We start from the raw sequence: 70,946 nt of genomic DNA on the forward strand, positions 1-70,946 counted from the left end.
AGTACATTGATTACAGAATCTTTTGGTACCAAGCAGACAACAGCGTACAAACTTTTTCATTTGCTATACATAAATTAAGGATGCGTCGCTTAAGGTCAGCGGCATAAATATATTGATTTCTAATATTTTAAGACGAGCCAAAAATTCATCGATTATACATTTTAATAGTACATTGATTACAGAATGTTTTGGTACCAAACAGACTCCAGCGTACAAATTTTTTAACTTGATATACATAAAATAAAGTTGCGTCGCATAGGGTCAGCGGTAAAAAAGTATCGATTTCTAATATTTTAAGACGAGCCAAAAATTCATCGATTATACATTTTAATAATACATTGATTACAGAATCATTTGGTACCAAACAGACACCAGCGTACAAATTTTTTAACTTGATATACATAAAATAAAGTTGCTTCGGATAGGGTCAGCGGTAAAAAGTATCGATTTCTAATATTTTAAGACGAGCCAAAAATTCATCGATTATACATTTTAATAGCACATTGATTACAGAATCTTTTGGTACCAAGCAGACAACAGCGTACAAACTTTTTCATTTGCTATACATAAATTAAGGATGCGTCGCTTAAGGTCAGCGGCATAAATATATTAATTTCTAATATTTTAAGACGAGCCAAAAATTCATCGATTATACATTTTAATAGTACATTGATTACAGAATGTTTTGGTACCAAACAGACTCCAGCGTACAAATTTTTTAACTTGATATACATAAAATAAATTTGCGTCGCATAGGGTCAGCGGTAAAAAAGTATTGATTTCTAATATTTTAAGACGAGCCAAAAATTCATCGATTATACATTTTAATGGTACATTGATTACAGAATCTTTTGGTACCAAGCAGACAACAGCGTACAAACTTTTTCATTTGTTATACATAAATTAAGGATGCGTCGCACAGGGTCCGCGTCAAAAAAGTATCGATTTCTAATATTTTAAGACGAGCCAAAAATTCATCGATTATACATTTTAATAGTACATTGATTACAGAATCTTCTGGTACCAAGCAGACAACAGCGTACAAACTTTTTCATTTGCTATACATAAAATAAGGATGCGTCGCACAGGGTCCGCGTCAAAAAAGTATCAATTTCTAATATTTTAAGAGGAGCCAAAAATTCATCGATTATACATTTTAATAGTACATTGATTACAGAATCTTTTCGTACCATGCAGACACCAGCGTACAAATTTTTTAATACGATAAACATAACATAAGGATGCGTCGCACAGGGTCCGCGTCAAAAAAGTATGAATTTCTAATATTTTAAGACGAGCCAAAAATTCATCGATTATACATTTTAATAGCACATTGATTACAAAATCTTTTGGTACCATGCAGACACCAGCGTACAAATTTTTTAATACGATAAACATAAAATAAGGATGCGTCGCACAGGGTCCGCGTCAAAAAAGTATCAATTTCTAATATTTTAAGACGAGCCAAAAATTCATCGATTATACATTTTAATAGCACATTGATTACAGAATCTTTTGGTACCATGCAGACACCAGCGTACAAATTTTTTAATACGATAAACATAAAATAAGGATGCGTCGCACAGGGTCCGCGTCAAAAAAGTATCAATTTCTAATATTTTAAGACGAGCCAAAAATTCATCGATTATACATTTTAATAGCACATTGATTACAGAATCTTTTGGTACCATGCAGACACCAGCGTACAAATTTTTTAATACGATAACATAAAATAAGGATGCGTCGCACAGGGTTCGCGTCAAAAAAGTATCAATTTCTAATATTTTAAGACGAGCCAAAAATTCATCGATTATACATTTTAATAGTACATTGATTACAGAATCTTTTGGTACCAAGCAGACAACAGCGTACAAACTTTTTCATTTGCTATACATAAATTAAGGATGCGTCGCACAGGGTCCGCGTCAAAAAAGTATCGATTTCTAATATTTTAAGACGAGCCAAAAATTCATCGATTATACATTTTAATAGTACATTGATTACAGAATCTTTTGGTACCAAGCAGACAACAGCGTACAAACTTTTTCATTTGCTATACATAAATTAAGGATGCGTCGCACAGGGTCCGCGTCAAAAAAGTATCGATTTCTAATATTTTAAGACTAGCCAAAAATTCATCGATTATACATTTTAATAGTACATTGATTACAGAATCATTTGGTACCAAACAGACACCAGCGTACAAATTTTTTAACTTGATATACATAAAATAAGGTTGCGTCGCATAGGGTCAGCGGTAAAAAGTATCGATTTCTAATATTTTAAGACGAGCCAAAAATTCATCGATTATACACTTTAATAGTACATTGATTACAGAATCTTTTGGTACCTAGTAGACAACAGCGTACAAACTTTTTCATTTGCTATACATAAAATAAGGATGCGTCGCACAGGGTCCGCGTCAAAAAAGTATCAATTTCTAATATTTTAAGACGAGCCAAAAATTCATCGATTATACATTTTAATAGCACATTGATTACAAAATCTTTTGGTACCATGCAGACACCAGCGTACAAATTTTTTAATACGATAAACATAAAATAAGGATGCGTCGCACAGGGTCCGCGTCAAAAAAGTATCAATTTCTAATATTTTAAGACGAGCCAAAAATTCATCGATTATACATTTTAATAGTACATTGATTACAGAATCTTTTGGTACCAAGCAGACAACAGCGTACAAACTTTTTCATTTGCTATACATAAAATAAGGATGCGTCGCACAGGGTCCGCGTCAAAAAAGTATCAATTTCTAATATTTTAAGACGAGCCAAAAATTCATCGATTATACATTTTAATAGTACATTGATTACAGAATCTTTTGGTACCAAGCAGACAACAGCGTACAAACTTTTTCATTTGCTATACATAAATTAAGGATGCGTCGCTTAAGGTCAGCGGCATAAATATATTGATTTCTAATATTTTAAGACGAGCCAAAAATTCATCGATTATACATTTTAATAGTACATTGATTACAGAATGTTTTGGTACCAAACAGACTCCAGCGTACAAATTTTTTAACTTGATATACATAAAATAAAGTTGCGTCGCATAGGGTCAGCGGTAAAAAAGTATCGATTTCTAATATTTTAAGACGAGCCAAAAATTCATCGATTATACATTTTAATAATACATTGATTACAGAATCATTTGGTACCAAACAGACACCAGCGTACAAATTTTTTAACTTGATATACATAAAATAAAGTTGCTTCGGATAGGGTCAGCGGTAAAAAGTATCGATTTCTAATATTTTAAGACGAGCCAAAAATTCATCGATTATACATTTTAATAGCACATTGATTACAGAATCTTTTGGTACCAAGCAGACAACAGCGTACAAACTTTTTCATTTGCTATACATAAATTAAGGATGCGTCGCTTAAGGTCAGCGGCATAAATATATTAATTTCTAATATTTTAAGACGAGCCAAAAATTCATCGATTATACATTTTAATAGTACATTGATTACAGAATGTTTTGGTACCAAACAGACTCCAGCGTACAAATTTTTTAACTTGATATACATAAAATAAATTTGCGTCGCATAGGGTCAGCGGTAAAAAAGTATTGATTTCTAATATTTTAAGACGAGCCAAAAATTCATCGATTATACATTTTAATGGTACATTGATTACAGAATCTTTTGGTACCAAGCAGACAACAGCGTACAAACTTTTTCATTTGTTATACATAAATTAAGGATGCGTCGCACAGGGTCCGCGTCAAAAAAGTATCGATTTCTAATATTTTAAGACGAGCCAAAAATTCATCGATTATACATTTTAATAGCACATTGATTACAGAATCTTTTGGTACCATGCAGACACCAGCGTACAAATTTTTTAATACGATAAACATAAAATAAGGATGCGTCGCACAGGGTCCGCGTCAAAAAAGTATGAATTTCTAATATTCTAAGACGAGCCAAAAATTCATCGATTATACATTTTAATAGCACATTGATTACAAAATCTTTTGGTACCATGCAGACACCAGCGTACAAATTTTTTAATACGATAAACATAAAATAAGGATGCGTCGCACAGGGTCCGCGTCAAAAATGTATGAATTTCTAATATTTTTAGACGAGCCAAAAATTCATAGATTGTACATTTTAATAGTACATTGATTACAGAATCTTTTGGTACCAAGCAGACAACAGCGTACAAACTTTTTCATTTGCTATACATAAATTAAGGATGCGTCGCACAGGGTCCGCGTCAAAAAAGTATCGATTTCTAATATTTTAAGACGAGCCAAAAATTCATCGATTATACATTTTAATAGCACATTGATTACAGAATCTTTTGGTACCATGCAGACACCAGCGTACAAATTTTTTAATATGATATACATAAAATAGGGATGCGTCGCATAGGGTCAGCTGCAAAAATGTATCAATTTCTAATATTTTAAGACGAGCCAAAATTTCATCGATTATACATTTTAATAGTACATTGATTACAGAATCATTTGGTACCAAACAGACACCAGCGTACAAATGTTTTAACTTTATATACATAGAATAAGATTGCGTCGCATAGGGTCAACTGTAAAAAAGTATCGTATTCTAATATTTTAAGGCGAGCCAAAAATTCATCGTATATATATTTCAATAGTGTATTGTTTGCAGATTATCTTTGTACCATAAGTATACCAGCGTACTACCTTTTTGGTCTAATATACGTTATATAAATCTGCGCCGTATGGGATTTGCGGCTTAAAAATTTTAATTTTCGATATTTCAAAACGTGCAAAATATTAATCTTATATACATTTTAACAGTACATTGTCTGCACATTATTACGAATTATGCGTGACTGCATGCATATATTGCGGTAATATATGTCGAAACTCATTTCTACTGCGCATTCGGAATTCGAATTATATCAAGATTATCGAAAAGTGTCGGACGAAATATATTTATGACTCTAATTTAGGAAATATTTGTCCTTAAAAATTGCTACGGAACCTTAATTGTTAATTTGGATTTATGTCTCACTTCTATTTTTAACTTAATAAATATATTACTTTATAATTAAATGAATAAATTAAAAAATATTAATATAGCGAGCTAATTAAATTTTAAAATAATAATATGTTATAATAATTAAAATATATAGCAATATGTTGTGAATAATATGTTGTAATATTTTATCCTCGATTAATATTTTTGTTACAGAAATCAGCTGATTAAAACGTAAAATTGCTAATTAATTCTTAAAATAAGAATATGTTATAACATTTAAAATAATAATATGTTTTAAATAATGTATTATAATTCCTTAAATTCGATTAATATTTATAACAGCTATCAGTTGATTTCTGTCAAAAAATATTAATCGCACAGATAAGGCATTATAACATATTATTTATAACATTATTATATTAAATTTTATAACATATTTTTATGTTAAAATTTAATTAGCAATGTAATGCTTTAATCATCTGATTTCTATCAAAAAATATTAACCAAGTTTAAACAAACTTTATATAAAAATATTAATTTTTTATTTAAAATCGAGGAATGGCGTAACGCGCGCTTTTGTTATTCTAATCTTTTTCTAAAAAAGACATTAAGTCGATTCTCGCAAGTATTTTTGCCTTTTTTCCGCCAAAATATTAATCAAGTTTAAAGTATAATAACATATTATTTGAAACATTATTTTATTTTACTTTTTGGACTAACTGTCAAACTGCTAATTGCTAACCCTCGCGATGACAGCCTTTCGATGCTACGAATATAACACACAACGCGAATGTCAAAAATATTAATTAAGCTTAAAGTATTATCACATATTATTTAAAACATATTATTATTTTATTTAATTTTATTTTAGACTAACTGTCAAACTGCTAACTGCTAACCCTCGCGATGACAGCCTTTCGATGCTACGAATATAACACACAACGCGAATGTCAAAAATATTAATTAAGCTTAAAGTATTATCACATATTATTTAAAACATATTATTATTTTATTTAATTTTATTTTAGACTAACTGTCAAACTGCTAACTGCTAACCCTCGCGATGACAGCCTTTCGATGCTACGAATATAACACACAACGCGAATCGACAGAGAACCAATCAGCATTGCGGAAAAGAGGCAACAATACTTCGAGACTTTCGAGAATCGACTTAACATGCACTTTTTAGAAATGGATACATTATTAAAATAATTATTCTATTTTATCTTTCATTTTTTTACTATTTATTATGTGTGTGTATTTCAAATGTCGATGTTATCATTTTCAGAAATCAATTCTTTCAGTTCATTTTAATTTTTGAAAAACTAGGTCACTGAAAATCAGATTTAACTGATTGTGAACCTACTTTAAATACATTCTTTCTTTCTTTGAATTTTTGAAATAAAATAAATCTTACAAAGAATCTTAATAAAAATATATATTTACTTAGCGTGCAACGCTGATGGCGCGACGCTTGATAAGAAGCATCGAAATTTCATAATTTAAATTTTAACATTTTTGAATGAAGAGATAAAGATTTTTAAAAAATGAAAGTTTCATTAAGCCATTAATGGATATTAAAAAGACATTATAAGGACATTAGAAGGAACGGAATGTTAAAATCATACAGTCATAAAAGCAAACAAACGAATCTAAGGGGAGGGATTATTTTGTAAAACTATTGTATGAGGATTATACCGTTATCATACTGTTCTAACCGGTTTATTTACTTAAGAATTTTGGACATTTAGAAGCGGCGAAGTTAAGCGCAGAACCGGAATCTACATCTTGATATCCGACTGATGAATCATGCCAAATGTATTGTGATCGTGACTTCCTTAAATTTGACCAAAAACACGATAGAAAACGTCGAAATTCAGCTGACAAATTAAATTATAAAGACAAAAAATATTTTATTCCATTAATTTCATATGGATTTTGAGAAAAATTTAATTTGAAATTTTTCTCAAAATATTTAACATTGAAAAATAAAGAAGTACGTAAAAGCTGAATATATATGTGTATGTATTGTGTGTGTATGTGTAGATAGTATCCTTTTATTTAAAAAAATCATATATACACACTTATTATTTATATAGAAACTTTTATCAACAATTAACTGATGAGAAAAATAATTTATTACAAAAAGTACTATTAAAAGTGAAAGTTAATTAATGCTTTTATTGCGACCGTTTAGAGATGTTTTATTTCTTCCTTCTAGCGAACGGAAACTAATTAAAAATGAGAATCACAAAATAACATTATAATGCAAGACATAAATATACCCTAAACTATCGATTTTATAATTTTCTTCAAGACATAATTATAACGTTTTTCTTACAAAGTTTTCTTCTGCAAAAACATGTGTATCACACATGTATGATGTGTGCATCGCACATGCACACATAACAAGCTGTTTACGTAGAATCACTTTTACTCACGCATGGAAACGAATATATAAACAAGAAAATTTCGTGCAATATGGACGAGAAGAAAATGCACTTTATATTTTTAATAATAGACATATATATAGCTTTTAATTCTATTTTACATATTGTAAATCCAGATCCTGAACATTATAGGATTCGATAAATGAGATTAAAAGCTTTAAATCTAAATGCAGCTCAAGTTTCCTATCAATGTCGCATATCTTTTGAATTTAGAGTTTTGTTGAACTTTTAATTTAATCTTCCATTTTTAATATGATTTGTTTGTCAACGTAATCAATTTTTAGTCCGATTCAAATAAAAATCCGAATATATTATCTCTTATTTATTGTACTTATTACATGTAAGTCTTCTAATTTTTTTCATGCACACCTTTCACGTAACTTAGACATTCGCATTAAACAGCCTACAGAAGTATTCAGCTCGTTAATTAATTACGTGAGTGCAACGCGCCATCATTAATTACTGCACCTCCGACTGTTTTCCATCGCCATGACAGAGACATAAAGTTTCGGAAAGATACGAGCGTAACGAAGTAATACCACTGCGCGGTGGCTGCAGAAGCACGTTATGCTTCGACACGCACCACTGGCCGTGCATTCTTTTTCTCGGACGAGTATAATGGAAAAAGGAGATCGTACAAAGTCGTGACATCGTTCTCCGCGGTTCGTCGATGAAACATATTAAAATTTTGAAGGAACGCTATACATACCATCATATACGCACGCATACATGCACATTCGATAATTCGGAATGAATAAAAATTGTTTGGAAAAATATTAGTCCGAAATTTTTCAATATTTTATTAGACATATCCGATGAAATAAGTATCTTAGATAGCAAGCGCACATCAAATGACGTGCATTTGCTACATGGAATATCATAATAACTATCACAATAGCAAAGCTTATCTTGCAACGCACAAAATCTGCTATATACGAGGGCAACATTAAAAGTTTCGGGAATCAGGTATTCTAAACGCGCTAACAACTAACTTTATACATATTCATAAAATATAACATTTTCCAAACATAATTACACAACTAAAAAAAAAGTTATTTAGCTTCGTTTTGACAGCTTTATTAAAGGCAGCTTATTATAAGGTTTTGTGAAAAAATGAAAATTTTGCGTGAGCATTTTTGATCTATAATTTTTTATGATTTTAAAGCTGTCTCTAACTGTTCAAGAATGTACTGATCGGCTGCCTTCAGGGCTTTTGTGGTCGTATTAATTTTGTCGAATTCCGCGATGATCGTTCATCCACCGCTGTCACTTTGACGTCGTATGACAGATGATTGAGTTGGATAGGCATGCGACTTAAAGATGAATCATAAAATTCGGTCATTCTTTGGCATTGATATGAATCAAATACAAATAATATTAGTTGACCGTTTGAATAAAGCTGTCAATACCAGCATGACAATGCCAGCTATCACACAACAAAGCAAACGATTATTTGCAACAAAACTAATGAAACATTTGTCAAACAGTTCCCATTTAGCAGCTTGTAATTCATTTTTATCCCCAAAAATAAAAAAAAAATGTATAGTTATCGATTTCCTTCACCTGAAGAGGCAGTCAAAGCATATAAAAATAAAGTTTCTGAATTTAATTCTTCTGACTAACAAAAATGCTTTAAAGATTGATTCAAACATATAAAAACCCGTATTAAGGCTAAGAAAAAATATTTTGAAAAACAATAAAAGTCGATTTTTCCCATTAAATAAATTATTTTCCTACTTTTTTCTGAAATTTTTAATGTTGTCTTCGTATAAGTTTATACCTACAATGTAAATCTCTTTAACCTAAAATAATAATATATAATAACAATTTACAAGTGTTTTTTCACAAGAAATACTTTCTCGATAGATAACATTACATTTATACATTTATCTTTCGTCGTTTTTAGTTTAATTCATTTCTCTTTAATTTTACTTGTTTTTTAAGGGAAGAGGGAAAAGGAAATTTTATGTGTCTTATCTCTTTTATTCTAGATTTTTATTCTGGAAATTTAACTAACAGTTCATCAAAGGCATTTGAAACATAAGAGCGAGATTGTTTTTAATATATAAAGAAATATATAAACTATTGGCAACATACAAATAAGTTGACTATTGTTGAGTTAAGTTTCGTTCAACAGTTTATTCGTTCTAGAAATTACAAGAATATCTCATAATCTTCTTAAGTTGACGCTAGATGAAATCAATAAATTAAACAGTATATGTTAGTATAAAGGACGTTAGGAGAGCGACAATATGAAAAATGCTACAAAAAAATTTTCTATAAAACCATTGACCAAAAAAAAATATTTGAAAACATAAAAGAGAACCGATTAGATAACAATCGATAGCTGTCAAAACCTTGAAAAGATATTTATTTTAAAGAATTAGGAAGCCTTTACAATAAGCCGACAAAGATTTAAGTTAATGTAATGATTAATGGCTCTTTAAAAACTCACATTTTTAGCACATGTATAAATCATACATAATTGTTTTTAAGAATTTTTTATTTATCTTTTTCTGGAGGGGAAAAGCTTTCTTAAAGAGTTAAAAATTAATATTAATAAAAATTATCTAAATTGTATTGCCTTATTTCTTATTTTATGACAAATAATTCGATGATTAATGTTTAATCCATATTTAATGTCCTTTAATTACTTAACGTATATATATTATCTATTATTAAAATACTATATAATTTCTATTGTAGTATATAAATCGTACTATATATTCACATTGACACAAAACATAAATCTTCACATTACACCTGCAATCGTCTATATCAAACCTCAGGTGGTCAAGTCTAAGCGGTAGATAAAAACTAGTGAAAAAAGAACCGTAAAAGCACGGGATTCTTTGTTTACGAAAAATAGCGGATTGTTATATAAATGAAAGATGCACAGCAGTCTATTAGTCTTGTCATTTCGGTTGTAGACATCTGGACATTATTTGGTCAGAGAATCCTATTTTTTCACAGGTGACACAAAACAAAAATAGCAGGTAGATATATAGATGTAGGTAAATGGGAAAAATAAAATTTCTTATACACGTACAGAGCGTATCTAATCACACAATAGAATTGAATTCTACAGGTTGTTCTTCGATTTGAAATATCGTCTTTGAAAAAGACAATGCACCTTTTTTTGCCAATATAATATTTTGGTAAAACATCAAAGAATCGCAACGTCTTTGATAACACAAAAATCGGCCGAAAATAATAGAATTTGGCATACAATTTTCCTTCCTCTTTTTCTCCAATATTCTCTACGCCAGCTTAACCAGCTTAACTGGACGATTCCGCTAGGGAAGTTGAGGGAATTCTTTTCACTTTTACCGCAAAGCGGATAGAAAAGTATGGACTATGCGTGCACCGTTTCTACTACTTCTATATAACCGGAGCTGTGCAAGAACTCGAGTCCGCTAATCTACGTACACGCTCTATATGAGATGCTTGGCTTATTTCATCGTTTGTTTTGAAAAAGAGAGAGAAGACGTAATTGTTAATTCCGTGACTTGGTTTTAAAAACAGCAAACATATTAAGCTAACTTTTTTATATCATAATTTTATAAAATAGAATTCTTTTTGTAGAAAGAATATATCTCATATATTTTAAAAATATATCTATTTTAAAAAAATATGAATAATTGAATAATATATATATTTTAAAAATATATCTTATATATTTGACATATAATTTCTAAATAGACATAATCTTCTTAAAAAAAAAAAATTATATTTTACACAATATACAAAAGCCCAGTATGTTGCAAATATTGATGTAATATCAATTGCAAATGTAGACTCTTGTATTGTAACATATTTCTTTTGGTAACGTTAAAAATAAATATTCAGCATAAAATGTAAGCATAAATCTCAAGTGTATTATTAATACTTAATCGATAGGAACATTCGATATAAATTTAAATTTGGCTTCACATAAAGACTTGTGTTATGACATATTTTATATTATATACATTTATTAAAAATTTCTCTAAAACTTACATTAAATAATATCGTGATACAAAAATACAGTATGTGGTTATATGAGTTTACATTTTGTGCCCATCGAGAAGCGTAGTTGCGGATCTTAATAACGATACAACGCTGCGTAATTCCCTATAGCTTCTTTAGTTGTTTTGCTTTCTCTTTCGGAACCGGCATGCTCTAATTCGTTTGAAGCCGTCCATCCATCTATAGATAGTTCTTGCCATTGATTTGAGACTCTTTGACGCTTTTCTGAATCTTGACTTTTTCCATTTTTCGAATTAAAATTGCTCAGAATAGCAAAGGTAATTTACAAAATCAGAAGAAAAGGATATGATAAAGCTTGCTTTATATTCTACAACAGATTTTATATCTTTGCAAATAATTTATAATATATTATATATTATATGAATCAATGAAAAATATATTTAACATTTTAATAATTTGATATAATTTGACATGACTTATAAAATCATCTAAATTGTTCGTTTTGATGGCTACGAGAATTTTATTTATTACACAATTAGTACAATTCTTCAAGATAAATATAAACAATATCTGCAAATTTGATATATAAAAATATAAATTACTTTTTTTGTAATTCAAAATTTGTACGTTTTTGGAAGTATATAATATTAGCGATATTGTCAGTATTATAATCGCACAAGAATCTCTCTCTGCAAAAATGTCTATGAATAATATTTTTTAATTTCTTTAAGCAACAACGGCTCCGTTATTTCATTTATCTCCACAAATCTCTTATTGGCTCGGCTAAAATAATAAATATCCCCGGTATAAATATCAAACCATAGCGCGTGAATATGCAAATCGTGTCTCTCTAAACGTTTCTTCAAAAACCCGTACGATGCTATATTTTGAAGTTGTTGCAACGTATTGATCTGCAACAAAATAAATTCAGCATAACAAAGTTATAATATAAATTATATTTTTTTCTGCAAATACTTTTTCGCGACCACTAACTTGCGACAACTTGTCTTCGATAGCGAACTTATCTTCCGGATCGATATAAGCAACGAATTTTCGCAGTGGCGTCTCAGCCTGAAAAATGATCGGCTCGTGGAAACCGGTGACTTCGAGATGCTGAAATTTGGCCAAACTGCTACTAGCATGAGCGCACAACCACGCTCTTAACGGAGATATTCTTCTATTCATCTAAAAGTTTTGGATTACGATTTTACGTACATACAAAAACTAAACGCGAAAAGTATTTCGCGTTTTATTATCGTAATTATATCTATATATATATATATTATATGTATAGGATCGCGAAAGAACGCACTTGTGAAGCAAATTCCTCGTCCCGCAAAGCGTAGAGCAGATTCATCGCTTTACAATCACTATGACCGCAAACGATAACATGCCTTATATTATTTACCACGCAACCAAGCTCTAATGCCGCCGATTCGCACATAGTGAATTCGTCCACAAAATGTTGCGAGTGTGGAACAACATTACCGGGATTTCGGACTGAAAAGGAAAATTCTATTAGAAGCCGTCTGACTTTGCTTTCGGCTCTCCATGTTGCTTCCATAGATGAATCGAAAAAAATCAGAAAAAAATTATACGTATAAAATATTCAATGAATCAAAAATATTTCAGAAAATACAAAAATCTTTACAGATATATGTATTAAAAGAACAGCATTTTTACGACTTCTTGTTTAGTTTATACAGGATGTTAAAAAAAAGGGTTACATATTTTGAGAGCAGGTAGTATTAATAAAAAAAAAAAAGTATAATAAACATAGGTCCTACAATTAATATTTTCGAAGATATACAGGCTATCTTTAAATTTAAACTTATTGTCTTTTCTTATCGATTGTATCACTTTTACATTGCAATAAACAAAAAAGTACTTACTAGTTTTGCTATGGTAACATTGTATATAATAACATTAGATTTGTAAATATCAGTATCAGTATAAGAAATGAACAATAAGTTTAAGTAAAAAAATGTCTGTATCTTCAAAGATATTGATTGGATATTCATTAGACTTTTTTTTTATTTTGATTAATACTCTACCTGCTCTCAAAATATGTAACCCTTTTTTTAACACCCTGTATGTCTAGAGTAGCAAAGAATAATTATCTATTCTTTGTTAACATAAATAAAAAATATAAAACTTAATAAATAATGAAAATTAATTTATATATAATATTTAATTTATATTTAAAAAAATATATATATGTAATACATAAAATATTAATTCAAATATAGGATTGTCATGATTCTTTCTCTTAAAATAAAATATTAGGAGGGATAAAAATACATTGTATATATAATCGAAATTATATTAAGAACTGATCGAAGTAAAAGGCTATGAAATTGTGTGTGGAATATTCACAAGCAAAGGAGGAACGGAATAATTAATTCCGAAATTGGGACCGAAATAAATAATATTTAACAAGAAAGAATAATTTGCGCGTTCACTGCGCTTGGCTCTTAATTAGCCCGCTCCTCTTTTACGCTTGCGAAATTATATTGTATCGAATATCGTATACATCTCGTTAGAGAAATCTTGTCTTAAGAAGCATCGCATTTTGGAAGAAAAAAAATACACTGCGCTCTAATCGAAAAAAATAAAGAATGAAACAATAGCGATAATTCTAAAAATGTGCGCGCACGTATGAACGATCGCGATAATGCTATAATAGATTGTCGTACCGACAAACATGTCCCCAACGTTTGTTTCCGTAAATCTAGTTGGGATCATCCGGGAGTCCATGCAGGTAAAGAACACTGCTTTCGGCTAGAGATAAGAGCAATAATATACATCAGATTACGACTTTGCTGATGTTACAACTATAACTGTAGCTTGGAATTAGAATGAAAGATGTTTCGATTAAATCTTCCATCATTTCAATGCTTTTTCGTCAGCTTTTACCGCTAACTGAGAGAATTTTCTCTTAGAATTTACCCTGAAAATCATTGTAATCGTGGGACAATATGGTATGGAAAGAATTTTATGAGAATTTCTCTGATTAATATTTATCACATAAAAAATAATAATATCTATTACAATAAAATATAAAACATGTTTGATTAATTTTACTAAATTGCATAGTAAAATTAATCAAACATGTTTTATATTTTATTGTAATAGATATTATTATTTTTATAGTGATAATAAATATATTAATTAGAGAAATTGTCATAAAATTCTTTCCATACCATATTGTCCCACGATTACAATGATTTTCAGGGTAAATTCTAAGAGGGAAAATTCTCTCTGTGTAGATGTTTTAAAATGTTCGAAATTTTTACAATGATGATATAATATTTCTTTTTATAATTTTTATTTAGATTATTTTTTCTGGAATAATTTTTTTTTATATTCTCAAAGGCATAATAGGGTCATGCAATAAATTGGACATTATATATTCTAGAGTAGCAATATATTTACACTAAAGAACTTTCAAGTAAAAATCTGAACATTATATTCGATTTAAATTATTATTGATTAGCTTTGGCCAAAAATAGTGGAATCAATCAAAAAATATTAAAAATTTCAACGATTAAAAATTTTATCAAAAATAATAAAAATTTTATAAATAATTTATAAATGCTACTCTATATTAAGAATACACTTTTAACTATATATGATCACCATTTTTTGTCAAAATTATCAATAATATTCAAACTTTTACTTGTTATTCTGTTTATCCTTTTACTGTAATATCATTGATGAATAAGATAGGTTCCGCTCTATAAATATTTTAATTGAAAATAGAATCGACAGAGTAAAAGTTTTACAAACAATTTTAGCAAGAAAATAATTAAAGAATTAGATGCTTTTTTGTCTGATTGTGCATTTAATAAAGAGAAGGAAAGGTCGCCTTACACATTCACTCTTCTATTTTTTTTACATCACTTCTTCTCAGAATACTTTATGTGACGGAGAGACATCTAAGCTCATATCTTTGTCCTTCAATTTTATCATTACAGTTTTACAGTCTATTTATATAATTCTATATGTACGAGAAATATGACATTCATGACATTATAATATCATACCATTAGATATATATGATTAAGTCTAATCGGTTATTGGCCAATCGGGTTCAAGGTCATAATTTAGGTCACTCTGCATTCAAAACAAAATTATTTGATATTGTATTCAATTAATAAAATTTATGGTATTGTGTTAAGTAAATTGATTTGCAGTTTTATTTTAGGTGAATGCCCCTCGATTACTTGCGCGTAAAAATTATATCAACAAGTAGCACGTGGATTGCTAGTGATATTACACCGCGAGTACGTATATATGCACCGAAAAATCATGCGAGATTTTTTCCTCAATATCATACGAGTATACCTCAGGATGATCTCGGACTTGTTGAAATTGTTTCACCATTCCTTCCCGGTGACACTTTCTGTACTTCATGATTCCTTTGAGTATTCTGTCCATCGTAGCATTCGAGCACTATGAAATAAACTGTTAAAGATTTATTTTCCCGAATGTAGAGCAATGATAGTCACAATTCCGCCATTTTTCGATTCAATGGCGGGAAATTTAATTTCTCTTTACACAAAATATTTTTTTTCCAAAATGAGCAATCCTTAGTTTTGAATATTTTGAATACATATTAAATCTATTTCTAATTATAAATTGAAATATTAATATATTAATAAAAAAAGCAAGAGCTAGATAGTTTCTTTATATTAAATGTTATTTCTAATTCATATTGAGAATATTTATATAGACTCTATTTATCAAAAGGCAAAATATATTTTTGACGTTTAAAAAAAATGTTAGGTTTTTTTATTTTACATTTAAAAAATACACTTTAATCTGCCAAATCTCGTACACAAATCTTTTACTTATTGTTAGTATGATGTAAATGCACCATAGACACCTATCCTATGCGATTAACATCTATCATTGATCTATTTTACATATGACACTTTAATGCAACAAGCTATACATTAGTTTTAAAGTTCATATTTAAAAGAAGAGAATTCTCAACAGTAAAATTAATCAATGAGTATACAATTAAGAACAATCAAATTTTTATGAAAAACTTTTATCAGTATGAGTCAGTTTTGAGATTTAAAGTCTCACACTCAGTCTTATATTGTTATATTGTGAAATGCATATTACATAATGATATATGCAGATACACAAAAGAAAGACATATGATTGTAATGATTTATTTATTACTAATATTCATTGAATGTTATTGCAAGTCGAATTATCGTCAATTCTTAAGTCAAAAATAAAAAAATGATTTAAAATGGGACAAAAGGGAATTGCTCATACAAACACTTACATATACAAGTTCTACATTGATAAATTACAGACGTATTTATATCATACTCATATATATAATATAAATGATAAATTTGTTTTATATATATATATATATATTACGATCTGAAATACCGATAACTCCTGAAATACCAATCAGCCCTTGCGTCAGCCTCTTTCAGACATGTCAATTACTTATATACTTACTTTGTCATAGACGCTCATGTTCGAAAATTATATATTATAAAGTATATTTCGTCATCCAACTTTCTTGACAAGTGCATTCTCTCAATCACATGCTTCATCATCTTAACGGCACAATGCAAAACTCTGATTTTAGTAAATTCAACAGTTATTAACAGATTGGACCCGGGTGACGAGGCGCCTGGGTCGCGCCGACTTCTATCTGCTTAACGCCGAGCTCTGACTAGCGCGTTCCAATTTTTCAAAGTGTTTTCGCGCGTTGCGTATGTTGATTAATGTCGCCGCGGATGCTAAAAGAGTATGCTTGTTTTAACAACACAATTTTTAAAAATACAGCGAGTAAATTTCGGATACTTACGTATAGTTGGATCGGACATGATGACCATTACATATGTATTCGAGGTAAATATATCAATAAAAGCCGCAAAATTGGTATTTCTAACTTCCATGCTTTGAAACTGTGCCGCTAATTTACTGAAAAATTAATATCTTGAATATTGCGTTTTTTGCTCTTTATTAATAAAATATCTTCTCCTTGTATGCTATACTATACTTACCTACAACTCAATTTAAATTGTTTTATTATATTGGAAACTTTTTCAAAGCGATGAACATCCCTATGGAATTGTCGCTGACAATGGCTTATTACCAAAAAGGTCGCTCTTTCAAATAAAAGAACTTCATCTGCGTCAATAATATTGGCAAACTGATTTAAGCTTTGCTCGAGTTCTTTTACATTGGGTATCAACATGTATACAATGGACGACCAAGCTCTAAAATAATAATTTATTATTATTATTGGTTTGTAATCAGAATATTTGGAATATTGCAGCTTATAAAACTTTATTTATTATAATACGTACCTGTATAATGTTTCATCCCATATGCTAGTTCTGAAGCAAGTGCATTCCAAAGGCAAACTCAGTCTTTTTAGATCTTCCTCTCTCTCCCTAAATATATAATCACGTTGGTCCTCTTGCACAAGATCCATTTTGTGAACAAGACAAAATATCTTTGCCTCCGGACTATTCTGTAGTATCGCTTCTAGGCAACTTTGGTAATAGTGCATATCTTTGTCCAATTCTCTTGATTCCACGTCAAAAACATAAATTAATACCTCCACGTTTCTGAATATATTATCACGCTGCGATGCAAAATAATTTTCCATAAATGCCTCTTGGCCACCGCAATCCCATAGATTCAGCACCAAATTACCAAGGAAACGAACATGAGAATGTTCCACATCAACTGTAATCAATTATTTTATTTAAGTAAATCTTATAAGAATTGTAATTATATTCAGCATTATATATTTAAAATGATATAGTTAACTGACTTGTTGCTCCTAGACGATGAGTATCTCGTGCAATATAATTAGCAAAAATAATGCTACGCATACTCGTCTTCCCAGAACCACTTTTGCCCATTAGCAATACCTGAATAGAACATTATACAGAATATTATATTCGTATAGATTTTTACTCGGATGGAGGCACATATTAGTACATTAACATCTTGATTATCATGCAGAAATTTAGTATTTCAGGCCACACATTACTTGGAAATGTATTCAGTTTATGTAAAAAGCTAAATGTATAACATTGCAGCGCGATTTCCTGATGAATCACAGTTTCAGAAACTTCAATATTCGTGGCTCACGAGGTGTCAATGTGTTAATAAAAAAAATACGCTGTATTTATACAATATTCATATCTCTACCTTCTTCTTCATTTTGGATGAATAACGTGCGCTTCAGTATAATTTTTGCTAGAAAAATTACAGATTTTACGAGAAAAATATCTCGGCACTGGCTAACTTCGCAGTAACTGGCTGCTTATCAGCTGTTCCACCTTGGAAAAGCAAGAATCACATAAACGCGTAGCAGTCGAATTACACTCGTCAACTATCGCATCAAGAACACAATGCAGTCATGATGAGCCTGGATATGTGAGATGTGACCGCAAATGTTGACAGGTATGATTCCAAGGACGAAAGGGGAACCATTTGTCACCATCTTGGATAGGACCTTCTTCTTCTTCTTATAATTTAATGGCAACAGAACAGGATGACAAAAATGATTCATCCATCAAGCCAAAAACTGGTAAAAGGATAGGACCTTCACTGATTGATTATTACCTGGGAAAGTAATTAAAAAAAATTATTAAATATTTATAATGCAGTCATTCTTTTTCATTTCTTCGAATTTCGTACAAATATCAGCTGTTTAATGTCAAATTATGGATATATATTTTTTAATAATTTTCTTATGTTTGAAATGTTATAGAAATGGGCCTTGAAAAATCGATTCCTTCGCGCTAGACGTATCTATGTATACTGAGTAGTCACAGGTTGGGAGGGATCGTGGTATTTAATTTGAGGTAATAAACAACTGTTGTCCGAGTAAAAATGAAAAGTTAGCGATTTTGTTGAAACCACGTAAATAACTTGTGTAATTTTTACCGATACTTGGCGATCAGCCGAGAGCATGAATGATCCTGATTCGGATTAAATCATCGCCTGGCATAACTTTTTCACAAGACGATTAGCCATTATTGTACATACATTGTACGTCGGCGATGTTGCACGTACGCTCGTGTTTCGCGATTTCCAACCATCGTCCGGGATATCGGTTTTTGTGAGATTATTTATTGGAAATGTGACATCAATCTTCGTGCGAGAGATGCATTTAATATCGAACGTGCTTTAAATGCTTCACGAAATCGAATTGAAACGACGATTTTGCACTCGTCCTCAGCGTAGTCTGTCATTAATATTTAAATCTCCGTTTTCTCAGAATGGTTCTGAGTCGTAACGATAAGAGAAAGAGAAAAGAGGGAGATCTGGTGGATCTTATGGAACCACTTTCAGAATCTCCCAAGAGGTAATATTTCCATATAATTCCATTCCTAATCCAGCTGTCACATTATATTGTCATAATATTATCCAGTTAATTATTAAAAATTAAATACATTTAAAAAATATATATTTGTAATGACACTTATGTTGCATATTTAAGTAGTAACGTGTAAGAAATTTGTCGTAATGTTAAACCTGTAATTTTTTACTCCAGGACCAAAGTTCACGCACAAAGGAAGTTTGCACAAGGTGCAAATACAGTGTTCAATACATCACCTACACCTGTCAAGGACAAAGAGAAAACTAAACCTGCCATGATTACAGAATTAATAACTCATAAACGTCCAAATACGGAGGACTTTCTAACATTTTTATGCTTCAGAGGTTATTATTATATTTAAAAATAATATCAAATCTTCTTCTATATTAGATGTATTATTCTAACTATCCTATCTTCTAAAGAATGATGTATTGTACTATACTTTAAAGAATGGATATAGAAAAGTTTTTGTGTCTCCATATAATTTTTATATCAATTATTGATGAGATATAAACTAAAACATTTTCCAAAAGTATACAATATATATTTTGAAATCTAATCTATCAATTGTTAAAGAAATTTAATTAATGTAGTAAATTATAATATATTTCTTGCTTAGTTACACTTATTCTAATCTTCTAATTAGAATCAAAATATGTTTTTAAATAATAATTTTTTTTTTTAATCTAGGAACATCCACTTTGCCACCCAATTTAAATTTCTTCAACGTGAGTACCAAAAAAGAGAAACAAAAACATAAATCAGCTCGTGCTTCTACAGATAAAATATCATCCTGTACTAATACTTCTACGGAGGTTCAGAAGCAAGACACATGTCAGAAGAATGTAACAAAAGTAAAGTCTGTTGTACCAGATAAAAAGAAAGTGCCTAGTACGATACACAAAAGCATTACCAAGCTTAAAACAGCAACGTCTACGGTTCAAGCGCTTAAAAAGAAATATCAAGAACAACGTCTTGCTAAACAAAGGATCAAGAATAAATTCAAAGCCACATGCGTTATGAGAACGCGATCATGTACGGAGAGATCTATGTTGAAGACTGGTACTCAATTGGCGCCGAGAAAGTTCTTACCTAGAATAGAGACGAAGAGACATGGCTTGAGAAGTGGTGTACTGTCAGATAAAAGCAATAAATCTTTATCAAAGACGAAAATCGTGTCGTCCAAACCAAAGAAGAAAGTTAATCTGAAACCGAAAAATAATGATACGTCATACACAGATGTGTCATCCGAAGAAGAGAAAGATGATGAAAAGGACGATGAAGAAGAAGAATTACCTGTGGAAAAGTCGACATCGCAGATAAAACGTAACATACAAAGAGGTATTCAGAAAAAGATTTGTACCAGAAGCAAATCGGAGATGAGAAGAGTTACGAGATCTCACAGTGGTATAATCCCTTCGCAAAATCCCTCCAGAAGACCTACCAGGAAAACTAAGGAAGCAGCTGCTGTTTATATGGAAATTCTTGGTAGAAAACTAGTGAGCCCGGATCTAGAGAATGAAGATAATCTTTCGGTCGAGAGTTTTCCTGAACTGCCAAATGCTCGTAGAATAGCGCAAACGGAGAATGAGCTTAAAGCCAAAGTAAAACAGACTAGTATGAAAACTATTAATAATAAAACTAAGGATTCTAAGGTCAATTCCTTCAACAGTAACGGTAATAAGCGATTGGATAAGAGTAAAAACAACAAACTAATTCTAAAAAGCAAACGTCTGATGAGAGTGCAGAGATATTGCGAGGAAGATAGCGACGAGGAATCTGAAACCTCAATAGAAACGAACAATACGAGACCCATTACTAGACAGAGTCTTGTTGGGAAAACTAGTGACAAACCAGTCGGTAGGAGTCTCAGATCGTCCTCCAAAAATACAACTGTACAAGCAGAAGTAACACAAAGCAACACAAATAACAAACCGAAGATTCCAGTTCAAAGTATGAAATCTGCTAGGGATAAATTTGTGATGAAACGTAAACGTGAGCAAAATCTGTCTAAAACACCATCGTCAGATAAGATTAGTGGATCGAAGCAGAAGAGTTTCAAAAGTGATCAAAACAAAAACGTGGAATCCGAAGAGGAAACATTGGGAATGCTGCTTAATAAAATGAAAAAGAAGAAAGAAAATGATGGAGAAGAAGAAGAACGGATCTCCGATAGCGTTAATAATGCGAAAAATAGCGAGACAATTTCCAACGATGCGCAAAAGACGCCAACGAAACCGGATCTGCCAAAAGTATCGGACGACGAGGAATCGTTTCGCGGATTTACCAAGAAGGCGATATCAAAAGGTTTGAATTCCTGTCACGCTAATGTTAATTTACTAGAATCAGAATCCAACGACAAACTGAATTTACACAAAACGTTAGACGCACCGAATCAAACGGCGAATCAGAGCACAGCTTCGCAAGAAAATAATCAAGAAAAGACTTTATTGGTCAAAGTTGCTTCCCCAGTCGCAAATATATTAAAGGACGAATGCAGTACATCTGTGCAGGATCAAAAATCAATATTGGATCTGTCCATCAAAACACAAGACTCCTTATTACCGTCGATCGAACAGGTACAGAATAAAAAGTGTAATCACGAGAATGAGGTTTCTCCTAATCTTATAGATATGCCGTTGTCGACTCTACACACGAGAAAAGAACGGGTGAACATGTCGACCGAGCAGATAGAGAAGTGGCTGAACGAAAGCTCGCTCGCCAAAGAAGAGAGCAAGCTGGAGATGGAGAATGTTTCCACCTTCAGATACGAACCTACGGGGAAGTTGAAGACGGACGTCTCGCATCTGTCTATCCCGACGAAGATCCAGCATCTAGTACGTCCCGTCAATGTAACACTTTCGAAATTAGGGGACAAAATCGGTTTGAAGAACCGTACTGCGATACAGACCAGAAACGTAATAGCAGTAACATCCAATGCGCATAACGTCGAAGCGAAATCGCAGAATATTGTCAATAAAAATAAATCTAATACCGAGGAACTTTTAAGAAATGTTAAAAATAAATGCGAAAAGGCAAATAAGGAAACTGTTGAAGATACCAGCGATACTGTGTCGAAGTCGGATCAAAACTCTACAGACGGTTCTATAGAGAAGAAATCACCGACGGAAAAGAAAATATTTCAACCGCGAAAATCCTTTATACCCAAAGTTAGACAACGTAAACTGGTTATTCCGAATGCGAATGCATTTTCACCGGAAAACGAGAGCAGCGTTTACGCGTTCGAAAGCGACACCGAGGTTCCCATCAGCACACCTTTCAGGAGGAAGATTAAGGATACCGCGAGCTCGACAGCCACGGAGACCAAAGTACTTGCTGAAACTGATAAATCGAATGCTAAATCAATTAAGAATAATTCCAGAACATCGACGGACGACAAGAAGAAACTGTCGAATAACACGAAGAAAGAACAGGAGACACAGGGCCCGATAAGTACAACGAATACGACGCTGAATAAATTTGAACTGCCCAAGAATTTCGCAAGCTTAACCAACGTCCAAGTGTTACCGCTCGATAAGATCAAGACGAGTTGGAGCAACGTAAATTGCAGCGCTTCTATAGCGGTTCAGGTGAATCTTGATGAAACTACTCAGGAGCAAGAGAATACAGACACGAGTCAGCAGAAGAGTACCGAGATATCTACTCAAACCGAAACGAGTAACGAGAACGACGACGACAACGACGGACAGCTATTTTACATTCCGTTGCAAGCTGTTACGAGGAGCGGCCCGAATTTGGTACAGGGGCAACAGCTGATACAAGGTGTGGCAGTCAAACTCGGCACGGAAGGACCGACCGGTCCTAATCAAAGAGTACTCCTTCGGGCTAAATTGGTCACTAAGCCACCCTTATCTGTAGCGCGTTGTCCACCGATAGGAACGGTACAACCGACAACGCGTACTCCACCTAATCCCACGGCGATCACAGTGGAACAACAGGTTCCGTCGACCTCGACGACTACAACTGTTTCGACTGGGGTGGCAAGTATGCCGACCTCACCAGCGAAGAATGATACCTCGGTACCAAACTTGAGTCGTCAAAATGTCAGTACGAGCGCGAACAACAATTTGGAGAAACTCGCGAAGTCTCCAAAGTTATCCAGGGAAAGAAAAACTTCTATCGATTCGACAAAGAGTGGCAAAAGGTATATTTAATATTCTATTTTTAAAACATAAAAATCTGGTTATATATTACATATAATATACATATATGTATATATATATATATATTATTTTATGAAATTCTCAACTTTGCTAATATAATAAACATTTTCTAGGACTCAAATGAAATGCAAACAAAAAGGATCTGAACTGTATTCTTCAAGTAATAACACAACGTTTCCAAGTGCGAAGAGCATAAATAATGAGGCTCGCGTAGTCGAGGCACCCACGTTTCATCCAACGGATAAAGATTTCCAGGATCCTCTGGAGTACATAGACAAAATAAGACCGGTTGCCGAGAGGTTTGGAATATGTAGAGTTGTGCCTCCGCCAAATTTTAAAGTAAATATTATATAAAAATAATATCCTCTTAATTATTAGAATATAATATATATTAACTATATATTAACTAATATATATTTACTAAATATATATAATAAGTACTACGATTGTATTAAACTTTAAATTTAATCTTTTAGCCAGAATGCAAGGTATCTGATGACATGAGATTCACGGCTTATAATCAATATGTACATCGCATGCTTCATAGATGGGGTCCTAATGTGAAAGAAATGATGGCTATTAAGAAATATTTAGCCACTCAAAGTATTACTCTGACTCAACCACCATGGGTAAAGTCATTTTATTTTCTAATATTGTGTATAATTTAAGAAGATTTAAAGTTCAATTGTTAATATATTAATTAATTCTTTTAGATTGGTGGAATGGAAGTTGATTTGCCTCACTTGTACCAAACAGTTCAAAATTTAGGTGGATTGAAAGAAGTTATTGAAAAGAAAAAGTGGCAAAAGGTAGCAGATGGTATGAAGATACCTAAATCTGCACAAGATCGCGTTACCAAATTAGATGATATTTATTGCAAATATTTATTGCCATATGATACTTTATCCCCGGGTATGCATATTACACATATTATAAATAATTAATTTTAAATATGATAGTTTTTATATTACATAAATTATTATAAATTATTATTATATACTTGTTTTCACAGAGGAACGCGGGAAATTATTTGACGAGGTTGAAGCTGAATGGAAGAGAAAAGAAAAAAAAACTTTGCAAAGGCAGGAAGCGTCATCCAATGATAATGATGAGGAAGACGAAGATGATAGTTCTGATGAAATTGAGGAATGTATTGTAAAAGTAAGAAACTTTAATTATTATTAAAATTTTCGCAAAACAAATGTTAAATAATTTTCTTGATCTGGAAATACTTTTTAATCTTTAATTTGAAATAAGTCTGAAATTTATGTAAATCCTAAAATTAATTCCTTCATTAAATTTTTACTATTTCACCAAAAATTAACATATATGCATTTATTTTTTTATATTTGTAAATATATTTTTAATATATTTTTTGTATTGGCAATATAATTGTTATATATAATTAATAATAAAATTAATATAATTATATTAATATAATTATTTAATAATTAGAAAATATTATTGATACATTACTAGTGTTAAGGCCAATGTCCACGATGCTAGAACTCGGTCCAAATTCTCGGACCGAGAAGTTTGTAGCCAATAAAATTGCCGCTTTTCCGTAAAAGCTGCAAATTAATTGGCTACAAACTTTTCGGTCCGAGAATTTGGACCGAGTTCTAGCATCGTGGACATTGGCCTTTATATACGATAATTAAATTGATATATATTAATTACATTATATATGTTAATAAAGGGAAGAAACATGCCGTTGAACGCTTTTTACCGAATCGCCCGTAATACCCAACGTATGTGGTTCGGCGAGAATCAACGAGGAAACGAAGCCGAAGGCGCATCAGCCGACGATGTGGAGAATGCGTTTTGGAAACACGTTGCCGAAAGGAAACGTCACGTCTGCGTACACGCGGCGAGCATCGACTCGAGCGGTCGTGGATTTGGCTTTTCCGTTGCCAAAAATAGTCCGTTCGCTAGACACGCCTGGAATCTCAAAGTACTCACTAACAATGCCGGATCAGTATTGAGAGCCTTGGGCCCGTTAATGGGTACGCAATTTATGAATACACCTTATAATATTTTCATACAAGCCGTGTAACTCTCGCTTACTTTTAGGTGTGACTGTGCCAACGTTGCACGTGGGTATGTTGTTTAGCGCTTGTTGCTGGTATCGCGATCCACATGGTCTGCCATGGATAGAGTATCTGCATACGGGTGCTAAGAAAATTTGGTACGGGATACCTGACGAGCATAACAACAATTTCCGACAGGCGCTCTCGAAGATGGTACCACGATATTGTAAGAATAAGACTATATGGTTACCTTCTGACACTGCCATGGTCCCGCCGGAGTTGTTGGTCAACAACGGTGTACCGTTATGTCGCACCGTGCAAGAACCGGGACAGTTTATCGTTGTATTTCCAAAAGCGTTCACGTCGAGCATATGCACCGGTTACGTGGTATCCGAAAGCGTATATTTCGCGCAACCATCCTGGTTGGAAACAGCCGAACAAGTATTCAAAGTACGTGTACCGAGCTGTTTCTCTGAAATTTGTAATGATTTGATCTAGTTATTTATATTGAAACACGATATGTGCTTTCAGGATATACAAGACAGTTGTGAACCCTCTATCTTTTCATTCGAGAGGCTATTATTTAATATCATTAATGATACCAGATCTCATATAGATATATTAAAACAGGTAAAATTGAAAATTTACACTATTACAAGATTATAATTTAAAAAAAAATTAAATCGAATTATTATATATTAGTATATATTTCTGAGTATTTAATACTATTATATATCCCATTAGATATTGCCGAGTGTGATCAAGATCCGCGAGAAGGAGTTAGATCATCGTAAACAACTGGAAAACGTGGGTCTTAACAATAGAGAAAGATTGCCTCTTCCAGACAGTGGAAAAGGAAAGAAAGGGAAAAGAGTGAAAGAGGATGACGGCGATTTCGAATGTGAGACATGTAGAGCCAATTTGTTTGCCTCATTGGTAAACAATTCGCAAGATGATAGTGTCTACTGTTTGCCGCATGCATTGCAATTAATCAATCATAAAAAGCAGATTCTGAAACATTGTACTCTAATGTATACCTATGACGAAGTAAGTATAACATCTTATTGTATTTAATTAATTAATATATTCTTTAATTGTGTGCGAAAACTGTAAAATATCAAAAAAATAATGTTATTTTAATCTTTGTTCACCAGGATGAATTAGATGGATTGATTCACAAACTGGAATACAGGATCGAAGCCAAATCTAAAAAACCTAATCAAATAAAACAAAATAAGTAAAAAAGATATGTTATTTGTTATTTAATTTATAAAAGATGAAAGTTGACTATTATTTATTAATCGGCAATAGTTATTGGAACTAGAAAACGTGATCGCATTCTTTCGCTTATTATAATGAATGATTTCATATAATCGATAGAAAATTATATTCATATGATGAATGTATAATATATAGTAGGATAAATGATTTTTTAAATATAAAAATAAGTGAAGTTTTCTATTAGATTATGTGAATTTGAGATTCAACATTCTTTAAACAGCAAAAATAAACGAACAGTTACATTATTGTGATGTATCTTTGTAGTACAATTTTTGCAGTTTATTTTTAAAAAATATCCATACCGACTATAATTATTAAATATTAGAGCAAATTTCCAAAGAGGCGAAAAATCATATATCCATAGTTTTAAAAATTTATCATAATGTGATCTTGTCTACTTGTCTTGACTATTGATTGACTATTTGTCCTGACTTACAATTAGATTAGATTATTAGAATACTAATAATTGCTTGTGAGAGTAACAAATATAATTTTGTAATTATATATTATTATTTATTAAGGAGTCATATATATGCGTTTAATAAGATTTTGACAATAGAAAAATAAGGATATTCCAAAATATAATAAATTATTTATTAATATATCTGTGTCTGTGCGATTTGAGAAAATTATTAATATAAATATAATATAATATATTGACACAGGAAATATATATCTGCTATGTATTTTATTTTATATACATATAGTTCTTATAGAACCTGCTTAAAATTTGACGAGTTGTTAAAAGTTATATAATCCTTAGAGAAAGCGAAACAGGAGAGAGTATCATTATGTAAAGTATAATTTGTATTTTGTAGATGTTTATTATTACATATTTAATATTTCTCTTTCTCTGTAATATGCAGATTGAGAGAATAAATTTGCAAGATATAATATTCATATTGTTGTGTGTGCCCATGTCGAATATAGCTTTTTAAGGGATTTGTCTTCTCAAAGAATTAAAATCCACGCACAGATGAGAAGTTTACGCTTCTTTACAAAATATATTTCAATAGATATAATATAGATCATCTTGGTTATTCACGTATGAATTTTTATATACGTGCACGATTACAGATTGAATTTTGAAAAACTACAGACTGATCTTATCGCTGTCGATTTATATATTCGATTTTAGAAAATAAATGCAGTAACTCTGATAGATATCAAATGCTCTAGTTCTTGTTTTATATATATTAACTCGTCACTTCTCGATAATCATCTTCCGAACAGTTGATCAGTTTTCTAAAAACTTGATAGAGTTGCTTTTTAGTTTATCACAACTTATTTTGACAATTACTAATAATTTAGAATGCTTAATATTATTATGGAATTAGGACGTAATGTAAAATATTTATTAAGCTCTAATCAAGTTAGAAAACCCATCCTCGAAGATATGAAAATTACATAACTTTATTAAATTTTTTGGTACAGTAGATACATTATTGTTAACATAATGAATATAGTACATGTAATCTATTATCAGTTTATCGTATTTTATATAAATATAAATAGAATATTATATATATATATATATAATCTTTTTAAAATAAATTATATATATTTAAATTTTATATTAATGTAGATGTCAATTAGTATGTGTCATTCAAATTTATTGTGCGTTTATCATTAAAAAATTATTATATACACAAATTGAGTTATCATTGTCTTATTCGGGAAATATATCCTAAGAGTAGACAACTAGAGTGACATAATTTAAAAGAATTTATATTTATATCGCATATAGTTCGCATGCAAAGCTCTGGTTTATAATATTTAAAATAATAATAGCAATAACAATGTTAATAATAATCTTCTTCACACAGATAGTGGCATTTCTATATCCATATTGATATACGACAAGGTTCCATTTCATATACTTTCTATGTTTGTACTTTGCACTTCTATAATATTTATGTATATCAGACTTATATGTATAACAATAATACACTGAAATTTATCGGAATACTTTTACATGACATTTTATATTACACATATATAATATATTAAGTCTTTTATGCTTTGAATATCCCAAAACACAAATATCTAAAAGAATCTTAAAGAACGTCTCAAAGACGTCCTTTAGAAAACTTACAATGCACTTTGTTTCTGGTTATATCAAATTTTACGCCATTTATAAGGCATAAAGTTGTGTGTAAAATTTATAATGTTAGCACTTTATTATTGGCTGAAAAATGTACACTGCGAAAATATAAAATACTGTAAGTCATAGACATCGTTTTAGAATGCTTCCCTTGATAAAATAATTCCATGGATCATAACTAAATATTCATCATGTATCACTGTTCCCTGCGTTGCAAAATATCTGACAGTATTTGGCTCGAGTTATCACCCTCCCTCAAATTACCATCTTCATCCGAACTAAAATCGGCATTAAGAAGATTCATTAGAGACGTTGATTTTTCTGTCAATAATGGTATATTAGAATCAGTTCCCTCTTCATGTTTAGCACTGTTGCTAGTCACTTTTGATTGTAATTCCAAATTATCAATCACTTTCTTCCTATTGACTAACACCTTCTGGACAACATGGAGCATTATACCTCCAAGGCACATTAACAATCCTATAAAGTTAAGGCCAGTCATTTGATCACCTTTCAATGCAAAGGCCAGCGCTAATGTACATATTTCCTGTAAAGAACCAGAGAAGAATTGAGAAGAGGTAGAAATTGAAAAATTGATTAAATGGAATTTATATATATAACATTTTGACGCATTTTTTGTATGTATATAATGTCTAATATTATATTTATATATTCAAAATATGTTTGTTTATGAATTATGATCTTTTCATAATTTATTAAAATTGTTACAGTGTTTCACTGAGAAGAAAACACGAGATATGTCATGCAATATGAGAAAAAGTAAATCAAATTAATAAATGTTACCATTTACCTTAAATACTCCCGAGATCGACAATGTCAGACTAGAAGTGTAAGTAACAACTAAAAATTCCATCACTTCCATACTAAATGCTAAAATGGCACCTGCTATTACAGCACTTGCAGTTAATAAAATACTACCGACATCACTCCAATCGGTAACTCTAACACCAGTGTATATTCTACTTCCTAAAATTTAATTTAATGTTTTCAATATCGTAAATAATAAAACATGCAACGTACTATAATTAAATCATGAAGAGTCTAAAAAGAATTTTTTATTGCACTTATATAAAAAAGAGAGATGTCTAACTAATTATAAAATTTTAACAAATAAAATCATCAAAAGATTTTAATGAACAATAATTGGGTTTTATTGATATTAAAATTGTGTTAAGGATAAATAATATCTGGAACGTTTTTGCATTCACTTCTTCAGCCAAAACGTATAACATTCTCTCTTAATACAACATGGTAAGATAAAATAATACTTATGAGAGACCAATATGTATAAATGAAAAACTGATCTGTCGCAATTCTACCAAAGGTCATATATTTTTCTATTTTCTCTTTATCCATGTCATTCATTCTCAAAAAATTATACTGATCAATAGGTGATCAAATTTAAAATCAATCATGTATGTAAAATGTGAATTACCTTCAAACCACACAGTTACAGATACTGCAGGTAATAGCATCCAAGGTTGCATATAATACATCATGTCTATCGGATCGTGGAGACCGAGTTTGGATCTTTGCATAATGAGTTGTGTCATGGTCCATCGAATACCACTTGCAAACGATGCTAAGAGACACAATATAAATCCAAGAACACCAAATTGGGTAGATTTATAAGTGAACATTGCTAATCCTCCTGCTATCATCACCACTATTCCTACTAGAGACCATGACTGCAATAAACGAAAATTATTATTTGCCTGTTAGAAGGAAATATATGCGAACTCTGATAAATAATTATATAATAAAAAATAATTAAAATTGTATAATTAAAAATTTCTAATTAAAAATCAAACCTTTTTCTCTAGTTTAAAAAGAAGAGAAAATCCAAGAATAAATATAATGGTGGTTGATTTAGTCATGGTGACCCTAGGAAAGAATTCAACTGTATAATAATAATGAATGCCTTATGTTTTATATATATAATTGTCGTTATAATATTATTTATACCTACAAAGATATTGAAATCAATGAAAGTGCCCAGTTGGATAAACCAATATCGACACCACTTGCCATGCCAGGTACCATTATCGAATAAATTATATTTTGCCATGGTAGATTTAACCGTCTGCCAGTGCAACATCTTCTGATGCAGCGTATTAATGCGGACAGTAGGAACTTTATAATCAAATGGCAAACTACTACTCCAAGTGGAAAATTAAATCCCTAAAAATATTATAACAATTATTAATAAATATTTTTTTTTAATATGTAGAGAGAGAGAGTTTGTTTCTAAAACAAAGTTTTTTTATGATAATTAAATAATATAAAATTATATATAACTAAATAATAATAGATAAAAGCAAGTTATTAATTCATTGTACATGCAATTACTCACATATGTATTATAAAGCCATGGATTATAAAATGTAAGGCTTATTGATAAAATAAAGTAAGCGAAGATCAATAAAAACACTTGGTATGCTTTCCTCCAAAATGTGGGTTCTGGCTTTATTACATTTTGGAAATCTGGAACATTTTGTGGATAGTACTCTGATGTATCCACATCATCTCTAGCAATTTGATATTTTATGTGCGAGCGTGTCATATTCTCTAAATTAAAAAATTCTGAAAAAAATTTAGGAATATATATGATTAACAATATATTAATTTTAAAGAGAGAGAAAGAGAGAGAGAGAGAGAGAGAGAGAGAGAGAGAGCCGGAAGAGCAAGGAAAAATAACTTGTTTTATTCTACATATTGTGAAGAACAGAAAAATCTCAAAAATTATTATCTCTATAGTTTTCAGTCATGCTTTCTGAAACTTATCATGCTTTATGTAAAATGCATATAAAATAATTTGTAACAGCTACAAATATGTTACATATATATTTTTCTATTATTGTGTTAAATTACTGTTATAATATCGTAATAAAAAATAATCTTTGCAAAAGAAACTACAATGAAAAAATATATCATAATCTCAAGGTATATAATTTTCAAAATAATAGCTTTTACTGTCTTCAAAAGAAACATTCATTTTCCTTGTGTAATTTAATTGAATTTTTATTTATTATTTTTTATAATTTAAATTGACTTTACAAAATGAAGCACATAGTTATTTCTGCGCAATACGAGATAAAAAATGACAAAAAAAACGTAATGAATAAATCGTAAAAATTATATATTCATGAAAAAACATACCGTTTTGTGGAGCCTTATGCATAAAGATATCACTAGTAAATCATATTGCAGGAATTGATACGTATATAAATGGTATTAAAAAAATGAGGAGAGCGTCCATACGTCACTCACAATACCATAGTTTTCCTGAAAATAAAAATTGAGAAATTAAGATTACAGTGGAGAAAGATTATTATAATCGCGGCGATAAAGAGGAAATATTATCAGAAATTTTTAATCGCTCACCTTGACTTTAGAGTGACACACACAAACATAACCTGAAAGCCAAAGCTGTCACCTGTTACCTGTCACCGCGACTCGCGACCACGATATTGAAAAGAATTTTCGATCTTATCAGGAGCTTCTGTCGCGGACGCGTCTACGAGGATGGTTCGCTTATCAGGTTGGCAGCGACAAAGCAAGCATGCTTGTGTTTTTTCCTTTTCTCTCCGATCACCTGTCACCTATGCGCGACTCACACGCGCTACTAATAAAACGCGTAATTACTATATCGGAGTATCAAAAAAGAAGAAATTACCGCGCTAGCAAAATTGATATCGCCTCTATTAGATCATCGAACTCTAAAAATAATCGAAATAATTATAAATAGACGAAATATTTTTCTTTTTCGACGAATTAAAATATTTGATGTCAGATTTTTTATTTAAAAAATCGGAGGCGCAAATTATTAGTTCGCTAATTGAAACTTTGTGCGAAATTAACACAATATTATATACACATTCGAAGAAAATAATAAACCACACGAATTCTCGCAAAAACGCGTGCTGCTAACAATAAAGTACTTATTATTATGCTGAATATTCAGGAAATTTGCGGTCGCTCGAAAACGGATACAATAATTAGCCTTGTAATTATCATTTCAACGATAAGACACTGTGCGATTTGCAGTTTTGAGCGGTGATAGAAAAGTGAAACATATTATGTAAGAAATAAATTCTGCTGGCTGCATTTTTGATCGAGATAAAAATCGAATGTAAGTAAATCACTCTCTTTTATTTCTTTCATCATTATGTTAAATAATGCGATACTATTTGGTAAAAATATTTGTGAGCATATATTTATAAATAATTTTAACTACATTTAGAAAAGTTCTAATAATAATATACTAAAGTAAAATTAGAAACGCATGATTGTTATAAAAAATTATCGAAGTTGAAAATTTGCGGTTCTTTTATCTTATTGTTAAGCAGAAAAAGAGACAAAACGTAAAAATAATTAGATTTTGTTGACCAAATTAATGGACTGAAATAAGTGGAAATCTGTGTGTTAATAAGCAATTTTTCTTTTATTTTAATCCAAATTCTCTTCTAATTAATTCATTAATTCTCCATTAAGCGAATAAATCTCTAAATAGATAAAAAGGAAATTTCTTAAATCAAATCTTGATTTTTTTTATTTGCACCATAAATAGGATATTTTTTATTATTATATATTGTAATAATTTCATCAGTTTTGTCTCGATTGTGGAATACTCTGCCTAAATATTAGTTTGTATCATTCAAGGTTTAGTAATTGCGAGAGCGTTAATCACCAGGATAATCGTCAAGATGAACTCAACGTTCAACATATATTCATAGATATGAATATTCGCTTAATACATCGTTAAATTTTTTACACATACATGTGTAAAAAGAGGAAAATGAGGATATTTTTTAATCGCACATATTAAATAACAGAATGGTATTCTATATCTAAAAACTAGTAAAAATAATTTCATGTAGCTGTAAGTGCCTTGAATTTTTTTCTGCAATATGTAAAAAACTCAATGCTCCATTGACTCTAACAAGACAATAATTGCTTTGCATATTTTTTTTTTAAACACCTGCAGCTTGACTAGAAATTGCTCTGTCTATATTGAATAAACTTTAAATCTTATCTAAAGTGAGTCATTTTTCTTAAACTTTCTTTGAATAAACTTTAGATACAATAATGTTAGCTGTATTTTTTCTCAAAATTTTAAATTTTAATTTTTAATTATGCCATATTTTACTCGTTTTTCTGACATAGGATGACCATACCTGTTTTCATAGCAAAATTATCCGAAAAAGAATTCGTTTGTTTATAAAAAAATCTTTTCTAGAAGCAAGATACGTTTGCCAATTACACAACTTATTTACAGATTGGAAAGTAGCGATAGAATAATAAGCATGATTTGAATCATCATTTTGAGTAACATACAAAATCAGAATTCTTATTAAATGTTATAAGTTATAAGACATAACAATTAAGCTATAAAAGTCTTAACAATGGTAAGAGTCTTGAAGAATTTCTTCTCAAAAATCTTAATACATTTTGCATTATTTTTTACAAATACATCATGTGGAGATAATAAAAATACGCGGGCAATATTTAAATTTTAAATACAAAAAAATTTTAATTAATTTATGTTATATGTATAAATATCATAAAAGTAAAAAAGATTATAAATAGCATGCATAAAAGATAACATTCTAAAGTGAGAATCACTTAGGATTCCAATCTGCAAAATATGTATATCTAAAATTGAAGGTAATCACTGTTACTTTTTATAGGTATTTACCAATTTCTTAACTAAAAATTAATTAACTTTAATCTTAATTTTTAAATTTTAAGTAATATACATGCTATAAATATTTGTTATACATTTTACAATTATGTATAACACGCGCGCGCACACACACACACACACACACAATTTTTCTATTACATCATACATGAAAGAAATTTATAATGTGTTTCAAGATTTTCAAAACTTTTTCCAAAATTTTAAGACTTACATTTGTTAAGATTATCACACATTTTTTTAAATAAAAGAAACATAAAGTAATTTCTTAAATATATATATAGAAAAGAGGATAAAATTTGACAGATTTTTTAAAAATTTGGAAAACTTCGATCAATATTTGACGCGATAGAATTATTCAAAAATAATTTCTCGAAAGACAAAATCGAACATCCATCATTGGTGATCACTGGCGATTCTCGCATTCGCGTACTCGATCCCGGAAATAGTACGTGCAAATAACAATCGGTCGCAAATAGATCTCCAAACACATAGTTCTCGCTCAAAATACGTCGACAATTAGAGTTTAAAAAAAAAACAGTATATATTATACACAAACGCGCGGATCTGCGCGCACACGTTTGTTCGTTTTATTACACGTATATGATCAGCCGCTTCCTTCTCGTGTGTTATCTCCGGTCGCTGCGACCGCCGTTCCTGTAGCTGCCGCGACCTCGCGAATTGCTCTTGGTCGTCGGTGCCGACGACTTCGTCGTCGAGTCCGACGACGACGACGACGATGAGTACCGGACCGAGCCACCGGGTAGACCGGAGCTTCCGCTACCGCTACCACTACTGCTTCCGCTACCGCTGCCGACGTTGCTGCTGCCGTTTCCGCTGCCGCCGTTTCCGCTCTTCGCGGTCGTCGAACTCGCCGCGGCTCCGCCACCGGGAGTTGTTGTGTTACTTTGGATAGCCTGCGACAGAGAGATTGCACATTGTTACTTTTAATCGGACGGATTATTTATTATCGAGAGATTACGAGTCGTTTTCAAATGTATAAAAATAAGTGTAAAATTATGTTTGAAAAAAAATAGATCCCCACTGTATATCGCTGTTCATGAATATATTTAAATAAATAAAAATAGAATCCTTTAATATATTAAATAATTAATTTAATCTATTATTTACACATTAAAAAAGCTACAATATATGCAAATTAAAAATGTCATTAATTTCTAGAAAGTATTTTCATCTGTAAATGATAGAAATAAAAGTAATCGTGAAATATCGAAAGAAATTGCATATTGTGCAGATGAAAAAATTCGTTTAAATTAACAATTAAGAAGAAATTGAAGTAACTCGTCGAATTTGTGGTACAAGCGGAAATGAATAATAATTTCGAGGGCGCGCAAATAAAGTAGAATGAAAAAAAACATCGTTTCGCCATACATTGCTATAAGTGTGACGTACCAGAGGTTGTCGTCCCGATTGACCCGAGATACTGTTGGCGTTGCCGTTGTTGGTGATGCTGTTGTTGACGTTGCTCCCGGGCGGGCCGGAGCCGCTCTGATTCACTATCTGCTGCGCCAGCATCGGATTCGGATCGCTCATGTTGAGCTGCTCGTTGATCACCATGCAGAACTCGCCTATCTTCTGTATGTCGCCGGTCTTGCCCGAGTACAGGGTCAGGCATTGTCGCCAGACGGACGCGTAACCCTTGGTTAGGCGGACGATGTCACCCGGCATCAGGAGCTGGCCGGGCTCGTCCCAGATGGAGACGTTCATGCAGGCGGTGCTGTCGGCCACTTTGAACGTTCGAACTTCGCGGTTCTCCTTAGTGATGGTAGGGTGGCTAACCTCCAAAACGATAAACACTACGTTGATGTTCTTCTGGCCCGCCCGGATATCCTTTATCAGCACGTAATCCATCCTGTCCCTTTCCTCGAATACGCACAGAGACGCGCACACATACACAAGACGCGGACGAGCGCAGCGAATCTCCGAAGCGTCGTCCTTACGGAGGACGCTCTTTCCCCAAGTACCGTATCGCGCGACGCGTCTTCACCGAATGACACGATGACACGACGGACGTCCGTGTGTCAAAGTGTACGTTCCTCCCCCCACCCTCGGAATACCTTCCCCTCTCCGTCCCGCTCCACGCCTCTCGTTAATTAATTCAAGCCCTTCGAGCCCTTTAGACCGCGCCGAGTGCTCTCGAAAATATCGCCGGATCGAAGCCGGCTCGGCGGGACAGAGAGTAACGAGAGGGTCGGCGATGCATCAGAGAAATGAGAGGAGCCGAGTGTCTTCGATGACGTCAGTTCGCAGCTGACATAGGTCCGTACGTCGGCCATGTTATCTTAGTTCCTAGTGCGGCCACCAGATGGCGAATGATACGCGCGCGTCATCGCCATAGAATTTATATATCTATATAGATGTGCTTCGTTTATTTTTTTCTGTTCGCGCTGATAGAGAGAGAGAATCTCGTATTGAAATAAATTGTTTGATTTATTAAAAATTCTAAGGCCCTGCCTTAGCACAATAGAAAAAATATTAGGAATAAATATTATATATTAGGAATAAGAATTATTTTAAAATAATAAAATCGAAAAAAGTCTGATATAAAAATAGAAAAATTCGAGTATAAAGGACTAGTAAGGGCTAATAAACTACTAAGAGTCCTTAATTATACCCGAATTTGTATTTTTATATCAGAGTTTTTCCCATTTTATTATTTTAAAATAATTCTTATTCCTAATATTTTTTCTATTGTGCGCAGGGCCTTATTCTAACGAAAAATTCGATAAGAAAATAGAAGAAAAACTGAGCGATTTTCGAAAAGACGAGGCGAGCAAAATCAGCAACTGCGCCAACTTGCGACGAATAAAGGAATTAATATTTCGATCGTGAGCGAAGTGTGATTTTACAGCGATAACACTGCGTAGTTCAGCGTTTATGATTGCGGAGCATTTTACCGTTTGATTACAGTGCTGAATAAATGCGAATAAATTTGTAAATTCGCTGAATACACAGGTAGTTATTATTTATAATTAAATTTCTACGATTATTGTGCGTGTAAGAAATGAAACGGAAAAATTTAAGTTACTCCAAAATGTTAACGATATTTCAAAGTTCGGCGAAATATTATTTTAACCTTTAACCTTTAATCATTATAGTTTATATACAGAAATAAGTTACTTGTGAGAATCTTTGGTCGATTCTATTATTGTATTAGGATTAAAAGTATTTTGAATAAAGTGTGTCAAAAGAGGTATTGTGTATCAGTTTGTTTCCTGCGGCAAAGACTGAACATTGCGTATTATCGCGTAACGAAAAATTAATTGTTTACTTGATTATATTTATATTGTTGAGAGCACAAACGATTATTTCTGATCGATAATTATATGTATTGGAGATAGAATTGACCATAATTAGCGTCGATTGTTTGTTTAAGCGAACACAATGAGCTATCACCGAGGAAGTGGTAACAAGCCAAAAGGCTTTGGCTTTGCTGGCTTTCAAGTGTCTGGGACAAAGAGAAGTGGTACTAATATACCTCCACCTCCACCAAACTCGGTCTTGAGTAAACAAGGCTATCACACTATGAATGCTATTACAGAAAATGCTTTATCCGCTTGTTGGAATGTGCCTAAGAAACGCAGCAAAACAGAGGAGGAGTTAGTATAATTTTAAAAACAATGTTAAAAAAGGAAGTAGAAACAAACTAAATATTGTTGTAACATTATTATGTACAAAACAGATATTTTGAGGATGACGATGAACCTCCGACTTCATCACTGGAATATATACCTGCACCTGGTTCTCCTACGTATGATTTAATGAAGAAGTCTGCGACAAAAGATGAGAGCGATGGTGAAGAAGATCCTTTAGATGCTTTCATGGCAGGTATTGATGAGGAAGTGAAGCGAAACGATTGTGCCGCTCAATATAGTGATGATCGTAAGGAAGACAAATCAAAAGGATTTCGGGCAGACATTGATGGAGAAGACGACGAAGAAAGTTACTACAGGTATAATTTTTGGGTAACATATGGTACTACAGTATTGCTGTTCATTTTTTATATATAAAAATTATAATAAGAGAAAAATATAATAATTCGATTTTTACTTCTTATAGGTATATGGAAGAGAATCCAACTGCTGGTTTGCAACAAGAGGAATCCGATCAAGAAATCGAATATGATGAAGATGGTAACCCCATTGCGCCACCAAAAAAAAAGGAGATTGATCCGCTGCCTCCAATGGATCACAGTGAAATAGAATATGAACCATTTGACAAAAATTTTTACAATGTGCATGAAGAAATCTCAAGTTTAAATAAACAACAGATCGATGATTTGAGAAAGACTCTGGGTATAAAGGTATCCGGACCATCTCCGCCGAATCCAGTTACAAGTTTCGCCCATTTCGGCTTTGATGACGCGCTGATAAAATCTATCCGTAAAAATGAATACACGCAGCCTACTCCTATTCAAGCGCAGGCGGTTCCTGCCGCTATGAGCGGACGAGATATAATAGGTATAGCAAAAACCGGTAGTGGTAAAACAGCGGCATTTATCTGGCCAATGCTAGTGCATATCATGGATCAGCGCGAATTGAAAACTGGAGATGGCCCTGTCGGTCTTATTTTGGCACCGACGAGAGAATTATCTCAACAGGTAACCTTTTATTTTAATTTTGATCCTATAGCGCCCAAAAACGAGTGTTTTAAATGTAAAATCTATATGTAAATGTGTTACACAGATTTATCAAGAAGCAAAGAAATTTGGAAAGGTTTATAACATCCAAGTGTGCTGTTGCTACGGAGGTGGTAGCAAATGGGAGCAGAGCAAAGCGTTGGAAAGCGGCGCGGAAATTGTGGTCGCTACCCCTGGTAGAATGATCGATCTTGTTAAAATGAAAGCAACGAGTTTAACTAGAGCTACATTTTTGGTTCTGGATGAAGCCGATAGAATGTTTGATATGGGATTTGGTGAGTAAACGAGCGCTATAATACAGATCTAAATATGCATCATATTTCGATAATAATCGAATTATATTTTTTTTTCTAGAACCACAAGTACGCTCTATATGTAATCATGTGAGGCCTGACAGACAAACATTGCTATTCAGCGCGACATTTAAAAAGAAAGTAGAAAAGCTGGCTAGAGACGTTTTAACAGATCCTATTAGAATAGTGCAAGGTGATGTCGGTGAGGCCAACACTGATGTGACGCAACATGTCATCATGTTCAATAATAATCCTAGCGGTAAATGGAATTGGCTGTTGCAGAACTTGGTTGAATTTTTAAGTGCTGGCAGTCTCTTAATCTTTGTCACTAAGAAGGTGTGAAAACTGAGCAACTTCTAACCTAACTATAATACAACGTTAAAGAGGTGTGTAATCTAATATTTTTCCTCCACGTCTCAGCTAAATGCGGAAGAACTTGCCAACAATCTCAAACTGAAAGAGTTTGATGTATTGCTTTTGCACGGTGATATGGATCAAATCGAGAGAAACAAAGTGATTACAGCTTTTAAGAAGAAGGATGTCAGTACCTTGGTAGCTACTGACGTAGCCGGTAATTAAATATTGTTTTATATATCTTTTTTTTTATATCTTTCTCTTGATGTGGAAAAGAATATGTATGTGAAATTCTTGTCACGTTTCAGCGCGAGGTTTGGATATTCCACATATCAAGACTGTCGTAAATTACGATGTAGCGCGAGATATCGATACTCACACGCATAGAATAGGAAGGACAGGACGAGCCGGTGAGAAGGGTACAGCGTACACCCTTGTAACTGAAAAGGATAAGGAGTTTGCCGGACATTTAGTAAGAAATTTGGAGGGAGCGGATCAAGAAGTGTCAAAGAGTTTGATGGATTTGGCCTTGCAAAGCGCATGGTTCAGGAAATCAAGGTTTAAAGGTGGAAAAGGGAAGAGTTTAAATATCGGTGGAGCCGGACTTGGTTTCAGAGGCAGACCAGATTCGTCGAGTTCGGTATGAACATTACAACTAACAACAATTTGTTTAAATATTCTTATTTACATATTTTCTCAAACAACTGCAATCATAATTGTGTATAGAGCGGATCGTCGTCAACGCAAACGTCCAAGGATGTGAGTGAAGTAGTTAAAAAGTTGGAAAGACACGGACCTGGTAGCGATCGACTTTCCGCTATGAAAGCTGCTTTCAAAAGTCAATATAATTCTCAGGTGAGTTGCCTACTTTGAAAACATGCATTAAAAAAATTCAAAAGTAGTCAGCGAATGTTTCGCTAATTAATAATTTGATTTGTTACATTATAGTTCCGAGCATCGTCGGATCATACTTGGGAGCAGACGATCACTCCACCTTCTGTGATAATGCCGCCACCGCCGACCGTACCGCCGCCGAAGCCAGCAGTTCAGGATAACAATCAGGCTTCCAATTCCGCGGCACCGGAGCGTAAAAGAGTGCGAAAAAGTCGATGGGAGTGATCAAGTAATGTACACATTTATTTGTGCATATACTATATAGCCGCTATTATGCTATATCGGAACCATAACGAACTGACTTGTTTTATATTACAATAAAATTTAATTTTACCAAATTATATGGATATTATCGATCGAATCCGTTCGATCGAAATCATGTCTAGTACCTGGTCGTCAGCCTGATCGCGGCTTATAGTTTTATTACACATTTTATCTTATTTTGTTGCAATTCCGCGAAGGTCAAATTGCGTACAGTTCTTGTACGAGATACAAGAACTGCACGCCTTTGTACCAAGTACGCTTACGCGTCTGGTCGCAATTTGTGCTTAGAGTGAATCACTCCATAATTATCCCATAAGAAGCCGTGGCCGTGATCGTGTATCCGCAACGATCCTTCTTAATTTCACGATCGTACCCCTAATTGCGCCTTACAAAAGTGATGAAGATTATCTTTCCAATAACTGCGTCGCTGAAAAAACGGTGTTTACTCTTTTAGATGCAATTTATTAATAGGTTACATATATAAAAAATACAATAAAATATGGCATCCATTGAAAAAAAAAAAAAATGCAGAGACTTATAATCCAATCTCTCTACATACAATTTTCCCAAAAAATTAATCAATCTTTGATAAATCTTTGAAATCTACAAAAAATATTGCATTGTAATATTTCACGCATGAGAGAAAGTTTAAAAATAGTTTATGAATATTCAAAGAGAAAGCGCGCATACACATACACACGTAACGTAACCGAGATAGATTGATATCCTGATGGATGTCGAAAGAATTATCTTCTATTATCTCTCTTTCTTTTTTCTAAAAATACCATCGTTTCATCATGTATTTATACCATTCTTGTTGTCTTGCGCGCGCGAGAATAAGTGTTCGCTTAATATGAAGATTAAGTCAAAGGGATAAGAGTCATCCATCATGCACCGGTCGACACTCGTTCGAGTGGGACGTTAATGACGGCTCTCTCATCAATAGAACCGCTGACACGCGTATTCATGTCATTAAAAGCTGCGTTTCGATCGACGCGTGGCACGTTGTAACGGAGTTTCTAATGCCCAAGGTCCTCGTCTTCACGGTCACTCTTCTCAAGATCGCGAGAGCATTATCTTCCGCCTTTGGGCGCGGTTAAGATACTCCGGAAAAAAAGATATCAATCAATCTTACTCTCTTCCGTTCCACGTCATTGCAATCTGAAGGATCGCATTTCTTCAGGAACATTTAATATATTTTTGCATATTCTACTTTCGGTAATCGTCTAAAAATCAAGATGCTTAAAGATTTATATACTGTGGCATCGCAGGGCTGCTCTTCCTCCTAGTTTTTTCCGCCTGTTGCGCGAGGATCGTTGAATCCGTTGACTTTCTCGCGGCGTCTATATTTTTGCCGCTGAACTTTTCCATAGCTCTGGTGTAAGAGCCGGTGCAGATCCGACCCCAGACACCTTTTCGCTCTTCCATGTACTGTCTGTTTCGTTCCTCGCTGAACGTCCGCTGGATATCGCTCTTCTTCGCGATTCTGCAGACGTCCTCTTTCTCCAGAGATGTGCTGGAACCCGCGGCAACCTGGACGTCCTCCCACGACACGTTTATGTCGGATTGTACGCTGGACGGCGTAGGGCAACTGCTGTCGCTCGACAATGACGAGGATCGGATGAAGGATGGCGGAACTGTCAGTTGACTGTCGGCCGAAGAAGATTCACTCTTCGCGCGAGAACTTGTTGTTCCGTCTTGATTATCATGGACGAGATTGTCGTTCAAGATAATCTTCGCGATCGATGTTCTCTTTCTGAGGTTTTCTAGATTTTCTTTAGGAGTACTCTGGGAACTGTCCACTCGCTGCAGAATATCCTTCAGATTTACATTTGTGGTGTCAGGATTAAAACTCGATTTGCTTCGTTCGATCTTAGATCCGATTCTAGATCCGCATTTTCCATTAATCGCGGTGACAGTCGACTTTTTAGGCTCTTCGTGATTGTCATCTTTCAAAGTTATGTCTGGATATATATAATTCGGCAATCTCTCCTTTTGACGAATCGACACAGTAATCTTAGATTGCGTTTCTAGCGGCTTTAAATTTCGTTTTTCACTCTTCGCAGACATTTCCGTTTTGCCAGACATAGCACCTTTCACGCATTGTTTATACTTTTCATCTATCGTTGTATCGAGATTGCTTCGACTGTTTGAAGTATCGATGAAGATGGACCGTTCATTATCCTCTTCGGGCTGCAAAAGTGACCAATGAGCCAAGGATAAATTCGTATCTTCATTCTGACTGATTAATTCTTGTGAAACAGCAACAATATTCTCAGTATCCTTCACGGAATCTTCTTGATCCTCTTTCTGCTCGTTCCGAGTCTCATCTTCGTTATCGTCATCCTCCTTGTCGGAATCGTTATCGAGGCTCTTCAGAACACCTTCGTTCCTCTCGTTGCGTTTTCTGAGCTCCTCCCAATTCTTTCGCGGCTTGTAGCTCGTTTTTCGTCTGACGATCTTACTTTCGGTGATGTTAATATCCGGGATGAAGAGACGTAAGGCCTTTGTGCCGGTCGGAAATGTCATCTCGTCAATTCGCTTCTCGGACATGATTGCCTTCAGGCTCGTTTTCGAAGCGACCTCCTGATGCTTGTTGAATGCAGAGACTAGCTGCGCTACTGTGTACTTTGGTTCGTCGTTCTCCGATTCCGTCGAACGATCCTCCTTATCGTCGGACGCCGCTGAATTGTTGGAATGGCTAGAAACATCAGAATGTTGACGTTCGCAAGAATGTTTGTCTAAACTACTAGGTTTCGTCTCGCGTCTTAACGACATCTCGTCGGAATCCTCCGTCAAGGTGTCCGACTCGACGGACTTTAGAGAATCTAGATTTTCCTCGGATTCCGAGGTGAGTTTCTTCGGGATTTGCAACTGATCTACGCTACTCTTCGCTTCGCGTTTCGTGTTATTCGATACAATGCACGAATTATTCTGATTGTCGCCGCTGAAATCACTCGGCATCTTCGCATCCGTCAACGAAACTGTTGGCACATCTTGATTAATTTTTTCAATTTTATTGTACGTTAAGTCAGTCTCCGACGTTACATTAATGACTATACGATCGTCGCTCGTCGACGGTGTAAGCCTGGAGGACGCGATTTCGGCGCCGAGTTGTTTGAAAATCGGCACCATATCCTCGGTCTTGGCTCGCTGGTAGCTCTTCCTTCGACGCTTCAAGCATTCCAGGCTCCTGTAGATATCCAAAACACCCTGCGATTTCGATAAGGATCTTAAGCCGTACAGTTTCTCGCGAGATTTGCTGATGACAGGATTCATCGCGGCGATTCGTTCAGAGCCGATTGTCGCAGATCCATTCAGTAGACATGCCTGAGACTGAACGCGATTCAGACTGCGTATCCTCGAGAGTATTCCGCGACTTAGGCCTTGATTCAGATTAGCCTGGGATCGGCTCTGAGCTTTGCTCAGCAGTCCTTGCGTCTGCTCTTGATTCAGCAGGCAGCTCTGACTCGCGCAGCTCAAGTTGGTCCTGGAGGAATCCAAGCTGGCCTGGGAATCTGCCGGGCTGGGAAAGTCCTCGCTACCCGCCAAACTCGAACGGCTTCCCGTAAGGTAGTGACTCAGACACATCTCGCTCTGACTCAGTAGGCAGTCCTGCAAGCCCTGTTGATGATGTTGCTGCTGATGATTCTGATCGTTCTGGAGATCCGCCTGGCAGAGACTCGCTTGGCTAGTCGTTTGGCTCATCAGCGCGGCTCGTCTCAGGTTCCCTCTGCTGACGACGCGTTCCAAAAGAACCTCTCGCGACTTGGACAGATATCTTCGTAGATGAGGCGACGCCTGCATCGGGGCGCCGCGCAGCCAATCGTGGCGCAAGCATTGTTTCGCGGTCATTCGTGCACTAGAAGAGAGAGAGAGAGAAAAAGAGAAAATAGAAATAAATTATATTCTTCGATAAAATTTATTCTTGAGAAAACTCAAGCGCGCGATGAATTAAATAGCGGTTATACCTTGGGTCTAGCACCAAGAGCTTCGCGACAAAGTCCTTCGCTTGCGCCGAGACATCCTCGAACAGTTCCTCGGGAAAGTCTACCTCTCCCAAGGATATGTTCTGAAAGGTTTCTTGGTCGGTTTCGCCGCCGAAAGGCGAGAAGCCTGTCAGCAATACGTAGGTCGTGACACCGAGCGACCTGGAACGCGAGTTTATTAATTTTTTATTTTTTTTATAGAACTAAAATACAAGCGCGCGCTACGCGCGCGTTATTCCTTGATTTTATATAAAAAAGAGTGATATTTTTATATAAAGTTTGTTTAAAATTGATTAATATTTTTTAACATAAATCAGCTGATTAAAGCGTTAATTTGCTAACCAAATTTAAAAATAAAAATATGTTATAAAAATATGTTATAAAATAATAATGTTATAAATAATATATTATAATACTTTAAACTCAAATAATATTTTTGACAGAAATCAGCTGATAACTGTCAAAAATATTAATCGAGTTTAAGGAATTATAACATATTATTTAAAACATATTATTATTTTAATTTTTATAACGTATTCTTATTTTGAAAATTAATTAGCAAATTAACGCTTTAATCAGTTGATTTCTGTAAAAAAATATTAATAAAGCGTTAATTTGCTAATTAAATTTTAAAATAATGTGTTATAAAATGTAAAATAGTAATGTGTTGTAAATAATTCGTTATAATGCCTTATCTGCGATTAATATTTTTTGACAGAAATCAGCTGATAACTGTCAAAAACTATTAATCAGAGATAAGATATTATAACATATTATTCACAACATATTACTATTTTACATTTTGTAATATATTATTATTTTAAAATTTAATTAGCAAATTAACGCTTTATTAATATTTTAAAATAATACTCGTATTATGTTATAAAAATTAAAATAATAATATGTTTTAAATAAAATGTTACAGTACTTTAAACTCGATTAATATTTTTTGACAGTTATCAGCTGATAACTGTCAAAAATATTAATCGAGTTTACGGAATTATAACATATTACTTAAAACATATTATATTATTTTTATTTTTATAATGTATTTTTATTTTTAAATATAATTAACAAATTAACACCTTATTAATATTTTTTTACAGAAATCTGCTGATTAAAGAGTTAATTTGGTAATTAATTTTTATCAGCTGATAACTGTCAAAAATATTAATCGCAGATAAGTCACTATAACATATTATTCACAACATATTACTATTTTAATATTTTTAACATATTATTTTAAAATTTAATTAGCAAAGTAACGTTTTATTAATATTTTTTGACATACATCAGCTGATTAAAGCGTTAATTTGCTAATTAAATTTCAAAATAATATTGTGTTATAAAAATTAAAATAATAGTATGTTTTAAATAAATTGTAATAATACTTTAAACTCGATTAATATTTTTGACAGTTAACAGCTGATTTCTGTATCATTCTTTTTAACATAAAATCGAGGAACGCTTGTGTTGTTCTAGTCCCTTTCTAAAAGAGGCATGTTAAGTCGATTCTCGCAAGTATTGTTGTCTCTTTTTCGCGATGTTGATTCAGCACTGCGGAAAATGTCAACAATGTCAATAACATGTTTTTTTTTAGAAAGGGATGAGGAAAGTTTGATACAAATATTCGTACGAAGATTTGAAGCGTAAAGAAACAATACACAAACGTCATGTTTGGCCTTACCACATATCGGCTGCCAGCGTGATCGGTTCGTAATGCAATATTTCGGGCGCTGAAAGAGAAATGTAAACACTATTGAATATATGGAAATGTATATACGCACAATAGCATTCAACGCGATCTCACGTGCCGAGGTCTCCTCCACGTCCGTCTGTCCATCTGTCCACTTATTTTATGTCCAGTGACCTCGCACGTGACGTCACTTGAGCGTGCACGTCATTTTTATTTACGTACGAAAATCGTGGGTCGTCCGCTTGGAAATGAAGTCGGGACGATCCGATTCGTATCATTTCATTCAGTGATTCTAATTTCAATTCGCAGTTTTTTTTTCTTTTTTTTTTTTAGAGAGCTATTGTTAAAATCATAATTTGATCTAGCTGTGAAATGGGAAGATCGTCAACTTCTATAACACCCCGTCGATCCTATTATTATTTCGTAGACATAGTCCACCGGTTCTCTGCCTCGATATTAAGTGGCTGATGGATTTGGAACACCTTTTTCTTATAACAGGCGTAACGATACCATCTCCGATATTCTCAGCCGCTTGACATTTTGCTGCTATCAAATAGGTGGGCGGGTGAGACCGATCGAACACTGGCGATGATTAATCGGTAAATAATTTTCGCGGCAAGTCCCCGAAAAAAACGCGTCGTTCTTTAAATTGCAAATCATATTTGAATACTTATGACACCTCGGACGAGAAGAAGAAGCGCGTTTGTTTGTGAGAGATCTCAATTTTAAACGATAAAGGGAAAGATAGATAAGGAGAGAGGGAGAGAGAGAGAGAGAGAGAAAGGAAAATCATGCACAAAGGGGGAAAAAAACGTTAATTCATCGCCTGTCCGACTTTGTTATTTACTTCGCGACGTAAAGGCCACATCGGACGTGCGTCGATTACCTTGTCTGGAAACGGCACGATTTGAAACGACCGACGTCAATTACGGGGAGGTCCGGTCGTATATATGTGTGTATGTATGCGTGTCACACATCGTAAGGAGGGTATCTCTTCCTCTTCCCCCGACCCCTTCCTCGCGCGGCTTTATTAAGGGGGGCAGCCGGCAATGAGGCTAACGTATCAATTAATATCGATTATGCTTGCGATCTCGTCGCGGTGATCGTCAATTAGCAGACCCAGATAATGATCGGTAGCAATTAAGCCGCGCGGCAAAGAGCAAAGCGCGGACACAACACCTGGACGAGTGACCCCTCTCGCCCCCCCTTTCGACGCGACATCACGATAAAACTCCTAATGTCTGGTACACGCTATCTCGACAGCCATATAATGTGGCAATTTATAATTTTGTTCCTTATTAAGGTTTGTCAAGTCGCTGTATCGGCGTTCGATCGCTCAGTGATCGCTCAAGTCGGTGAATTGCTCCGAAACTGTTGCATGCTCGAAAGAGATTTATTAACGCGCGTTAAACTTTCGAAACGACCTCGAACGATGTTAATGATGTTGCGACAGAAAATAGAAATGTTTTGTTTTTCTCGTTCGGTCGCATAAAATAAAGGGGCCAGTTTACAGATACACATCTCTGACTGCATAAAAAAAGGAGATTTTATCCTTTAATAAATATTTTTAATTTCGCATCGACGCGCAAGTACTTCATTGACAAAACTTAATAAGGAAGGTCCACTCACCGACGTAATCCGGGGTGCCAAGAATTTCGCGGACCTCGGTGCCCTCGAGGATCACTCTCGAAATCTCGAAGTCGCACAATTTAACGTCGCAGTCCGGAAAGGAGCCCATCATGACCAGATTTTGGGGCTGTAAAAATATATACACACACATATATATAAAATATATATTTTATATATAACATATTAAAAGATGTCTCAAAATCGTTAACAACTTTGTTATCTTAACAACACGATCGAATCGCTTCGCGTAACTCTTGGAACCAGATAGAGTTCGGTCTCGTTTCCGATATCTCGAAAAGCTAAACATAGTCTGTGTCATTACGTTTTATCGCCGTCGTAACCAAAGGGATACAATCGGTCTTCCGCGTGTTCGCGCAGATAAGCGTAGGTAAGATCGCGAAAGGAAGCGATTTTCTGTATCGCGTTACGGAGAGCGCATTCGATATAATCGTCGTCGGGCTTTTCGGTGAATGGAAATTCGATGTACCGGCTGCATCGTTTAGAGATTATGGAATCGCCCGATATTTCGATCTCCATTTCGAAGAGCATGCGGAGGGTGCATTCTACATATTCTCTTCCGTATTCGAGTAATCGGTTCCCTTATCTCGAGTTCCGGGCGAAAGAGGAAAAGGAAGGGGAAAAAAGGGCAAACTCGATCTTTCGCGACGAGAAAGAGTTCAACGTGCACAGAGCTAGACAGAAAACGCATCGTTTTCGACGCGTTTCTGCGACGACCTGGCGTGAATAGCAGGGTCTGTCCGCTAATGTAAACATGTACCATCTTGGTGACAGCCGGTTATAATCGCGGGTATTCATATATGCGATTCTAATGCAGTCGCCGCCGCGGCTTATGGCTCTGATCATGGACGAGGGAAATAATTAGCCGCGGAAAAAAATCTACGAGACAATTTTTATGAAAATGTATCGAGCGGAGGGATAAAGTATGCGAATCGCGACAGATTTGTGATAGATTGCCGTGAAATTCAAAGACACGCCGACAATCCAATTACCATAAATCGCCAGTACAACCGACGTACAATGAAGGCCGTTTGCGAGTATCTCGAAGGTTGCGCGACATTATAATTGCTGACATAATCTAAATCGTAATGATTATATACAGCTAGAGATGTTCGAACTAGAATCGCTTTCACCAGCCACCGGTTCGGTCGTTCGATCGAATAACAAGCTGAGAGAGTGCTGTGCATATAAGTATGTACAACATATGTTATATTCGCATATGGGGCATGTCGCGCGTTGATTGAGCAAGATGTGATAAAATCAACCGTAGGTGTCGATAAAAAAAATTAATTTTTTTTTAATATAGAAATATATATACATATATATATATATATATATATATATATATATATATATATATTGCAATTATCTGTCTTTCCTATTAAAGCTGATATGGAGCAATGACAGAGGACGTAGCGACCCTTTCCGAGCGTCATCAGAGCTCCACTCGCTTGGAATCCTCGTTTTAACGCGAGGAGAGCCTTGGGCATTTTCTCGTAGGCGCGCCTGAATATTCAAAGTTTCTTTCTTGGTCGCGCGCGACTAATAAATAATGACAAAAGATGTAAAAATAAATCTCGGCCCTCGAGATACGTAATTCCCTCGCGACGGGGCCATTACGTGGCCGTACTCTCTGCGCTCGCGAATCGAGACAATAATATCGCGCATAATATAACAGAAGCTCGCGGACGCGTTGCAGTCGAATGATAAATAGGCCACACGCTAGTGGGAAGATTATAAAGAATAATGCGGTTCGCAATCGCGCTTGTCATCGAAATGGCACGCCGCGCGGTCTGCTGCCGTCTTCTCTCGTTGTTCGCGGCCTTTTTTAGACATTTATTTTCCGCCGGGCTCTTAACGTGAGCGCGTTTTCCGTGGAACGACTACCGATTAAAGCACCGAGAAGCGCGAAGCGATTCTCATTCCGATTCCTATATTCAGCCGTCGTCAGCGAACTCGAAGAGATCAGCTGATTTGACGCGTAGATCGAATACGGCGTATTTTCTCGTTGCATTCGCGAATCCAATTTACCACTCGGATTTTCGCTCGATGAAACGTAGATTGTCAATCTAAATGCTCTTTGTTGTCCGCGGAAACTCTGATCAAACATTTGAACTACGATATCGATTCTATATGAAACATAGTTTGCCTTTCATTCGAGAGTTCCTGTCCACTTGAATTAAACATACAAATATTAATTTTTAATAAGCAGCCTCTTCTTTCTTTCTTTCCTTCTTCCTCTGACATAAAAACATAAAATAGTGTAATATTGTACTGATGATCTAAGATAAAAGTACGTTAATATTGACTTTTTGACAAATCGCATCTACATGTAAATTCTGCAGAATCTATGACTAACCGAATACGAAGTCTGATCTCAACGATAGCTTCGGGCGTTTTTGTTAATCAATTTCTTTCAACGTTGTGACATTATGGTAAATATCTGACGATCGGGTATAGACTTTTTAAAAGGATGACCGATAATCCTACACAATTAAATCTACGAAATCTCTTTACGGTGTCCAAACAGACGCGTGGGTTCAAACGAATATGTCAAAGTTTCGTCTGACCATTCAATCGAAGTGTTTGTTCTACGAGGAAAAAGAAAATAAATATATATTGCTCGAGAGAGACCGGGGTCGGTAGAAAACTATATTAATATTAATACATCTTACACATGTAAAATTATATATTTCTATCATTATAGCCATTAGAGAGCGAGAAAGGTTGCTATATCTGAAATGGTCGATCGGTGGCTACCATCTCTCCTCTCGGCGGTAACCCGGGTTATCGCGAGAGTTGCTCTCGTTATGGTGGCCAGACATGTGGGTACCCAACGCAGGTAGGAACCAGGTGTGATTCACCGAGAGTGTGTATATCAGCGAAGGAGCAGGGCGTGGTCGGCTGCTGCAGCTCGCGCGTTCTGTTTTTCCTCCGCGGTGCAAGTTTCTTGCGATCTTTTGCGCAAACGACTTTGCTCTTAGCGAGATATCTCTCTCGTCTCTGTCTCTCTCTCTCATCTGCATATCCGCGCCGGATCTGGTGCACTTATCGCCCGCAGCGGAAGCGTTACGCTTCTATGGATCCCGAGGCCCGCGAGTGGGTGGCATCGAGCTTAGAACGTAACCCGAGGATGACTCGATCGCATCTGTCCTTTTTTTTTTTTTTTTTTTTTTTTTTAACGGGGACATCCGCGCGAAACATACTTTATAGATTAATGCAGAGACTTTGTTGCGCCTCTCGTTCTTCTGGCATTTATCCGACGAGAGAGTCGAAAGAATACGGGTTCATATATGAGCGATCTCTTCACGGATCTCCTTTTCTCTCGCGCACACATACGCGCTATATATACTACACCCAAATACGGCGGCAGTGTGTTTATGGAGCGCGGGAATAATGCGTTCACGTCGTACGCAACGACGCGTTTCATACGCAGTTGAACGCAGTCGTAGCGCTTACGAAATAAATCAAGAGCGGAGCCCGTTCGTCGCTTGAAACTTGAGCAACTATAACTTACAGTAGGCCGGAGTTAATTTATTGCGTCACCGTCAGCGAACGCGATAAATATTAATCGATTCATAACTTGAACTCTATACACGATTAATTTAATTCGTTGCGTCGATCAGGTTGCGTCGTCAAAGGATAAGGAGAGGCCTCTTTGTTCCGCGCAGCTTCTTCTTCCAATGTGTGACCAATGCAAATCGACCTTAACTCGCGGATAAAAACGTGCAAGGCGGACGTTGGCGAACGACACCGGGTATCCGCTACCTCGCTCGAGGATGTTGCTCGAGCTGCTAAAGGCTCGACGACTTCTCTCTCTATCCCTCTCCCGCAAACCTCTCTTGCGAGGATAACGAGGGGGGAAATTCTCCCATCTGTAACGATCCGACGACCTCGTCGGATCAAAATGTACTTTACGGCACGAGAAGCTGCCTTTGCACCTCCTCGCGTGTTGTTGTCGCCGGTTTATTTTTCTACATACACCCACGCGAGTTTACATCCTGATGACATACGTTCTTCTCGGGACGCTAATCGGACGTCGATGTGTGTCGGCGTTCCTAATTTGATTAGCGAGTTAACGATAAGACCTACACGTTAAAGTTGTCACGGTTGCGACGCAAGAGACATCTCTAACTCGATCAGCGAAGAGCGACACGATAATTGATGGACGCCGTAAAATACCTTGTCGCATGTATAATAAATGCGTGAGGGGGAGAACAGGTCGAAATATAATTTTTTTTATTGGGGCATTAAAAGATTGTCATAGTTCGAACCTAGTGCAGTTCCCCGGAACAAGCAGCGCTCCGTTTTGGAGACTTCTAAGCTGCCGATTTTTAATGCAACATGTGTGAACGGTAAAGAGGTTTCTCTCTCTCCTCTCTTTTTCTCTGGAAACGATAAAACAATACTGTCGAGATTAAAGAATGTCGAAGATTAAAGACCTCTTCACTCGTGTAAATGTCGACAGCGCGTCTGCGCTTAATTGCACCGTTACGAGCGTTTTATGGCCGAAATAAAGAGAGACGAGACAAAAGTAAGCCAGTCGGAGAAATGTTTGCGCTGATGCCCGAACAAGCACTCGCAAAAAAAATACGATACCGGCTTTGAAGAACAAAGTGAGCCCGAAGCTGAACGAGCCACTTCGTTGTTCAATAGGCATAGACTTAATTCATTTCCCGATGGCTGCCCGGATTTTCGAGAGAACGTCGACGACTATTGTAAGAAAAGAAGACCGGAATAATTTATATAACATTGATAAAAGAAGAAGAAAATATGTGTTGCGCCGAAAAATGCGATACATCACGTCCGGAGCGCGCTCTCATTTCACTGATAAACATTTACTGACGAAATCAACACTGAGTCGACTCGGAGGAGAGAAAACATCTCTTCGTGCGCGCGAAGATGTCTCAAGTTTCGAAAGTCTCCGTCGTCCGATTCTATCTCTCCACTCGCTGGTGAACGCAGCATCCCTTTTTTTTTCCTCACGGAGCGTCCGTATTTTAAAAGCGAGTCTGGTTTTCGCGCGAATGTGGAAATAACACGCGCGCCAGCGATAAATCGCGTTGGAGCGAGACGCGGGGGATTCCGATTTTTTAATTTCTTTTTCTCTCTCGAGTTGCGATCGAGGGGGCCTGCTACGATCGATATATGCGCTCGTGCCTTTGTTCGTGCAGGGGAATTCCAATTTATTTTCGAGAGCTCATCGTCCGGTCGCAATTAAATTCTCGTCTATCGACAGCTGTATAATACCGCTTTCGCGAAAGTCCAGTCGTTTGACGGTCGTTCAGCATCGTCGACTAATTAATTACGGATTGGGATATATCGGAATATCGATCTCGGACTTTGCATGTTATATTGAGTTCTTTCGAGTTCTCTCGACGAAGCGACACATATATCATAATATCGTAAACATCCTACTCGTGATTTTTCTGATTATTTTTCTTTTTCGCGCTTGCACGCAAGCACGATTGGAAATTTCTGACGATAAAGTCGGTTCCGGGATCCGGAGAGAAGCGTGACAAGTTCGCATCGACCTTTTATGGGTCGAACTTACCTTGATGTCCAAATGGGCGATATTTCTCTCGTGGAGGTAGGCGAGTCCTTCCACTAGCTGCCGCACAAAATGTACGACGTCACCTTCGAGGGGCACCAAATCGCCATCGATGAGCGTTTGCAGATCGCCTCCGGGCGCGCTGGAAAAGAAATCATCTTTCCTTTATTAAGATCGATAGTATGTAAGGGTGTTTAGAAACCGTCGCGTTGTTGACGCGATAAATATCTGTCAAATTTTTCTCCATGAATGTTCCTTTCACGATACTCTTTCTTCGATAATTTAATTACTATCACAAAGACTTGACGCGAAAAATGAGTGGGTTTAGTACACATAGAGAATTTTCTCTTAGAATTTACCCTGAAAATCATGGTAATCGTGGGACAATATGGTATGGAAAGAATTTTATATCTATCACAATAAAATATAAAACATGTTTGATTAATTTAACTAAACTGCATAGTAAAATTAATCAAACATGTTTTATATTTTATTGTGATAGATATTATTTTTATTGTGATAAATATTAATCAGAGAAATTCTCATAAAATTCTTTTCCATATTGTCCCACAATTACGATGATTTTCAGGGTAAATTCTAAAAGAAAATTCAGTGTATGATAAAAAATACACTTACTATTCCATGACCAAGATGATTTCCTTCGGCGTCTCGTAGACATCGTGCAGTCGGACGACACGTGGCGATTGCGAGCACAGGGATAACAGGGCGATTTCGTGTCTCAATTCCGCGCTACAATCGGCATTGAATCGGTTTCTGGACGAGTACTTGGCCGCGTAAAGTATACCAGTTGATCGCGATCTGCAGCGATAGACTCTCGCCCACTGACCGCTGTTAAAGTATTAATGAATATTAATAAAGTTCGCGATTTTTCCTTTTTAAAGAAATTGTGTGGGCCTTCTTTCTCTTATCGCTGCAAAATCTCACGATATTTTGCATATTTCAAAATATACATGATGATGAAATATAATAAAAGGAAATTATATAAGATATATTATTTGACGTGTATCACAAGTTTCTTTTTGAACACAAGTGTAATACGCAGCAGTGTATTTTTAGTCGGATGTTTCAATGTAACTTCGACTCTTACTATCGGCTCGCGACTGTGTATTTTCACGAGGAATTTATTTTCGCCCTTGAAAAACGAGTCGATGCCCGGAACGCAACCACCTTCCTGGCATCCTTCATTACCAATCCGAATACTTTCCGCTATGTTTCCCCTCTTTCTCCCCTTCATTCGAAAGCAATCCGCTTTCGCAGTATCAAAATTTTCCATTAGTCCGGTGTTGCTGAAAACGCTTTATCGCGATCGTCTTCAGCAATTATGACCTTCGTGGATTCATGATATATGAAGGATATTATTTTATCGAGCTAAAGCATTAATCCGTCAAGTTTATCTTCGCGTAAACTCTTTGACGACTTTTGTTTCAACGGCATCTTGTGCTCGTCGTCTTCCCGCTGCGTTCTTTTAACAGACAATGTTCTGTTCGCGATACTTAATGTCACCGTCGTGCATTTAACATCCCGTCGAGTGATTACATTATTTACAATCCCGATCGCGCTCTTCATCGTATTAAGAACCGCCGTCGAAGATTCCGATCGTCTCTTCGGCAAGGTCGACACAGCGGCGCCTGGCAAGGCTGCGTCTGTTAATGCGTATCTCACGTTTTCACCCGTATTTAAGCAAGCGCATTTTTATACGCGAGAGAGTGCGTTACATAAAGTGCGACCAAGTATATAAGATACGATCATAGATGATATATCGCTCATTAACTTTCTATATATACTGTGAGATCATAAATACTCCGACGTTCTACTTTTGCCCGCGTAAAAACACGGCTAATAAATTTCTTTTATTTTTCCTCTTATTTATCATAATTATAATCGCACGGGAAGAAAATAACCGAATTAAATGAGGCGCGACAGAGACGCGTCTAGGGCTCGAAGAGCCGGAAGTGCGGTTGGAAAAGGCAAAAGAATTCTCACGTGCAACCTCGCGTGCAAATCGACGGCAATATTCGTCTCCTCGCGGCCTCGCGAGATAAGGATAATGAGCATCTGATAGCGCGGGCAACGCAATTAACTTTAATCGATTCCGATTTTAAGGCCGTACCGGTGTTGTACCCCGAATTCCCTCCCTCTCGCTCGAGATCCCGATGTAAAGGCGCGACCGAGACGGAGACCAAGGTACAAAAGAAACGACGAGATGGAGATGGAGGGGGCGATACCGCAATTTTTACTGCCCTTTACCGCGCAGGCATTCAAGGCTCGCTTCTAAAAGTAATTACCACGGGCAAAGCGGGTATCAAAGAACACGTTCGAAGAGAGAGAACCAGAGAGGAAGAGAAAGAACATTGAATCTCGCCGGGACACACCGGGCCGCTACCCGGATAATACCCGTCTGTATACGGTGCAACGATTAAAGCATTTCGCCATTATTAAAGATCGATACGAGCAGTAATCATAGAAAATTGGATTTTAGCGATCGGGTAATGACGGCAAACTGGGAGGGAGGTGTTGATAGCCGTCGCGACGCGACGGAATAATTTATGAAAATTTATCGCGATCGTCCCTGAGACGTTTCTTGTTTCTTGCCTATCGCACCGTGACTCAAACGATAAAAAGCGTAGTGTATACTTGAGCTGTTTCAATTAAAAATCGTATTAAATATTTTTATTTATTATATTAAATCATTTAATCGACAGGAAAAAATATCAATTTCCTCATATTAATGAATTACGCGAGTACTCTATTCTCTATTTAATAGCGTGACGTTGATGACATGCGAGATGTCGCGAGTTCGCGACGAGTACACGCGCAAACATCTCCGTAAATATCACGATTACATCTGTTAGAGCTCGGTAACTGTTTATATGTTGTGCGAAACACGTCTTTGTGCTCGTCAGCAGCAGGGAAATCAACTTCATTAACGATGCAAAAGTGCTGCGAGGCAATCGCGGGCGAGTGATAACGAGCGCGCGACGAGTTATCAATACGCGCGCTATCCATTAAAAAACGATGCATTAACATATCCATGAATACGAAACGTCTTTTAGAATCCGTGCGAGCAAACGCACTCATTTGCGGCCTTTCGTCACGCTTTCCCGAGAAAGGGACCGACTGTCAATTTGGGTTAATAACCGAGCGATAGAGATGATGTCGATTCATCAATATGGATATCTTGCCGCTACTTTTGTTTATCTTTATCGTATTTTATATTTATTTTTTTTTTCTAAGAAAAAAAATTGCGAATATACAATCACGATAATGAATCGAGTTCTAACTGTAATAAAATAATGATCGGCAATTTATATTCTAAAAAACTTGACATAGTATATGTATTTAATAAGATTGATTATTTGCCGCTCGCAATTTTTTTTTTTTTTTTTTTTTCGAGAAGTAGCTTGAATTATGATTACGTAAAAGTCATTATCGATTAATTTGACGAAAATGAAAGTAACGGAGGATAACGACGATGAATTTCCCCGGCGGCGTTTTACCTATAAATAATATCACGTATATAAAGTACGCGTTTCGCGCGCGCGCAACTCTAAATTAAATTATTAGCACGAAATTACAGGTTGGGCAATCGGTGTCTTATTACCCCGACGCCCCGGACACTATTGGTCTCGTCGACGATCATTACGAACCTAATTCGCGCGGCGATTAGTGACGGTGCAATAAATATGATTAATGCGAGACGCGCGTCGCGTATCGTTGCGCGTACTGCTACCGTGCGTAACTCTTTGACAAATTACGCGTCGCATCCGAAGGCGATTAATCATCATGCGTGGCTCGTTACGTGAGATGCGATCCACGACGCTATCGTCGGGAATAAATTTACGACCGCGAGAGCGGCGATCCATTTTCCTAAGAAAGTTCGTTTGGGAATTCAAGCATTCAAGCGCTAAATTTGTCCGAAAATGATCTCTTTCTTTATATAATAAAACATTGAAATTATGCATATAATCAAAATTTACAACATTCTATTAGGAATTTTACAATATTGTAATTGCAGTGCTCTATATATATATAATATATATATTATATATTATACACAGAGAATTTTCTCTTAGAATTTACCTTGAAAATCATGGTAATCGTGGGACAATATGGTATGGAAAGAATTTTATGAGAATTTCTTTGATTAATATTTATCACAATAAAAATAAAAATATCTATTACAATAAAATATAAAATATGTTTGATTAATTTTACTATGCAGTTTAGTCATTCTCATAAAATTCTTTCCAGGAAATTTACTATATATTGTCCCACGATTATCATGATTTTCAGGGTAAATTCTAAGAGAAAATGCTCTCAGTGTATATTATATATTATATATTTATTTATTTATTTTTTTATAAAACTTGTGTGATATTTACTATTTAGACTCATATAATATTTCAAAGACTTTGAAGTCTGCAACAAAATTTGCACGACTGAAAAGTGTGTCAAGAATTGTATGTGTGAATCGACTCACCTCGCAAACGGTTTTGGATCGATCTCGTAATGCTCCGTGATGGGTCCCGTCTTGACCACTCTGGCGAGCTGAGCCTCCTGGACGAGGACCAAGCCCTCCTTCACGTGTTTCTCGCTCCACTGCACCCTGCATCTCCCTTTGCATCTCTCGTCATTAATCGTCCGCTCGTTCGCACGTTTCGTTTTTGCGCACTTGCCCGGGGACGCTTGCAGATTGCGATGCTGCGGTCTGGGAGACGTTTTCCTAGTGGACGACATCGTGGGCGCCTGGTGGCTCGATTGATAAATCATCGTGGATAGATAGATCACGCGGACTTGCGAAGATTACACGCGTATCGATATATCCAGAGTCGCACGTCTGTTATGTATCTTCCGTTGTCTGCTTCGCTCGAAATATCGGAGATTTCAATGCCTGGTGCGCACTCGCGCTTTACCGAAATTTATTTTTCTTTACCGGAGCTTCTTTCCGCGATTCTCAAGGTGTCGAAGGGTCCTATCTCGATCGACCAGTCGTCGATTTTCCGACACTTTCGCGCACTCTCGCTCTCGATCTTACGGATTGCACTCTCCGCGCTCGATCTCCTCTCGAAGCGCGCGGTGTCATTCTACGTGTATCGCGAGAAGACGACAGCTCTAGCTCGCTGTGCGACGCGACGACGACGACGACGACGGTTCGACGTCAATCTTTCACATCTTTGCAACCGTCCGCTCGCAGGAGAAAAAGCGACGGAGAGAGGTAAGAAGGAAAGAGCGCAGAGATCGCGTGGCTCACGGTCCAGCGCTGAGGCTGAAACTGGCCGCCGCCGGAGTCAACGAGAGCACGGACCTCCTCCGCTTCTCGCTCTCTTCCTTCTTCGCGCGCCAGAGAGCAATGTCGTGAGTCCGACACCGACACCGAAATCCCGTCATCTCCCTTGAATCCCCCTCGGTCCTCCCGCGTTCTCCAGTCGCGATTCTTTTCCTCCTTCTTCTCTCTCTTCAGGGTCGGATCGAAATCTCTCCTCCCTCGTGGTCCAGCTTCGTAATTATAGGTGGACATGAAATAGCGCTTTAATATGTAAATAAAGTAGCAGGATTTGTTTTTATTGTTGTTTTCGCGCGCGGAAAACGACTCGCGATTCGACAATTGTTATTTTTCTGCCGAGTGTATACAATGGATTAACATTATTCCTAAAATATATATATTGTAATTTTTATAGAGGGTGGGGAAAAATTGGAAAGTGAAATTTTCTGTCGATTAATCTCTCGAATAATTTGCGAACATTGAGAATTATTGAACCAATCGAGACTCAAATGCAAAATGGCAAAGATATCTCGATTCTCGACAGGGATTCGCGCGGAAATCGCACAAAGAGCATCCTCGATCGCGTTATTACGATCGACGACATGCAGGAGTCACTTCGGCGAGGAATCTAGAAAGGAAGTGGCAGAAATTCTCCCTTACCCCGCCACCCACCCCTTCTTCTCGAGGCGCAATTTATGCACATGCATAATGCACTCGTGCCCGGACATCTACGCTTGCGATCGCTGTGCGGCTGGATTCCACCTACGTCAGAAAAGATACTCCACAGTATCACCATCGCCATCATTATACCACTGGCGCCGTGGATGCAATTAAACAAAGTAGAAGCGGCATTAATAATGATGAGATATCCAGGAAGAAGCGAAAAAAGATAATCTTGGACAAGGCTGGACCAAGCGTATAGTTTCTTCCTGAACGTCATCTAAGATCTCTGTATCCATCGAAAATGTAGATAGGTTCGATAAAAATGTCTAAATCGTCCTAAACAAAATATAACTAACTTATTCCGAATTTATTTCCCTGAGAAAGAGAGAGAGAGATCGTCCTTTTCATCTCTCGCAATCGCGATTTCGCATTGACATGGAGTATCTGTTTGAGGAAGAGATCCGTGTTACCGGATCGACCTTTAACTCCTCTCGTTACAATAATAGAACCTGATCGCACGATAATTGGAAATTACGGTGTCGTCGCGGCATGGCAGGTCACGAGAGAGCGCGCCAACAAAAACGCATCCATCGGCGGATTTGCGTCGAGATGACCCGCGGGTTCGCGCGAGATAACCCGGAATAACCCGCTCGCGCTTTTCCGCGCGAAAGCGAGAGTCGAGAGAGATTGTCGCCGAGAGAAATCTCCCGAAATTGTTTTTTTTCTTTTTTTTTTGGCAGCTCGGCCTCACCTACGCCATTGCGGACGAGAGGAACAAACGCTCATCTCTTTCTCTCTCTCTCTCTCTCTCTTGGCGCCATCAGCATCAGAGGACGGAGGCCAACCGATTTTTCGCTTGTTCGAAACACGTTTTTTATTCTTTATTCCAGAGTTCTTTATTGCGAACGGTAAATAGCGCTATGTAAAAGTGTTAATGCATTAATAAATGCACCCAAGGGCCGAATGATGAAATTGTTAATTGTGGATTATTATAAATAGATTTTGAAATAATTACTCACGTTTAAGGCAAGCTCTAACAGTTGAGACTGGAGGCTAGTCCTCGAGCGGCCAGTTAGGCAGCTTCACTTGTCAATCTTTTCTAGTTCAATTTTTTTCCGCAATATGGAAAGTAGATCTTTGAGTTCAACGCCACATCACGCGTGGGACTAATGATAATTAAATATATATGGGCTTGAGGGTGAATAGAAGGCGACGAGGAGAAAGTGTCGTTCGCGAATGCTTATGACCAAAGGGAGAATTTGCTTGTTTACAATGGAATTTGCCGTCGATGTCGCAAGGTTGTCTCTGCGAAGAGCCTCGTTCAAATATATCCCGATGGACGTATCTCGTAAATTCGATACCCAGTATCATTGGCGACACTCGCTAAAATATGCCACTACTTTACGTGTCCTTACCTCGTCTAATTATCCGTAAGTTAATATAGTGCAATCATAATGAAAGTTTCTCTCTAATGAGAGGAATCGTTATGAAGCTCCTTTATTATACATCGCGGATAAAGGATGAAGCTTATATCCGATTATCGAGACAGATTTTTCTGCGTAAAACGCAAAGAGGCAAAGAGGGACGAGGCGCGTCATCGCATGTACATATATTGAGGCGAGAGTCGGATCGGAAAGAAAGGAACTGGTTCGAGCTGGTCGATCGAAGGTAGCTGAACCGCGAATAGACGAGCGATTATCCTTGGCACGATCAGCGAAGACATCTCGCGTTCGGTGCTAATTGTCGGTACTAATTACTTGTCACCGCGTTCCCGCGCGGATATTTGCACGTACGTTACTTCTACGTAAGACACCGAACACTCTTGGGGATACGAGGCACGTATAATGTACACACATATCTCGACGATGTGTACGACCGTCGATTCCACAAAGGAGCGACAAAGAACATTCCGCGAAAGTTTGCACAGACGGTGGTCTCATGGGTCTTTACGCGCGCGAAAACGGAGGCTGTGTTGTTGCTTCTTCTTCTACTTTGTCGCCCGAGGTCCTCGACGATTTATTTTCCAAGACACGAGACACCCGGATAATCACACGACTGCCGATCCCACGGAGATCGCCTTCGTCTCTTCACGGAATCCTAATATCGCGAGATTTAAATTGAGAGCCTCTGGGGACGCTCAAGGTGTCGCGACACGATTTTTTGCTTCCAAGTTTAAGATTACGATTCGATATCTATACATATAAATATACTTCTGTAACAAAAAAATATTACATATATATATATAAAATTTACTTCTGTAAATCTTATTAAAGTTATTTATAATTATAACACAACTTTTATGCGACTATAGACATAAAAGGTATGTTACAATTTGCAAACGACTTTAATAAGATTCTATTACAGAAGCTTGCATACTTTTATGGTCGCATATAAAATAACCGTAATTTATGTTGCTAATTTCTTCGCGGATAAATTGCATTTCGCTCATTTCATCGGAGAACCGACTTCAAGAAAGAGAACGAGAGGGGTCGACGATCCCGAATCGATACCGTCGCGAATCTAAATTCTCACTTCCCGATGTATAAGCGGAGGGATGGCAGAGCTCGCATCGATGCACCGATAATATTATTCATGAGGCCTTCACACGCGGCTGCCGGCAGGTATTAAAGCGAGAGGGGAATTTTAGCATCGGCAGACTGAATTTTATTTCGTCGACGTCGGTGCCCGTCAACTGTCAACCCAGAGGAGGAGAAATACGCTATTTGCGCTCGAAAGTTCAATATGAAACGAATCAGTCTAACTCGCGCATAGGGAGATCAGCTGTTTTCGTCCAATCTTCGAAATGACATTGAATACAAATTTTTCTTCGTGATCATAATAATTAAAATAGCGCAAGTAGTAGCTCCATCAGTATTCACTTCGCTGGTGTCCGAAAGGTCGAAACGTCAACTTTCCTGCTCATCATCTGCCTCACTCATCGCAACAACTCGGAAAAGTCGCGCTGTTTAACAGAAGGAAAGAGAGACAGAGACGTGACAGACGCGAGGTCGGCTCCTATATCTCGGTGCCGTTCGAAATCAATTATCCCCCGGAGATGAGGGCGATATACGTGCGCGCGCTTAATGATCTCTGTTTATAGGTTTGCCTCTACCGGGCAAGATGCAATAAATTTGTGCCGCGTCATTGTTGACTTTGATGGGGCTCGTTATTCGTAGCACTGTCCTCGGCGCGATACGTTGACGTCTTGGCGTGCGCAATAAAATCGGTACGTCTCACTTTCCTGCCGTCGTCGCGACGAAGGGGGCGAAGAAGGAGCGAGATCATATGGGGCGAAAAAAAAAATCGGCGCCGGCGACCTCAACCAACCGAGTCTTCTTCCGGCACGGCTGCCTCGAGGGTAAAAAAAAGTCTTATCGTCGATTTACGAGCTTGACGCGCGACCGATCGAAGGGAAGAGAGCTTCGGGCCTCCTTCCATTTCGAGCGCGCGAACACGTGGCTCCTTTTGAAGATTGTAACTTTTATCGTCGCGCAGTCTCCGCGAAGTAAAATTAGAATATCCCGCGAGCGATATGATAAAGGTCGAGGCACACAAAGTGGAAGCGCGTCGGATGTTTTCGCCATGTAGCGAGAGCTTTAAATATCCGTGCAAACTCGTATTTATGCAATTTGCATAAATTAAGGAACTTATATATTTCTATTTATATACAAGTACATATATTTTATCCAAAAGTCCAGAGTTTCAGCGCAAAGTCGGCGAAATATCTGCAATCCGCCAGCTCGTTTATTCGCACGACGAAGGAGACATTCATGACGGTGTTTCGCGAGGAATGCAAATTATCGGCTACCATAAAAGATGATATGATGTGTGCGTACCGTTCGCGCTGCACGTGCACGTGTTTCCTGTACGATTTACGATCTTAGAATTAGACACAATAGAAAGGATCCCGCGTCTAATAATCCCAGCGACTTGTCGCTGTATAAGTGGCAAGGATTAATGTTCGGGCATTGTCCAGAATTTGCGAATACCGATCTTTAAAAGGGATATCGGGCAACCGAAAGAAACGCAAGGTTTTCGTAACGTTTTGCACCGGTTCATAAACGGATGAGTTGTAATCTCGGCTGTCGTCTGAGAGATTTAAGAGTCTCACGACTCCTTCCTCGTTCTTGATTGTGCGGGATACTTCCGTAAGAATATCCACAAATCACAAAGGGAACTTACGAGGCTACGTAGTCTAAATTCGCCACTATCGTGAGAGCGAAAGTTATCGAAACTCGCACGAATCGCCTAAGGAAAGTCAAGATCGCGGCCTTAATCGTCGCGGCACGTGGTGTGCGAATCGGCTTTAAATCCATCGCCAGGATGAAATCGGTCTGCCTTGTAATTAGAGGCTCGTACGCCGCATTTGTCGGTCTCCGTTTCGAGTTTGAACGATTCCATGTGTGTTACACCTCTCTTTTTTTCTCTCTCTTATTTCTCTCCCTTTCTTCTCGATGCGATTGCACGGGGCAACTCGCACCCTGACCTATACGCTAATTAACGAATTATCATTCGATACAGCGCGAGCGGCGGCGACTTTATTTGGTCGCGCCAGGTGTTACGATCGGCACGCCGGCGTTGATTTAGCAATTTCTAGGCGCCACGAATCGTCAAGTAATCGCTCGTCGCCCCCGGCACTTTCCATTATCGGCATACTGAGAGGCTGAGAGTCCACGAAGGCCGTCGTCACGGTGGATAAAGTGGAAAAAGACACAGCCTCCGCCGCCGTTTTCCTCACAAAATTCGATGCGGCGCGGATGAAAGCGCCGCGTCGAGCGTGGGAAATCTCAATTGTATCTCTCGTTAATGGAAACGACCCAAGAAAGATTGCCACAAAATCTCTCTTTCTCTCTCTAATAATTCCGAATATAAGTTTCCAACAAATTTGACAGATATATATATATATATATATATATATCGTTGTACATAAATGTCAAATTAACTTTCTACAAAGTCATTATCGTTTCAACGAAAAATTTAAAAGCGAAGATTTAAATAAAACGTAAATAATCGGGAATATGCTATCGTTTTCCATTTACATTACAGAAGATGAAAATTTATTATGTACGCCGTGAATTTCTGAATTTCTTGAATATGCAAGCGCGACGCGTGGGCATCCTATACGTCAAGGTGAAGTCGCGCGGTTTTGTATACGCGATTATATCACGTTTCATTCTCTCAATTGCAAAACGGACGATTATATAGCGAGCACACTGTTATTATCTATTAAAATGGCAGTACCTGCCAGTATCGGCTGTATTACGTAGTTGCACGGTGACACAATCGTATCAATGTATAATCGCATTATTTCTCCGTTTGCCCTGTGATCATTGCTAATATTATTCCGGCAGATATAAATCACGAATTACAAACGGCATGCGTTATATAATTTTATAATGGAGAAGGAGAGACCTCGCCGAGTATTATGTCAATTTTTAATAAAAGAGAAATATAGTTCTCTCGATGATAATTTTAAATAAAATGTTTATCGTAATCAAGAGTCCATTAATTTTACAAAGAAAATTGCGTATTTTTTTTTTAAACTACAAGACATTTTCCAAATCTCCGTGTCGCAGAAAGCTCTTTAAAGATGAATCATCGTGGCAGCTGCGTCGCCGTTAATGTACACCTATTTATAGGATAAAAGGCGACGTTCTCGGAAAAAGTGTTGCATTCGCCATATCGGTAGGCAAACGCAGATCCAGGGCCGCCCTACCTCCGGTCTGTATCGTGATTTTAATCGGGCACAACACGCACACGTATCTCTCGCAGACACGCTCTCTCCACCTCAGCTTCCCTATTTTTAATCGCATTGCTATTCCACCCTTTGGTCGTCCCGCGAGAGGAAGCGTTGAATTATTTATAATAATGCCGGTAGGAACAACCGCCTGGCATTAATGCACGAAACCGATTCCCTGTTCATGCCCCGAGTGCATTGACCAGTGCATGTAACGCCAGGACATTATTTACGGGAAAATGCAAATTTAATGCATAATTTATCTTCTTGTCAAAACATCTGCCTATTCTTATTCTAATTGTAAGTAACTTTGATTAGTTTAGCATATATATATGCATAATAAAAAATATATATAAAAATAAAAAATTTTCTAGCATAACAAATAAAATACAAAGATAAAAAAATTAATGTAACAAAATATAAAAAAAACTAGTTGAGGGTAAATTTCTTTGTTACAACACATCTCTACGCATGTAAGTATATCCTTTTACTAGGCAACCCGTTCAACATTGACGCATGTGTGAAGAAATCGATAATCGATTATTCAAAATAAACGTATCGATAGATCGATCTTGTCAGCGGGAGAAATTATGAAAGAAATTTGCGCTATACTTTCAATTGTATTGTTGCAGTTTTATTTCGTACGTATTATTAAAATTAATACAATGACAGAAGTATTTACAGGAGGTTTTTTAGCAGCTATATGCGCGACTGTAACCTTCGCGATTAATTCCGGTATTAATAATGTAATGTAATAATAATAATTATAATTATAATAATGATAATAATGTAATAATAGAGTGTATATAATATAATATATATAATAATTATTATAGAAGAGATAATATAAGGATAATGATAAAAGAGAATATTATCGGACAGCGCAACGTGTCGCGCAAAAGACAAGAGACGACGCGTTCTCTCGCGAAGTTGGATTAACACGAAGAAATAATGCAAAAAATAGATTAATTCTAACTAATGACATATCACAAAAAAAAAAAAAAAATAATAAATAATTGCGAATTTGCGCCGCGAGAGAAGGTAAGTCGGCTCGCTCGAATCGCGCCGTCCGTTCTGGCAAAATTATATTACAAGATAATTCCGCTCTTTGATTTATTCGGAGACACATTCTCTCGAACGACAAACTTCCGCGCACAGACACGTGCACATGCAACTCGAAAGGAAATGTGCGCGTTAGAATTGTGCGTGTTACGGCATATACGCGTTTACGATGCGTCGCGTGCGATTTCGTATTTCATCCATTTTTTATTTTCGTGTAATCGTTCCTCCTGTTCCAACAGTTTTCGACAGGATTGCAAAATCACCATGAATCCGAAGGATCGAATTACGAGGTCGGAAAACGCTTCAGCGCTTTCGATTCTTTTAATAAAGAAGAGACCAAAACGTTACGCGATTTCGCTCGATATTTCTTCGATTGTGATTTTTCGGTGATTGAGTTACGTTCGCGAAAATTCTACATTTTCACAGTCTAAATAATAGAAGTTTTTGAAACATAGTCAACATTTCAAAAGTATATAGTTCTTTGAGAATAGAATCACCGAAAACAATATTAATCCTCTTTACGAGTAATATAACATGTAATAAAAAAATTCAGGATGTATATATAATACATATATATATATTGCAAGATAATCTTTATATTATTAAAATATAAGATATTTACTGGAAAGTTACTCTCGCATCTCACGGATTTATACGGAGAAACGTGCAAATTTCGAACAACAATGCTCTCATCCTGCTCAGAGCGAGACCAACCAAGTCCGTCATTCGCAGCGCTCTCGTCCGCTCTTCTTTCCTTCCCGTCTCGTCTCACACAAACGAAGACATAAGCTCGTTAGCGCGTCTCGTCAACGCGAACAAAGTGAACGAAAATTGGGGGGCGCGAAAAAAGGGGGAGCGAGCGTGAGAAAGAGCACGTACTTGTTGCTTATGACTAGCATTCGTTTTCGCGCGATAATGAATTCCGCAGATATAAAATTTCTTATTACGGCAATTTGCGTCCTTACGAAAACTCGGAGAGCAAACGAGAGAACGATATCATCTCTTTATACTTTGCGCGCGACATGGAACGTCGCGCAGTTTTAAAACAGGAAGAAGGCAGATTCTAAAATAGCAATAATTGGCATTTAACGAAAAGACAAAAAAAAAAAAGAAAATATGTATACGCGTGATATGGCTCATCCGGGGGAAAGCGTTCTCTCTGACAACGTGCGACGAGAGGCCCGAGTTTTCGGTGGTTCGTACGAAGAGAGTTCACTGACATCTTAAGGGCCCCGCATTGTTAACCTTCTCCGCCGAGGCCAGATACGAGCTAACTGGAATTAGAGACGCCTAGAAATCTCGTCTAGGCTCTCAATTTCGATCTCACCGCGAAGTCGCGCAATTAAGGCACTCTTCACACCGCAGACGTACATTATTCTCCCTTCTGCATACATCGCAGTCTCGTGACTCGAAGAATCTTGTCACGTACCGGACAAAGTAAACATAGGCACTGACGTATTTTGCGCGCACGCATTATGATCTTTTCTTAAGGAAGGCACCGGAAGTGTATGTATCTATCTGGATTGTCGTTGATCGTCGTGTTTAACGACGATCAATTAAATATGGCGATTTCAACGGAATCGCGCGCGATGCACCGAGATTGCGATGCCAGAAACGCGAGATCAGTTTATTTAAAAATCGGATGTTTCAACTCCAACAATCCCGCTATCAATTGTAACGTTGATATTATATATAAACGTGATAATTCGTTAATAAATAATTCGTTTCTAAAGAAATCGTGTCTCAAAAAAAGTTAGGCCTTCTTCGAAGTTAGAACATCACTCCGAGTAAAAAGTGCCAACGCGTCTCGATCTCGTCTTGGTGCATACGCACGTGATATGCGGTTCGAGCTTCCATCAGCTTGAAAGAACGGTCGATCAGTCTATTGATAACGGCAGGTTAAAGAGAGCTGCCTCGCTCAAAGTATCTTTCCGGGTGCTCGCGATTTCGGACGCATTTACAACCAATTGAAGATCTCGAGGAGATTCGGCGAAAATACGTTTTTCATTCGGCGGAATTCAGTATCAGGTGAACGATTTCGTCCGATCCGCGATCACCCTCATAAACCGCGGATTCGTCATCACTCATCTCTTTTGTGATTATTTGATATATATGTACATCAAGACCATCCTTTCCGAAGCCGCTCGCTCGCTCCACGAAGAGCATCAACACACATACACACACGCACGCAGGCTTACATACATTCTCACGCACTCATCCGTATTTACAACAGCCATTTGTTCGCTTTGATATGATACAAGCTACGATCTCTCTCGTCGGCACCTTCGCAAAGGCACACGTGTACAGGCACGTTTCGCGCTACGCGGTTACGTTCACTATTCATATAAGTGAATAACAAACGGACCGCGCGCGCTCCCACGTACAATCTCGGATTCCCGAGGAATCCGGCGAAAATCGGGTTAGGGGCTTCGAGAGGCTGTTGAATGATTCTGGAGATCAGGCTTGTGTTATGTGGTGCAGAATTGTTTGTTCTTGCTACGAAATACTGTCTAGTCTCGCGATTGAATTATACGATGCTGCTGCTTCGCACAATTTCTCTCGGTTAAATCTTACAAACATGGTTAATCGTTTATCCAGTTGCACCAAGTATCGACAAAAATGAGAAGCAAAGACATCGCATTCTCCATGAATTTAGCTATTAACGCTATCACAGCATTATGTGCTTTACGAAAAATAGACTTAGGAATAATCCTTCCCTCTGCCGCGACAATCAAATAAACTAAGAGAATTCAAATACATTTTTCGCAAAGCTCATATAATCCTATATATTTTTATAGAAGAAAAACGTACGCGCAATCTCCTGAATCTTTCCGAGAAACTTCTGTCGTCACAGCCTTCAAAAAAAAAAAAAAAAATTTCGAGGAACTTTACCCGTCTCTTTTCTTCCCCTTTTTACTTGATTTCGCACGTCCCTCGGGTCAAACACATCTCGTTGCTCAAAACCTCCTCCCCTTTCCCTTTTCTTCCGCGTTTCTGTACAGATATAATTATGTAATATGTACATTCGCCTCGAGCTCCCGATCTTTCGAGGAAGACTGCCAGATGTCTGGCGAATACAATTCAACATCAACACCTGCGCTATGCAAGACGCTTTTACGAGGCTTCGTGCACCTGGAACCGCCGAATCCGCGCCTGCACCGATTCGCACTGCACCTCGCAATACCTGGTGTACCTGCCGGCGCGGACGGGCTCTCTGATAACCACCAGATTACCGCTCCGCTCGCGGAGCGCCTCGAGGCCGGCCTTGCTGGTGCCGCCGCGTATCGCCGCCGTCGCCGTCGGCGGCGTCGGGAGTTTCGCGATCTTCGTCCCGCCGGATGTAGCTTCCGATGTGAAACGGCTGAGCGCCTTGCTGACGACGCCGCTGCATTCGCGCGGCCACACTCTGTGCGCGGCGCGATGATGCCTCTGCTGTTCCCACCTGTCGGCGGTTGCGTCGGCGGCGGTGAACGGGTAGCTCGCTCTACCCTGGCTCTTGCCGTACAGAATAAAATCCAGGGAGTCGTCCGAGTAGATGCTGCTGCGATCGCTCGAGCTGTCGGTCGAGATCTCGGAGACGGTGTCGCTGCCGCTGTCGCTGCTGCACTGCTGTTCCGCTTCACCGAGAATGAAGACGGGCGTGCACTTGAACACCTCGCCGCTACCCGCGGGCATCGTGTGAGTGGCGGTGGCTCGACGCTGATGAGTGACTCCGCCGCCGACGGCGTTCACCGTC

The 70,946-nt window shown here is 36.3% G+C and overlaps 8 protein-coding genes across 10 annotated transcripts in view; 2 read left to right on the forward strand and 6 right to left on the reverse strand.

Moving 5' to 3' along the window:
- Nucleotides 1–11,407: 11,407 nt before the first annotated feature.
- Cahbeta (carbonic anhydrase beta) lies at nt 11,408–15,956 on the reverse strand. Its single transcript, XM_083031540.1, has 5 exons — nt 15,763–15,956; nt 14,112–14,196; nt 12,728–12,915; nt 12,409–12,600; nt 11,408–12,326 (listed from the first exon to the last, which is right to left on the reverse strand). The coding sequence occupies exons 1-5, from the start codon at nt 15,853–15,855 to the stop codon at nt 12,117–12,119; spliced, it is 768 nt and encodes a 255-aa protein (XP_082887666.1). The 5' UTR covers nt 15,856–15,956; the 3' UTR covers nt 11,408–12,116.
- A 238-nt stretch (nt 15,957–16,194) lies between these two features.
- Raga-b (Ras-related GTP binding A/B) lies at nt 16,195–18,756 on the reverse strand. The gene is made up of 6 exons (XM_083031552.1): nt 18,619–18,756; nt 18,236–18,335; nt 17,763–18,147; nt 17,457–17,672; nt 17,258–17,373; nt 16,195–17,189 (listed from the first exon to the last, which is right to left on the reverse strand). Exons 1-6 carry the CDS (start codon nt 18,628–18,630, stop codon nt 17,098–17,100), a joined length of 921 nt encoding a protein of 306 aa, XP_082887678.1. The 5' UTR covers nt 18,631–18,756; the 3' UTR covers nt 16,195–17,097.
- Nucleotides 18,757–18,916: 160 nt separating this feature from the next.
- Nucleotides 18,917–28,750, forward strand: Jarid2 (Jumonji, AT rich interactive domain 2). Of its 2 annotated transcripts, none has more exons than XM_083031541.1 (13): nt 18,917–19,043; nt 19,184–19,780; nt 19,970–20,139; nt 20,486–23,960; nt 24,093–24,318; nt 24,456–24,608; nt 24,693–24,891; nt 24,992–25,140; nt 25,679–25,985; nt 26,053–26,459; nt 26,541–26,639; nt 26,754–27,056; nt 27,164–28,750. In XM_083031541.1, the coding sequence occupies exons 2-13, from the start codon at nt 19,695–19,697 to the stop codon at nt 27,248–27,250; spliced, it is 5,661 nt and encodes a 1,886-aa protein (XP_082887667.1). In that variant the 5' UTR covers nt 18,917–19,043; nt 19,184–19,694; the 3' UTR covers nt 27,251–28,750. The 2 variants fall into 2 exon arrangements, with proteins under 2 accessions (XP_082887667.1, XP_082887668.1); XM_083031542.1 differs by lacking the exon at nt 18,917–19,043 and having other exon boundaries at nt 19,184–19,277; nt 19,694–19,780.
- LOC145932546 (solute carrier family 35 member H1) lies at nt 28,688–33,042 on the reverse strand. Its single transcript, XM_083031551.1, has 8 exons — nt 32,800–33,042; nt 32,575–32,700; nt 31,769–31,998; nt 31,385–31,596; nt 31,227–31,299; nt 30,851–31,103; nt 30,206–30,381; nt 28,688–29,941 (listed from the first exon to the last, which is right to left on the reverse strand). The coding sequence occupies exons 2-8, from the start codon at nt 32,594–32,596 to the stop codon at nt 29,591–29,593; spliced, it is 1,317 nt and encodes a 438-aa protein (XP_082887677.1). The 5' UTR covers nt 32,597–32,700; nt 32,800–33,042; the 3' UTR covers nt 28,688–29,590.
- A 549-nt stretch (nt 33,043–33,591) lies between these two features.
- LOC145932548 (SOSS complex subunit B2-like) lies at nt 33,592–37,437 on the reverse strand. The gene is made up of 2 exons (XM_083031553.1): nt 36,530–37,437; nt 33,592–36,033 (listed from the first exon to the last, which is right to left on the reverse strand). The coding sequence occupies exons 1-2, from the start codon at nt 36,986–36,988 to the stop codon at nt 35,746–35,748; spliced, it is 747 nt and encodes a 248-aa protein (XP_082887679.1). The 5' UTR covers nt 36,989–37,437; the 3' UTR covers nt 33,592–35,745.
- Nucleotides 37,438–37,947: 510 nt separating this feature from the next.
- Nucleotides 37,948–41,655, forward strand: LOC145932544 (ATP-dependent RNA helicase DDX42). The gene is made up of 10 exons (XM_083031548.1): nt 37,948–38,092; nt 38,514–38,736; nt 38,820–39,089; nt 39,197–39,737; nt 39,823–40,051; nt 40,131–40,405; nt 40,490–40,640; nt 40,732–41,063; nt 41,150–41,278; nt 41,372–41,655. Exons 2-10 carry the CDS (start codon nt 38,522–38,524, stop codon nt 41,540–41,542), a joined length of 2,313 nt encoding a protein of 770 aa, XP_082887674.1. The 5' UTR covers nt 37,948–38,092; nt 38,514–38,521; the 3' UTR covers nt 41,543–41,655.
- A 133-nt stretch (nt 41,656–41,788) lies between these two features.
- Nucleotides 41,789–59,849, reverse strand: LOC145932543 (uncharacterized). The gene is made up of 7 exons (XM_083031547.1): nt 58,966–59,849; nt 55,101–55,313; nt 54,468–54,606; nt 48,896–49,022; nt 47,258–47,306; nt 45,553–45,732; nt 41,789–45,443 (listed from the first exon to the last, which is right to left on the reverse strand). The coding sequence occupies exons 1-7, from the start codon at nt 59,253–59,255 to the stop codon at nt 42,824–42,826; spliced, it is 3,618 nt and encodes a 1,205-aa protein (XP_082887673.1). The 5' UTR covers nt 59,256–59,849; the 3' UTR covers nt 41,789–42,823.
- A 6,911-nt stretch (nt 59,850–66,760) lies between these two features.
- Nucleotides 66,761–70,946, reverse strand: part of LOC145932545 (uncharacterized) — a 98,469-nt gene continuing 94,283 nt past the window's right edge. For both annotated transcript variants that reach the window (XM_083031549.1, XM_083031550.1), the window contains exon 6: nt 66,761–70,946. This exon is cut by the window's right edge and continues 495 nt beyond it. In XM_083031549.1, the coding sequence (XP_082887675.1) occupies nt 70,325–70,946 (622 nt within the window). In that variant the 3' untranslated portion in view covers nt 66,761–70,324.

Source organism: Prenolepis imparis, unplaced genomic scaffold (genome assembly GCF_030444845.1).
Source record: "Prenolepis imparis isolate NDT839.2.m4 unplaced genomic scaffold, iyPreImpa1.0 SCAF_2, whole genome shotgun sequence".
Taxonomy (NCBI): domain Eukaryota; kingdom Metazoa; phylum Arthropoda; class Insecta; order Hymenoptera; family Formicidae; genus Prenolepis; species Prenolepis imparis.

What these genes read in the sequence shown, in the direction of transcription:
- Raga-b (XM_083031552.1), bottom strand. An exon ending in TCATCGTCTAGGAGCAACAA is followed by an intron (nt 18,148 to 18,235) that starts GTCAGTTAACTA and finishes AATTGATTACAG; the next exon opens with TTGATGTGGAACATTCTCAT. An exon ending in CAATTTAAATTGAGTTGTAG is followed by an intron (nt 17,374 to 17,456) that starts GTAAGTATAGTA and finishes TTAATTTTTCAG; the next exon opens with TAAATTAGCGGCACAGTTTC.
- Cahbeta (XM_083031540.1), bottom strand. Translation starts at nt 15,855, where the DNA reads ATGGACAGAATACTCAAAGGAATCATGAAGTACAGAAAGTGTCACCGG. An exon ending in AAGTCCGAGATCATCCTGAG is followed by an intron (nt 14,197 to 15,762) that starts GTATACTCGTAT and finishes TCTTATCTCTAG; the next exon opens with CCGAAAGCAGTGTTCTTTAC. An exon ending in ACGAGGAATTTGCTTCACAA is followed by an intron (nt 12,601 to 12,727) that starts GTGCGTTCTTTC and finishes CAAAACTTTTAG; the next exon opens with ATGAATAGAAGAATATCTCC.
- Jarid2 (XM_083031541.1), top strand. Translation starts at nt 19,695, where the DNA reads ATGGTTCTGAGTCGTAACGATAAGAGAAAGAGAAAAGAGGGAGATCTG. An exon ending in CTTTCAGAATCTCCCAAGAG is followed by an intron (nt 19,781 to 19,969) that starts GTAATATTTCCA and finishes TTTTTACTCCAG; the next exon opens with GACCAAAGTTCACGCACAAA. An exon ending in TCGACAAAGAGTGGCAAAAG is followed by an intron (nt 23,961 to 24,092) that starts GTATATTTAATA and finishes AACATTTTCTAG; the next exon opens with GACTCAAATGAAATGCAAAC.
- LOC145932548 (XM_083031553.1), bottom strand. Translation starts at nt 36,988, where the DNA reads ATGGATTACGTGCTGATAAAGGATATCCGGGCGGGCCAGAAGAACATC. An exon ending in AATCGGGACGACAACCTCTG is followed by an intron (nt 36,034 to 36,529) that starts GTACGTCACACT and finishes TCTCTGTCGCAG; the next exon opens with GCTATCCAAAGTAACACAAC.
- LOC145932543 (XM_083031547.1), bottom strand. Translation starts at nt 59,255, where the DNA reads ATGATTTATCAATCGAGCCACCAGGCGCCCACGATGTCGTCCACTAGG. An exon ending in ATCATCTTGGTCATGGAATA is followed by an intron (nt 54,607 to 55,100) that starts GTAAGTGTATTT and finishes TTTCTTTTCCAG; the next exon opens with CGCGCCCGGAGGCGATCTGC. An exon ending in TCGCCCATTTGGACATCAAG is followed by an intron (nt 49,023 to 54,467) that starts GTAAGTTCGACC and finishes ATATTTTTACAG; the next exon opens with CCCCAAAATCTGGTCATGAT.
- LOC145932544 (XM_083031548.1), top strand. Translation starts at nt 38,522, where the DNA reads ATGAGCTATCACCGAGGAAGTGGTAACAAGCCAAAAGGCTTTGGCTTT. An exon ending in CGAGAGAATTATCTCAACAG is followed by an intron (nt 39,738 to 39,822) that starts GTAACCTTTTAT and finishes TGTGTTACACAG; the next exon opens with ATTTATCAAGAAGCAAAGAA. An exon ending in TAATCTTTGTCACTAAGAAG is followed by an intron (nt 40,406 to 40,489) that starts GTGTGAAAACTG and finishes TCCACGTCTCAG; the next exon opens with CTAAATGCGGAAGAACTTGC.
- LOC145932546 (XM_083031551.1), bottom strand. Translation starts at nt 32,596, where the DNA reads ATGCATAAGGCTCCACAAAACG. An exon ending in TGTAACTGTGTGGTTTGAAG is followed by an intron (nt 30,382 to 30,850) that starts GTAATTCACATT and finishes ATTAAATTTTAG; the next exon opens with GAAGTAGAATATACACTGGT. An exon ending in CGATCTCGGGAGTATTTAAG is followed by an intron (nt 29,942 to 30,205) that starts GTAAATGGTAAC and finishes GGTTCTTTACAG; the next exon opens with GAAATATGTACATTAGCGCT.